At 45.4% G+C, this 64914-nt stretch overlaps 1 protein-coding gene across 3 annotated transcripts; it reads right to left on the reverse strand.

Annotated features, from left to right (window-relative positions):
• Positions 1-29296: 29296 nt before the first annotated feature.
• Positions 29297-57010, reverse strand: Plekhf2 (pleckstrin homology and FYVE domain containing 2). 3 transcript variants are annotated; one of them, XM_051160131.1, is made up of 2 exons: positions 56865-57010; positions 29297-30075 (listed from the first exon to the last, which is right to left on the reverse strand). In XM_051160131.1, exon 2 carries the CDS (start codon positions 30059-30061, stop codon positions 29312-29314), a length of 750 nt encoding a protein of 249 aa, XP_051016088.1. In that variant the 5' UTR covers positions 30062-30075; positions 56865-57010; the 3' UTR covers positions 29297-29311. The 3 variants fall into 3 exon arrangements, with proteins under 3 accessions (XP_051016088.1, XP_051016080.1, XP_051016072.1); XM_051160123.1 differs by lacking the exon at positions 56865-57010 and adding an exon at positions 47995-48091; XM_051160115.1 differs by lacking the exon at positions 56865-57010 and adding an exon at positions 47467-47758.
• Positions 57011-64914: the final 7904 nt, after the last annotated feature.

Raw genomic sequence — 64914 nt, forward strand, 5'->3', positions numbered from 1 at the left:
TCACACATATTTTACAACAACCTAAGTAAGGTTTGTGTTATCTCAGAGCCAAGCCAATCCTGAATCCCACAGGCCATTTTGTTCACCTTAGCCATCCTCTGGAGACCCTTCTGTCGAGGATTGTTTCTAAGTCAACAGAACTTATTTTTATGGAAGAATCTATATGTGCATTAACTTTTGTGATACACGTGGGACTGAATTAATTGTCAATTTTACTAAAATTGTGCTATACTGAAATATGGCTAAAATAAACCACCTAATGTTAGACTCCAGAAGTTTGAGTTGGCACTGGCAGACTAAGTGAAGCTAAACTGAGTTTCATTTCTGCTTTTCCACAGATCATTTCACTACAGACCATGACACTTGCAGGGATCCCCATATTTTTTATCAAAAATCAGGTATCTAGGTAGATTTAAATCTAGGTCTTCAATTCTGTTGATCAACAAGTCTGCTTTTATGCCAATACAATGCTGGTTTTTTTGTTTGTTTGGTTGGTTGGTTTCGGGTTTTTGAGACAAGGTCTCTCTGTGTAGCCTTGACTATCATGGACTCGCTTTGTACACCAGGCTGGCCTCGAACTCACAGCGATCTGCCTGCCTCTGCCTCCCAAGTGCTGGGATTAAAGGCGTGCACCACCATGCCCGGCTAGTCAATGCTGTTTTGGTTTTTTGTTTTTTGTTTTATAATTTTACTTTTATTTCTGTGCATTGGTGTTTTGCCTGCATGTATGTTTGTGTGAGGGTGTCAGATCTTGGAGCTACAGACAGTTGTGAGCTGCCCTATGGGTGCTGGGAATTGAACCCAGGGCCTTTGGAAGAGCAGTCAGTGCTCTTAACCACTGAGCCATCTCTCCAGCCCGACAATGCTGTTTTTATTACTATATCTCTGTAGTACAACTTGAAGTTGAGGCTCTCTCCTGTGTTTCTTTTGTTATTCAGGATTGTTTTAGCAATCTTGGATTTGTGTGTGTGTGTGTGTGTGTGTGTGTGTGTGTGTGTGTGTTTCCATATGAAGCTGAGAATTGTCCTTTCAAGATCTGTGAAGAATTGTGTTGGAATTTTGATGGAGATTTCATTGAAATTATAGATTGCTTTTGGTAAGGTGGCCATTTTTACTGAGATCTTTCCGTCCTTCTGATATCTCCTTCAGTTTCTTTCTTCAAAGATTTGACGTTCTTATCATACAAATCTTTCATTTCTTGGTTAGAGTTACCCCCAAGAATTTTTTATTATTTTACGCTAATGTGAAAGGTGTTGTTTTCACAATTTCTTTCTCAGTCCCTTTGCCATTTGTATATAGGAGGGCTATTGATTTTTTTTTTTTTTTTTTTTTTTTTCCCCGAGACAGGGTTTCTCTGTGTAGCCCTGGCTGTCCTGGACTCACTTTGTAGACCAGGCTGGCCTGGAACTCACAGAGATCCACGAACAAAAAAGATAAATAAATAAGTTTCTATTGGGGTTATGTGTCCCACTTTTACAGATAAGGAAAATGCAGCTCAGAGAATCCAAGCCACTTATCTAAACTACAAGACTAGGAGTTCACATCCACTGCGTGCTGGCTCAGGACTGACAAATCTGGCAGCTGGGGGAGCTGCAAACCAAAATGGCAAAGAAGGTATCCCAGAATGCCCTGGGTTGGGACCTCATCTGTGTTCACAGGCTGAAAGGTCTGGCCGCAGCCTGGAAAGAGAACCCAGCCCAGGGTCCTGAACTGCGTGGATTAACAAGTGCTGACTGCTGAGGCTGAGGTCAAGTTTCTGGAGCAATCAAGAGAGTTTAGAGTCCAGGACCCCTGAAGCTTGTGGAAGATTAACTTGCTGGAGGGAGAACTTCCTGGCTTCTCTGAAGACACCCTGGCTGTGCACACAAGAGAAACCTGCAGGGGCCTCACCAAGACTGACACTCCCGTCGATACTGCTTTCTCAAAACGAAAAGGTTTGCACATGCACCCACCCCCACCCAGTTCCCATCGCCAACCCCCTCTCACACAGTAATTTGCTAGTCTCATTATCTTCCCTGCAGCCTTTGCCCGGGAAGTGTCTTGATCCACAGGGCTGTGGCTGCCGACTGCCGGGATCTTGGAAGACATGCATATTTCTTTTCTTTCTTTCTTTCTTTTTTTTTTTTTTTTTTTTTTTTTTTTTTTTTTTTTTTTTGAGACAGGGTTTCTCTGTGTAGCTTTGGCTGTCCTGGACTCACTTTGTAGACCAGGCTGGCCTCGAAGTCACAGCGATCCACCAGCCTCTGCCTCCCGAGTGCTGGGATTAAAGGCGTGCGCCACCACGCCCGGCTGACATGCATATTTCTTACGGCTTCTGGAACAAGCCACCTCAAACTCAGAGGCTGACAACAATTCACGTGTCAGAAGTCTCAAATGGGTCAGCAGCCTTCTGAAGGCTGACGGGGAGTTTCCCCTTCCTTGTCTCTTAGTTTTCTCACCCTGGCTCTTTCTTCAAGACTAGTGTCGGCTGACCTCCCCTCCTGCCTGATTTCTGTCCCTTCCTCGCATCTGCATCTCTTGGCTTTCCACTGAGCTCAGCCGGACCACACAGAGCGACTTCTTCTTCATGTGAGGATCCTAATCGCACCTGCTGAGCCCCTTTGCTAGTTGAGAGTCCACAGGTTCCAGGGATCAGCTCGCAGCCTTCTTTGGGAGACTGCTAAATTAGCAATAGTCTGAGGCAGGCTCCTTCCGGGGTCTCCAAGTGAGCCTGCTGTGGGCTCTTTGCTGGGGATCCCCAGGAGCCCACGTTCTACACCAGCGACTCTTCAACCTGTGGGTCTTACTCTTTGGATGCTGAACCACCCCTGCACAGGAGTTGCATAAGACCATCAGAAAACACATTTACATGACAATTCCTGACAGTAACAAAATTACAGTTATGAAGTAGCAATGCAAATAATTGTATGGTTGAGGGGTGGGGCAGTCGCCACAACATGAGAAGCTGTGTTAAAGGGTTGCAGCATTAGGAAGGTTGAGGACCACTTTTCTAGACCAAAAGAGATCAGGAAAACGTGTAACACAGTGAAGAATGAAAGCAGCATTTCCCCTGGGCTAGGGACATGGCTCAATTGGCAAAGTGCTTGCCACACAAGCAGGAGGACCTGCGTTTGATCTTAGAATCTATGTAAATGCCGGCGGGGGGGGGGCAGCAGGGGGGGCAGGCACACGTGTACTCCCAGTGCTGGGTGGTCCCCTGCAACTTGCTTGTCCCCCACACCAGCCAAGCCTAACAAGTCCCAGGTCCCTGGTCCCAGAGAGACACTTCCCAAAAGCCAAGGTAAGCACTGGGGAGATAACTCAGAGCAGTAAAGTGCTATGAAAGCATGAGGATTGGAATTGGGGTCCCCGGCACCCCTGTCAAAGGATGACAGGCATGGTAAAGCTCACCCATAACCTCAATACTAGTGGCATGGAGAGAGGCAGATCCCCCAGAACTCGCTGGCCAGCCAGTCAAAATAAGTCAGTGATTTTCATGTTCCGTGAGAGACCCTACCTCCAAAATAAGGTGGAAAGTGATAAAAGGGGGCATGTGATGTTGATCACGTGTACATACATGCATACACATTTGTGCATGCACCCTCACACACAAAAACATATAAACAGCACACACACACCTTCACAACCTTGCTCCCTGGCACAACCAGGCACTCTCCTGGCTCTGGCCACCTGAGCTGGAATGGGCACTCTACAGGAATAGCCTCACCCTGAGACATACCTAAGGTAACGCAAGAAGCTGGCGATGCCAAATTGGCAGTCAGCTTGAACAATGCCAGGAGGAAATCCAAGAGAATGGCACTGCCAGGCTGTCTGGCTGTTGAGGACTGCTTTTTGGCTCACACCTCCTTGCTGGACCCTCACATGCTGGAGGCTTGAGCTTTTAAGGATGCTGATCTCAAATGACAGCCTTGCTGCCATGAGCTAATGACCTTCCAAAGGTCCCCTTCCTCACTCGTCTTCCCCGCCGAGGCTGAAAATTCCAACATCTGGGTGGAGAGGGCACAAACTTCCAGGCCTAGCACCTGCCGTGTAGCTAGGTCATGGCCAACTGTGCGTAGAGTACAGAAGGTGCCTCCAAACGCCATGACAGCGCACCACGATGGATACGCAGTCTGCACAAAGCCTGGTGGCGTGGAAATCTCACCTTATTTAATTCCACCGTTTCTACCCAGCATCAGAACAGGCTTTTCCTTCTCCTTACTTCTATCACTGGACATGTTTCTAATACATTGTTTTATTTTTTATTTTTCACTCTTTCTTTTGGTTGGTTGATTTGGTTTTGGGTTTTTGGTGGTTTTTTTTTTTTTTTTTTTTTTTTTTTTTTTTTTTTTTCTTTGTTTGTTTGGTTGGTTTGGTTTGGTTTGGTTTTGGTTTTCCAAGACAGGATTTCCTGTGTAGCTTTGACTGTCCTGGAATTTGCTCTGTAGATCAAGCTGGCCTAGAATTCACAGTGTTCTGCCTGCCTCTGCCTCCTGGAATTAAAGGCATGTGCCAACCACTGGCCTGCTCCCTCTTGGGTTTTTTGAGACAGAGTCTCATGTAGGCCCAGGCTGACCTCCAACCCTCTGTGTAGCCAAGGATGACCTTGACCATCTAACTTCACTTCCAGATGTGGCCACTCTGCCTGGCTTATTTGTGCATTGTTTTCCGCACATCTCACAGCCACCCCCCTTCCAGCTGGTGCTTTTATACTGAAGTTTCAGAGAGTAAACTGGAGAAGAAAGGGGTGCTGATCTGGGGCTACTGTAACAGTGTCAGCACTCCATCCAGACCTGGGCCATTGGGCCTCTGCTCTTCTCCCTCCAGAGTGCAGCTAGGCCAGCCAACTGCAAGTCACATGACCAGAGTGGCCACTTCTCTGCTCCTGAAGGGGACTCACAGATCCACTAGGTCCCCTGAGCCACCAAAAGAGACTCTAGTGTATCAATCTGTTTATCTGCTACTGACCCCAACTCTGGTAGGTAACTGGTTCCTTCACCCTGTGAGACAGGGATCACAGCCAGAGTGCCACCTTCTTTGGCTTCAGCAGCTGTCAAGACAACCAAGGTGTTAGGTAGATTCCTCGGGTTGGGAGGTCTCTTTCCTTGCCTAGAGCACACAGCAGATGCCATACCCTGAATCTACGACTCTGTAAGCCAACGGCTGCTACCCTGCCCTCCCCTTTTATAGTGCTGAGGGCCCCAGCAGCACTCGGGAGCCTGCAGGCCTGCAGGGCAACTAGAATAAAGGGTTGCCTTGTGGACAAGTGTGGGCTGAGCTGAGAGGGATAGGAGTCCAAGGAGGTGATCCCGCCTTCTTCTCTGCCCTGGCTGGGACCCAGCTCTTGCCCCATACCATCTGGATTGCCTGGAGACTCAGGGGAAGGTGACAGATGCCAAGGTAAGCTTCTGAGAAAGCTCAAATGCTGTCCTTCTGGCACTTTCATCCTCAAAGGGAGCCTGGAAACTGAATAACACCAGGAGGCTGTCCATGAGCAGCCTGGCCCTCATCCGGGCACTTCAGAATATAAGCCCGTGCTTCAGGGGAACTTCTGTGTCTCCCCAACAAGCATGTCAGTGGTATAGTTCATGGTTGTATGGGGATCCATCTATCGGTTACTTTTCTCACAGCTGTGACAGAACATTCAACCAAACCAACTCAAGGGAGGGGCTTAATTTGGCTTACAGTTTCAAGGCAGCCTAGTCCGTCATGGCCGGGAAGGTGCAGCAGTTGAGGTGACTTCAACATGACTATAAAACAGTGTTGGCTGAGATTTTTAGTTCATGGCATGGTTCCATACAACTTTTCAGTACCAAATTCATCATTGGATTTTCACATAAGGTTGAGTGTATGAACAGAACTTTGTTTGTTTGTTCTTTTTTGTTTTTCGAGACAGGGTTTCTCTATGTAGCCTTGGCTGTCCTGGACTTGCTATGTAGACCAGCAGGCTGGCCTAGAACTCACAAAGATCCACCTCCCTCTAACTCCCAAAAGCTGGGATTAAAGGCGTGCGTCACCACCGCCCGGCCTATGAGCAGACTTTTTGTGTCTGCATCCCTACAACGAATTTCACCTGATAACGGTGCATTCTTTAAAGTTCCTGGCTGGTTGTCAATATCTTGCCTTGTATTCCCCATCAACACATTTAAGGAAGATTAAGATAAAGAACGTGTCTGCTGTTGTGCTGTGTGGCTTGTCTTAGGAAACCTTGTTGTCACATATCTAGTCCCCTTTATCTCTAGTCTCATTTCCCAGGGGTTCAGTTGCTCACAGGCGACAGAGTGGGTCCAATACAGGAGAGTATTTTGCGACAGGCTCTGTTCATATAACCGTTGTTACATCCAGGCTACTATTATATTGTTGAATTTTACTACGCCGCTGTTGTCTATCTCTTATGCTTAATTTATAAACTCTGTCATAGGAAGTCATATTCACAACAGTCAGCACTCTGCAGCTTAGGCATCCATTGGAGAGTCCCGTGGGGAAGAGAGGACTAACGTATTCAGTATTTGCCTTTCTATGCAGAGGGTAGAAAACACAAAAACAAAAAACACAAAGTTCTTTATCATAGAGACACCAGTGAGCTAGGCTATAGAAACACCAGCTATTTTTCTTTTCTTTTTTAATAATGTTGCTTTTATAACAAAACATTTCAAGTGCTTGCCATTAGAGGAGACTGCAGGAGACTTTAGTAGTGACCACTGGGAAGAGGAAATGAGATACAAGCTTCCTGTTCTTGGTCTTCTTGTAAATCTCTTCAGCCATCAGTACTTCCCCTTCGCTGTCTATACTCCACCCTTGCTGCTAAAAATAAAAATATGCATGTTTACATAAAATATAATTACCTCCTTCACTGCCTTAAACTCGAGTCTTCTTGGATCCTAAGCCTGAGGCAAACAAATCCAAACTGTTCTCAGTCTGTAGTGAACAGGAAATTCCCTGTGTGTGAAGTGGAGACAAGCTGAAGACTGATGGCTGTGAGCATGAGACTGTGGAAACTCAAGTCAGTGGCAAGCATGGAATCCGGGCCTTTGCTGAAACGAAAGCAGACAGTGTGTCGAAATTTCTGTGAAACTACAAGTTTTTTGTTTTTGGTGGGTTTTTTTTGTTTTGTTTTGTTTTGTTTTGTTTTTTGAGACAAGGTCTTGTTTAGTGACTCAAGCTAGATTTGAACTCATGATCTCATGATCCTCCATCCTCAACTTCCTGTGTACCAGAAGTACAGACATGTCACCATAAGGGACTGAGGAAGTCTCACTTCTATAGAAAGATGCCATTTGGGATTGAGAGGGACCTGAGGGACTCAGCGGTCTGTAGCCACACGAGATGCAGCTGTGGCCTTTGGGTTGGAGAGACCCCAAGGCCAGCAGGCCAGGAAGACTCACTGAAGAGCCATGACTTGCCTTTGTCTGCTGCCTTTCCTTGACTCTGTCACTATGTAATTTAAAATCACAGCATTCCCCAAGACCCTGGTCTTGTTTAAATCACATATGTTGTGGGGGGGTCTCTGTGACCCCATGGCCAGCCGAGTAATGATCTGTGGGAGGCAAGAAGGTATTTCCATTTTGGTGAAAATATTCCTGGTGATGAATAATTCAATCCTGTGTATACAATAAAACTTAAGAGATGACTACATACAATATCTTCCATAAAGATGAGTTTTATAGATTTTTATATATGTGACACCTTCCATAAAAAGTTTCTATAAGAGCTGGATGTGGTGGCGCACGCCTTTAATCCCAGCACTCGGGAGGCAGAGGCAGGCAGACAGCTGTGAGTTGGAGGCCAGCCTGGTCTACAAAGTGAGCCCAGGATCGCCAAGATAACATAGAGAAACCCTGTCTCAAAAAAAAAAAAAAAAGAAAGAAAGAAAGAAAGAAAGGGGGGGGGGATTTCTATAGATTGACAAGCTCACAATAAGAGTCTAGGGGAGGATCCAGTGTGGTCTTGGCCACACAGCCCAAAAGGCCACTAAGCTATTAACAGCATCTGTTCCCAGTCTTCTGGGCAGTTAACCCGTCGTGCATTCCTTCCTTTGAAGGAACAACCCTGTGTGTTTAACATTCCTGGTTCCCCTACCCGTGAGCACAAGGACCTCTATGCCTCCCACAATATCCTTCCAGGAACAGAGACTCAGGCTTGCAATCCCAGCACTTGGGAGACTGAGGCAGGAGAATTACTGTGAGTTCAAGGCCAGTCTGGACTACATAGGAGTTCCAAGTAAATCTGACAGAAACTTATATTATATATTCCTTTTAAAAAATTACAAACAAAGCCAGGCATGATGGTGCATGCCTTTAATCCCAGCACTTGGGAGGCAGAGGCAGGCGGATCGCTGTGAGTTCAAGGCCAGCCTGGTCTACAAAGTGAGTCTGGGACAGTCAAGGATACATGGAGAAACACTGTCTCAGAAAAAAAAATTACAAACAATGAAAATCAAAATTAGTTTTTTATTTATTTATTACTATTATTTTATTTTTTCTGTGTATAGGTGTCTTGCGTTAGTATATGTCTGGACACTACATGCATGCCTGGTGCTCACTGGGGTCAGAAGGAGGCACCAGCTCATTTGGATCCGGAGTTACAGACAGTTGTGGGTTCTGGGAATCAAACCAGGTCTTCTGGAAGAGCAGCCAGTGCTTTTAACCGCTGAGCCGTCTCTCGGGCCCAAGACTACAATTTTAAAGCAAGCTTACATTGCTAGTAAATTTGAAAGGAAGGTGTTGAAATTTCCCATACATCCCTTGCCCCTAGCCACGAATAGCCTCCCACGTCAGCATCCTCATAAGACTGCAAGTTTGTTAGTACTATTTGTTGTTACTACCGTTCGGCACCACTGATTAACACACACTAACACATCACTGTTACTCTCTGTCCTTCATTTATGTCCATTATTCTACGCATCTGGACAGCTTTATAATAGCACCTCTGCCATCCACACCGTCTCACGAAGAGCCCTCTGCCGTCTCAGTTCCTCACCCACACACCAGTTGTTACCTAGAAACACTCTCACCGTCACACCCAGAAGAATGTTGTATCATCTTTCTATGGGCCTTTTAATCCAGTCGCACCCAGCCTGCATGGCTTGGGTCCAGTCACCCTGGCTACTAGGAGTGGCCCAGTAAGGAAGAAAGGACAGACACTCATCCAGTAAAGCTGGGATTAGGTGGGGCCATGTGTTTTTTAGGTACAGCACAGGGCCAAGGGTTAACTGGTCTCCCAAAGGAGATCTCTGTAGCTGGCCGTCTCAGGCTGTGAACACCCATGAGAAGAATGCCAAGTTCCCAGTCTTTGCATTCCTTGGTCAGTCATCCCTAAACACTCATACTCTGATTCCTATGAAAAGCTCTGCCATTTCTCTTGAGCCTGAGCCATATGAGTAATGGCTTTGCCAATTGTCCCATGGGTCCAAGGCCCTGGGCTTCCTTGACATGCCCACATCAAAATACACATTACTCGGCTGCTCACTCACTCAGGGCTTCCTCTGCTCCTTGCACCAGCCAAGGTGACAAGAAGACTATCACCTGTCGCAGCCCAGAAGGGTCCTACAGGGTGTTAGTCCCAGCTGGATCTCTGCTCACCCTCAGCACCACTTGCCTGGTATCCACATCCCCAGCAGTTACAGAGAGCTTTCCTGGAGACTTCAAGCCTTTTTCCAAGGAAATTTTCCTTTTAGGAAAGCTGGTGGTATTGAGTATTCTCCAACACTTGAACAGAGTGATTTTAAGGAAATGTGCTGAAATGGGCTTTGGGGGGCGGGGACAGTCCTTTTTTCTTGATAGTGCTTGGGATTAAATTCAGGGCCTCAAACATGCTAGGCAAGTACTATTTCACGGAGATTTGCCCCAGCCCTTGGGTTTTTTGTTAGTTTGGCTCTTGTGATACAGCCCAGGGTGGCCTCGAACTCTTGGATCCTCCTGCTTGTACCTCTCAAGCGCTGGGATTATAGGTGTGCACCATGGCACTTGGCTCTGAGATCTTAACAGGGCCTGTGTTGTCCCTTTCAGCAGACATCAATGAGACTTAGTTACTTCCTCGGGCTTCATTGATATATTTTTTAAAAAATTTTAATAAGATGTATTTATTATTTATACAGTATTCTGCCTGCATGTATACTTTCAAGCCACAAGAGGGCACCAGATCTCATTATAGATGGGTGTGAGCCACCCTGTGGTTGCTGGGAATTGAACTCAGGACCTTTGGAAGAACAGCCAGTGCCCTTAACCTCTGAGCCATCGCTCCAGCTTCTTCATTGATATATTTAGACCACTCCCCAGAGACCAATTGAACCAAAAGGAAAGAACAATGGTTCGGGGACAGGCCAAATTCACCGACTGCAGAGACACGAGCACTTGCTGTGGCTGGTAAACCCTGAAGTGTGACACCAAAATAAGGAATCAGCAGGGTAGTTTCACCCTCGCTTCTCCCCAGGGGGTGATGGTTTGCTTCCTGTCTTCTGCAACTGTCTGGTGGCAGATGGCAGCCTGTCACAAGGAGGGGGCTGAGCCGTCTCTGGTCACCACTTCCTCCTCCCACAACAGAGGCCCTCCGCCAAGTGGATGTATGTGCCCGGAAAAGTCCACCCACAATTTTCAAAGAAGTCTGAGTCGTGCGTCTGGACTAGCTGGCAGAGCTGGAGGTGATACAGTGGCATCGACCTGAAACATGCCAAGTCAGGGTGAAAGAGAAGGACGCAGCGGCGAGAGATCTTGTGATAACTTCAAGCTAAAACGAGGAACCCCTCACTGGCGGCTCCTCTGAGGGAAGTTGGCTCAAGCTGCTGAAGAGTAAGTGCATCACGCCCCTGCAAGGCTCTGCAAGCAAGAGTGGGGGATGTGACGGAACCACAAGTGGGCAGCACTGGCTACCTCCTCCCCCTCCCCCTACCCCCTCCCCACCCTCCCCGCCCCCCCACCTTGTGATTCAGGTATCCCTTTGTCCCTAAACAGGGACTAAGGATTAAGTGAGACTTTAGTGAGCTCCCCAGAGTGGTATAGTAAGAAGAAAAAACAGGGATTCCAGCTGTCTCCACCTTTTGTTGGTTTTGGGGTGGGTTGTTTTTAGGGGTGGGAGGACTGATGTAACCTCAGCAAGCCCCAGACTCTGAGTAGGTAGCTAAGTACGACCTTGTGTTCCTGGTGTACCAGCTTCTATCTCAAAAGCACGAGGGTCACAGGTGGGCACCACCATGCTCACCTGACCATAGACATTCTAACACAATGGGATGTCATTATGGTTTGTGTTCCTCAAGTGTTTGTGACGTTCAGCCTTTCTTTTCACATACCTGTGGCCATGTGTGTGCGCTCTTTTGGGAAATGTCTACAATCAGAGTCTTCGGGTAGTAATCAAAAGAAAAAATCCCAGATTACACTAAGGCAGTTCTCAGCAACTTCTGCACATTTAAAAAAAAAAAAAAAAGCCAGGCATGGTAGTGTACACCTTTGATTCCAGCACTTGGGAGGCAGAGGCAGGTGGATGGACATGAGTTTGAGGCCAGCTCAGTCTACAAAGACAGTCCAGGACAGCCAAAACTAACACAGAGAAACCCTGTCTCAAAAAAACAAAAACAAGCCGGGCGTGGTGGGGTATGCCTTTAATCCCAGCACTCAGGAGGCAAAGGTAGGCGGATCGACCTGAGTTCGAGGCCAGCCTGGTCTACAGAGTGAGTCCAGAACAGCCAAAACTACACAGAGAAACCCTGTCTTGGAAAAAAAAAAAAGAAAGAAAGAAAGAATATACATCCTTGTAAAAAAAATTTAATGAAAAAGAATATACATTTTAGGTTTAATAGGTAGATAAGGTAAATAGTTAGATAAGGTCTTCAAAAGCCTCAGAGACCTACAGACCAGGGCATGTAAAGATGTCTTTATTATTTTACGGATTCTTTGACAATAAAATAGGTTAACTCCTGGCACCATCCAGCCCACGGCAAAGAAGATGATGAACATCAAAGAACCTCCTTATGGAGATGGCTTCAAATGTGGCAAACCAGCCACTGGGGAAAATGTCTTCATTTCTACCACAGACAGAATTCTACCTAAAAATGGGCAAGCTTGGATGCAGGCAGAGTCAACAGCCAAACTCTGCCAAGACAGGGTAAGCAAATCCTCAATAGTTTCTGCCTCACAAATACGTCTGTCAGATATATTGGACCAGAAGGCTGAAGATGATGCTCCAACGTTATAGAGAGTTTTGGGTGACTGTTCAGGTAGAAAACTGTCTCTGTCATCTTCTCATTTGGGAAGCTGCTAACCTGCATTTCCTGTTTACTCAGGTTATTAATTTTATTCCTTCTCAAGTCTCTGATGGGGTTGAAGACCAGATAGTTGTTTTACAATTAAACTTAGTTGTTTAGGGGTTAAGATGTTTTTAGATCTAGATAGATGTCTTTAGGTTAATAGAGATATGATAGATATTGATTTACATTCAGAATTTTAGATTCACCAAGAAACATGTTTTCTTGAAGGTTGCCAAATACAAATAGCCAAAACACTATAAATGTAACATTACATAATTCCTGATTATTTCATGGTTCTTCTTGATTTTAGTTTATTGTATATATGTGTGATAATATAAATATAAACTTTTTTTAAAATTTTTTTTCTTTTAAAGATCCTAGCTAGGCATCATGGTGCACACCTGTGATCCCAGCACTGGGGAGGCAGAAGCTGGAGGATCTCTGTGTGTTCGAGGCCAGCCTGGTCTACAAAGTGAGTCCAGGGCAGCCAAGGCTACCCAGAGAAATCCTGTCTTGAAAAACCAAAAATTAAAATTCATTTAAAAGATCCTTAGGGCAAAAAAAAAAAAAAGAAAGAAAGAAAGAAAGAAAGAAAAGAAAAAAGAAGAGAAAAGGAAAAAAAAAAGAAAGCCTACTGGATAGAGCCCCCACCGGTTCCCCTCATAAGCAGGTACCAAACTAAGAAAGGAGAGGCACTTGGCCCAGCTGTGTATTGCTCTGCTGGGGTAGTTGCTCATGAATTCAGACACTCTGGCTCACCATGGCTCTGCCCAGCTGTTAGAGACAAGCCCATAGCTGGGCGTCTGACAATAGTGCACATGGTCTTTAGCTACACTGAGATAACCAAATACATCGAAGATTCATCTATATTAACATAAGTTTTGTTGGTCCATTTGGTTTTTTGAGACAGGGTTTCTCTGTGTATCCTTGGCTGTTTTGGACTCACTTTGTAGACCAGGTGGGCCTCAAATTCACAGTGATCCACCTGCCTCCCGAGTGCTGGAATTAAAGGCCTGTGCCATCGAATCATCGAATACATTTCTTGATATGTATCATAACTTACAATAGGTATCTTCATATATACATATATACAGGTAAGGTCTAGAAAAAAATAAGATTTCCTGCTTAATCCTTGCTTTTGTGTCTTCCTCCCTCTTCTATGTGAGTCAGTAGACAAAAAAATTACAAGGAGGGCTTCTGGAACCTTCTTCTTGGGTCATTTTTTTACACTCTCAGTTCAAATTCCACTTGTTAATTTTTAATACGTCTGGCTGTCAGAGAAGAAAGCACATTATCCCCAGTGAAACTAAAACTGTGGTGAACTCTGACCACATACGCTGCGCACCTAGCGCAGGCCATGCCTGTATGTTCCTGCTCCCTATTCAATTCCAACGGGTCCAAATTTGAAAGTCCACGCTCCACCTACTTTTCTTTCTGGTCCTCCGTATGGCAGGAAACTGGTGGTCTGGTTGAGGTTGCTGGTTCTGGGGCCTGAACGGCCTGATTAACTGCCGGTGGATTCCGTCCACGCTCCCTTCCATGGTGAGGCCGGCGTCACTGAGGCTGCCTTTGTCTAGAACCTCATTGTCCGGTCCTGGATGCTTTCCTGCAGTTCAGGCCTCTCAAAGACTTCATGAAGTAGACGAGACAAGAAGAGAGGCAGTCAGACAGGACACACTGGTTGTACTATTCGCACCAGTCCACCCGGTTCCAATGAGCTCCCGCATCTTGAATGAGAACTGAAGTTGGCTGCATCCTCCTGAGTGCTACATCCTCACACTCGGGGTTAGGGATGCAAATGCGGCTTCTTCGACTCGTTCCAAAGTAGCCATCTGGCACAAGTATTTCATGTACCAGGCTCTGCCATTCACTCAATTTTTCCGGGGACATTAAAAAACAAAAAACAAAAAACAAAAAACAAAAACAGGCTTGGTGGCGCTAAGCTGTAATGCCAGGACTTGGGAGGCGGTGGCTGGGATGTCCAAGTTCCAGGTCATCCTGAACTACAGCATGGCAAAATGGAACCAATTTTGAAAATGAAAGAAAGGGTGGCTCATGAGATGGGGCTGGGTGGTATAGCAATCCAGGCTGAGCAAGCCACGAGGAGCAAGTCAGGAAGCAGGGCTCTTCCATGGCCTCAGCTTCACTTCCTGCCTGCCAATTCCTGGCCCAACTTCCTTTGGTGATGGACTGTGACGTGGAAGTGAAATAAACCCTTTCTTTCCCCCAAGTGGCTTTTGGTTGTGTGTTTTGTCGTTTCATTAGGAACCCTAGCTGAGACGCTAACTATAGCACATCATCTTGGCACACTGTTGCTTCCTCAGTGTGGAAGTTTCTATGTCACCATAGATAGAGTAAGCACTTTAGTTTCTTCTGAAATTTCAGGGTCTCTGGGCTGGCAAGATGGTTCAGTGGGTAACAGCACTTGCCGCTGAGTTTGAGTTCGATCCATAAGAATCCACACGGTTTATTCTTCATCTTACTTGCAAAACATGCCAGGTATGGTGGCCCGTGCCTTTAATCCCAGCACTCGGGAGGCAGAGGCAGGCGGACCTCTGTGAGTTCGAAGCCAGCCTGGTCTACAAAGTGAGTCTAGGACAGCCAAGGCTACACAGAGAAACCCTGTCTCAAAACAAACAAACAAACAAACAAACAAAAAGCAAAACAAAAAACCTTTTAAAACGCTACTATAGTTAAAACAAAACAATAGCCAAGCAGTGAGCACATTATGATTACAGTCCTTCCCACGTTCACTACTGCATACAGAATGTCATGAAGAGTGTCTGGTCCATGAAGGGGTCTGACACTGAACGCCACCTCTGGGGTGACGTTCATCATCCTCGTATGCTTCTCCACTAAGCTCTGACTTTGCCCTGTATGTATGAAGACTTTAATGCACAAGCTGAAAGTTTAATACTTCTAAAAACTACTTTAAACGTTCACTAGCATCTGTTAGGCCATATCTCCTGTAACTGATAACAGCTATGCACACTAAACTGACATGCTGGGTATGTGTTGTATGACCACTCATTGTTAAGCTATGGAATAAAAAGTTTGTGTTTAACTGGTAATCAGAAAAAGAATTATTAGCAGCAACAAAAAAAGAATACACATGACCTCCATGCATGGGCCATGGCAGGTGTGCCTACCCTGACCCACCTCCATAGATAGGCAGATAGACAGATGTGAAGAAAAAAAATTTTTTTTTCCCCCTCGAGACAGGGTTTCTCTGTGTAACAGCTCTGGCTTTCCTTGAACTCGCTCTATAGTCCAGGATGGCCTCGAACTCATGGAGATCTGCCTGCCTCTGCCTCCCAAGTGCTGGGATTAAAGGCATAGGCCACCACCGCCTGGCATGAAGGAAAAAAAATTAATGTCAAAGTCTCGCTCTGGCTTCAAACTCCTGGTTCAAGTGCCCCACCCTCACCCCCATCCCTTAGTCTCTGAATGGCCAGGACCACGCACACTGTACTCACTGCTTTTTATTTATTTTTGTCTTTTTCTCGCTATATAGCTGGAGCTACCAAAAAATCAGTCTGGCCTTTGCTGGCCTAAATTTTCAGTAAATGCTTTTTTCAGCTTCTCGGTCCCCAGTAAACACAACAGTGTCCTTTAGATTTGTGATCATCCTTGAGCAAAGCTGAAGAAAAGCAGGCAGAAAGGCTCTCCTGCAAGAGATGGGGCAGCTCCCCCAGGCAAAGTGGCAGTAGGAAAGAGGTGTGGGGAGAAATCATCGCTGCTGTCGCTAGACCAAACTCAAAGACCGTGCTGAGGAGGGGGAAGCCCGCCAGACTCTTTTGTGATACTGTGAAAATCAAGAAAAAGACCTTTGCAAATGAGAGGCTCCAGGCAGGGGCTTGGGGGCTCTGCCAAGGCATAGCATAGCCCAGGAGAGTGGCACAGATGTCTTTTCAAAGGGAAACCCCCCCGCAGCTGCTGGCACCTGGAACACAAAACTAAGCAAGCCACCCCTTCTGTCACAGCACAGAGCAGGCTGTGAAGCAGGAGCTGGCGCCTGGCTTCCTTGGCACTCCATGGTGCGAAATGAGCTGTCAGCACAAAGCAGTGTCTGGTTTGGTTTGGTTTGGTTTGGTTTGGTCTGATTGAGACAGGATTCTCGTTGATCCCAGGCAGGCCTCGAACACAATCGTAGCCAAGGATGACCTTGAACTTCTGCTCCTCCTGTGTCCTCCTCACCTCCCGGGTGCTAGAATTACAAGCCTGTGCAGTTGCGTTACTTGGTGCTTGAGATCAAACATAAGGCAAACACTTGACCAACCCAGCCAAATCCCCACCCCCACAGAGATACACGCCTCTGGAGTAAAAGGACAGCAGATCTGCAACTAATGAGCCGTCTTTCCCTGAGAGTCAGTAAACTGAGATGGATGCTGCTAACCAATTCATTCAGCAAGTTACCACCATGTCAGGCTGTAAGTCAAGGGACAGACAAATAAACTCCGCCCTTCTATTAAGACAGACTCATTATGCGGTCCATATGCTGACTTAGAACTCACTACATAGCGGAGGGTGACATTGAACTCCTAATCCTCCTTGCCTCATCCTCCCGAGTGCTGGGATCACAAGCATAGATCACCACATCCAGGTAGAAAAGACCTTTCTTACCGGGTCCCAAACTAGCCTGAGACACAGACTCAGGTAAAGTAATGCAAGCAACACAATACAGGGGCGGCACTGGCCTAGCACATCTTAGGAAAGACTGAGGTGTGGGCTGGGAAGGCTCTCTCCATGACAGCCACATTTGAGGCAGGTTCTGTCCCACTCCATCGCCAGGAAGCAAACCCCACTTCTTCCTTTCAAAGTTCTTTGTCTTAGGGGCTGGCAAAGGCTTGGAAAGAGCTACAGTCTTCACATACATAATGTCCTAATTAGTGGTTGTTCTACGACCAAACAAAGCAGCCAAGTGGGAGGCTTCAAAGCCACTCTCCTGATGACAGGCTGGGGACACAGGGGGACTTTGAATAAGAATAAGCCCTGGCTGAGCTACATTTTGGCTGGCTTCCCAATTATCGCCATTGATGGCATGCCTAATTTACTCCGAAATGTCTTTTTCTCTTTGTCACCCCAGGGAAAGATCAATCTTTCTCCATCAGTCCCCAAGGGGAAATATTAACAAAATCACTAATTAAAAGATCTGTGTAAACTTAACCTTGAAAACTACCATCCCTGTTGAATGCAGTAAGGAAGTCAAAAAGGTGTAGGAGGTTCGAATTTGTATAGGACTGGAGACTGGCTTTCTTTTCAAGCTGTGAGTAATTTAGTGGTTTTCATTTAGGATAATAAACACAGTTTCTGTTGTTATTTTATTACACTTATTTAGGGGGTGAGGGTGGGTGCTACCATGTGTGGGGACTAGTTTTCTGTTACCTTGACACAAGCTTGAGTTACCTGAGAAAAGGGAACCACAGGTGTGAAAATGCCTTTGTAAAATTACCCCGGAGTGTGTCTCTGTCTCTGTCTCTCTCTTCCTGCTGCCTGTGGATCAAGATGTAGAACTCTCAGCTCCTTCTCCAGCGCCTGCACGCTGCCATGCTTCCTGCCATGATGATAATGGACTAAACCTCTGAACTGTAAGACAGTCCCAATCAAATGTTTTCCTTTATACGAGCTGTGGTCAACAGGTATGGTGGTGCACGCCTTTAATCCCAGCACTCGGGGAGGCAGAAGCAGGAGAATCGCTGTGAGTTCAAGGCCTAGCCTGGTCTACAAAGTGAGTCTAGGACAGCCAAGGCTACACAGAGAAACCCTGTCTCGGGAGCAGGGGCGGGGTGGGGGGGGGGAGGAGTTGCCGTGGTCATGGTGTCTTTTCACAGCAATAGAACAGCATCTGAGGCAGCTGATAATTTTTTTTCCTGATACTTAGACATGCTTTTGTTAATGAGAATAACATTAACAGTAATCCCCAACACCAGTGTCACTGAACTCTGTGTACTTATTAAGTCATTTGCACTTCTATGTCAGCCTTTGAGGATGAGTCTACTGTGTCTGCAACATATGGAGACAGAGCAGTAGACCACATGCCTAGTAAGTGGCAGACCCAGGGTGTGGCACTAGGGGCCACATCCCTGCACCTAAGCTAAGAGGCTATTTATTCAGTTGTGCAAATCTTTTTGTGTTTGGAGGAACTCACTAAGGGTTTGCATTCTGCACGGCATTGGTGGAGTCACTCTCTGCAAGTTCTATCTGGAAGACTTCAACTCGCCTGTGTTATCTATGCATTTTGTCCACCATGTTTAGTGTACCATTTCAGTTTATAATAAACCTGTCTTGACTGGTAAATGTGACCTTCCTTGGGAGAAAAGAATTCTAGACTGCAAATGTAACCTAACCACCTCCTTAACACCGACATAATCACCAATGCACCCCAATTACGATCTAAACAGACACAATATGCTTGCTACAGAGAACCAACTTTCAGGCAAGCTTCTTCCTTCCAGGACTAGACTGGGGCCAGCAAACTTCTTGGCTTTGTTTTTCGTTTTTTGTTTTGTTTTGTTTTGTTTTGTTTCCCCAGACACAGCTTCTCTGTGTGGCCCTGGCTGTCCGGGACACACTCTGTAGACTAGGCTAGCCTCGAATTGACAGAGATCCACCTGACTCTGCATCTCTAGTGCTGGGATTAAAGGTGTGCGCCACCACCTCCTAGCCTGGAATAAAAGTTTTTGTCAAGAAAATAAGTGTGGGCCAATGAGATGGCTCTGCAGGTTAAGGCACTTGTGGTCAAGATTGATCACTTGAATTTAAATCTTAGGCCCAATACACCGGAAAAAGAGAACAGACTGCCTAAAGTGTACTCTGACCTCCACACACGCACTATGGCACATGTGCACCCACACTAGTCAACCTTTATCCAATTAGATTGCGTGTGCACTTGTAAATTGGTTGATTGGTTGGTTTTACAAGGATTTCTCTTGCAGTCGTCATTGTTCTGGACTCACAGAGATCCACCTGCCTCAGCCTCTCTAGTGCTGGGATTAAAGGTGTGTGTGCTACCACACCCAGCTCAAGCTTGTAAATTTGTAAGCAAGCCATTTTAATATACTTGAATGCAGCAAGGAGACACAGCCACAGCTGCAGTGTAGTTATAAGGTAAGGCAGAAGGCGGTGTCATGGGCTCACTGCAGCTCTGGAGGACGTAGGAGGCTTTGAAGAGAAGGAAGCCAGCATCCCAGTGCTGCTGACTAAGCAGATGGGAGCAGGGACTGGAAATGGGGTGGCATCCAAGTACAGTCGGGGAGCAGCAGCTACTCCAGACTGCCTGAGACCTGGAGGTGCAACGAAGGAAAGTACCGTGGAAGCTTTACAGACATCGCAGAAACCCAGTGCGGGTTAGCACGCACTGCAAGCGTAACTTGAAAAGCATATGCCCTCATTGGCTTTTGCACGCATACTACCTCTCAATCTGGCAAAAAACGGTTTGTCTTTATAAACAGTATACTAAAATATAAAATGGCATCTCTACAGTGATGACTATAACGAAAATAAATGTCTACAAATGGAAAACAAGATCTGCATATTGATGGCAATTAAAACTAGCCTTTTGATGATAAAATGTAAACGTCTTTTCCTGCCCCACAATAGAAAAATCCACATTTACCCATTAAATGTATGCTTAGACCTTATATTAAATGTTAAAAGGAACCTGGAGGTGGTTCACTTTTATAATCCTCATAGGCAGGAGGCAGGATGGTGGGTTTGAGGCTGGCCTGGGCTAGGGAATGCATCCCAAGCCGACAGTGTGTGAGAGCCTGTGTCATAAGACAAACCAACCAACCAAGCCAGGGATAGTGGCGCACACGAGAGGCAGAGGCAGGTGGATTTCTGTGAGTTTGAGGCCAGCCTGGTCTACATAGAGAGTTCCAGGCCAGCCCACATAGTGAGACCCAGTCTCAAATTTTTTAATTAAAATACATTTTAAAAGGACATGTTTGTTGTTTTTTTTTTTTTTTTTTTTTTTTTTTTGGTTTTTCGAGACAGGGTTTCTCTGTGTAGCCTTGGCCATCCTGGACTCACTTTGTAGACCAGGCTGGCCTCGAACTCACAGTGATCCGCCTGCCTCTGCCTCCCAAGTGCTGGGATTAAAGGCGTGCGCCACCACGCCCGGCTTGACATGTTTGTTGTTGTTGTTTGATTTTTTGAGACAGGGTTTCTCTGTGTAGGCTTGGCTGTCCTGGACTCACTTTGTAGACCAGGTTGGCCTCAAACTTATCCGCCTGCCTCTGCCCTCCCAGTGCTGGGATTAAAGTCATGCCACACCTGGCTTAAAAGGACATGTTTTAAGCAAATGCTTCCATTTCTTTTCCTGATTTAGGAGTAAACTAGGTACGATATCCCTATAGTCTTCCTGCTGTCTGAACTGATCTGATTGAGCAAAACTCCAGTCATTCTGCATGAGATTAAATGAAAGATTCTAAAACAAGGCTGAGACAACTCAGCACGCAATGGTGTCTGTCACCAAGCCTGACGACCGAGTTCTGTCCACATGAAGGACAGAACGGACCCCTCCGAGTTGCCCTCTGACTTCACACATGTGCCATGGTACTTGAGTGCCTACACCCACGCACACACACTAAATAAGTGTAGTAGTTTTTAAAATTCTGGGGTGGAATTAGTTATAAACACACACACACCACTGTGTCACGAGCCCCAAGGAAAGCTGTCTGACAGTCCGTCACTGATTCTTTCTGCCCTTAGGCCTTAAAGTACTGTCGCCAGGCAAAGTAGGTCACACTTGAGATCTGAGCACTTGGGAGGCCAAGGCAGGAAGATTGCCATGAGTTTGAGATGAATTCCAGGCTAACCTGGACTACAGAATACTACTCTGTCCGAAATAAAAATTAAAAAAGAATGGCTGGGCATGACGGCATATGCCAATAATCCCAGCACTTGGGAGGTGGAGGCAGAAAGATGAGATAAAGTTCAAGGCCAGACTTTGCCCCAGCCCGCCAGGGTTCGACTAACGCTCGGGAGGAAAATTTTCCTGTATAGGGACAGAACACAAGACACGAAGAAGGGGGCAAGTCTGCATTCTGATCAAACCCCGTTTACTGAGAAATTTCACAGAGTTTTTATAAGGCAGGGGGCAGGGAAGCATATTGCTATGGCAACCCAGCTGTAGGCTATCTCAAGATGTGAGGAATTCCAAGCAGGTCACAACATCCTGCCACACCGAATATTTTGCTATCTTTATCTAATCTAACTGTTAAACTACAACAGGGTGGCTCCATCTAAATCTTATCTTTAGTCTAACTGCTGAACCACGACAGGGTCAGCTGGTGTCTGGTGAATGGCAGACTGCTGGAGAAATAAGAATCTAGGCTCTGACAAGATGGCTGAACATTGGCTATATAGCCCGTCCCCTACAAGACTTAGCTATGTAGTTGAACTCCTGGCTAGCCTGGGCTACATGAGACTCTATTATTAAATTAATAAAAAGTCTAAATCACAGAAACGTATGCCACTAGGTGGGAAAATGGCAGATTTTCCATATGGAAGGATCTCACCACTGCTACGTCTTCATGGTTGAATATAAATTTGAACAGTACCAATCTTACAAGTCATATGCGTTCTTTCATGAAACGAGTCTTGCACTTTCATTCATGCAAAGTAACAAGTCAAAACCTAACCTTACAGCTTTTACACTGAGATATTTAGATGATAAAATATCTTCCCAGGAGCTGGAGAGATGGCTCAGCACTAACTACCCTTCAGAGGACCTGGGTTCAGTTCCCAGCACCCACAGAGTGACTCACAACCATGTGTAACTCTAGTTCCCACATCTTCTCCTGGCCACCATGTCCACTGCATGCACATGGTACACAGACACTCATGTAGGCAAAGCATCCAAACACATAGAAATAAATATTAAAGAACTATCTCCCTCAAAGTCAGGCATGGTGGCATGGAGCTGTGACTGAGCCCTCTGGGCTGCTGCTGCATGGTCACAAGTTCAAGACTAAGCTAAACCAAATAGTGAGACTTGCTCTCAAAAATAATCAAATAAAATGTATTTTAAAGCATTAAAGAATGCCTTAAAAGCCTATGAAACGGTATGCCATCCCTCAAAATAATATGCTCTTATTATATCAAGTTAAAAGGAAACTGGTTTTCAGGCTAAGCAAAAATTTAAATACATATATGTCTGTACAGATATATTTAAATGTTTTTTTCCTTTTTCTAGTGGTTTATTCTGCCTTTTCTATTTCCAAATGGCACCCTAGTCTATAGTCATTTATAGCATTGTAATTTAATCAGCAGTGAATGTTCCCTTTGTGTTTTAATATGTGTATCAGTTCCTATTTACATATTTTTTTGTTCTGAATTATATTATTTGTTATTTGGCTCAAACACAAAAAAGCTGTATATAATCTTGGTTACTTAATTTTTCATATCAATACAAATTTTCACATGTTTTCTGGAGACTTTGGTACTTTGAAGCCATTACCACTGGTTCCTTTCACTAAAACTCTGTCAAAAGTCCAGCCAATTCCATTTAGGAATTTCTCCTTCAAATTGAGGTCCTAAGTCTCCTCCTTAGACTACTCCAGGTCACAGTGACACTGACTTGTGACTGGTGTGACACTAAACTAAAGCTCTGAGGATAACAAGACACCTTTGGACCGCTGGAAAGCACTTGGGTACTGTCAGGAGGCAAGCACTTGGGTGCTGTGGTAAACTGGGTCAAAGGACTTGGTGTAAAGCAATGGCTTCCAAATCCTCCTCTGCAGGGGCATTAGGATGGCTGAGAGGCAGGCTTCCACTTGTCTGTCTGCTGCGCTCTTTAGTCAGGGCAGTGCAAGAGCTATAGTCACATCTTGTTTGTGCATGCTGCTTCTCTTGAAAAATACATTTTGCTTTCCTTTCTTTCTCCACCCTTTCCCTTTTCCTTCCCTCCCTCTCTCCATCCTTCCCTCTCTCCTTTTTTTTTTTTTTTTTTTTTTTTTTTTTTTTTTTTTTTTTTTGGTTTTTTTGAGACAGGGTTTCCTCTGTGTAGCCTCGGCCATCATGGACTCGCTTTGTAGACCAGGCTGGCCTCGAACTCACAGCGATCCACCTGCCTCTGCCTCCCGAGTGCTGGGATTAAAGGCGTGCGCCACCACGCCCGGCTTCCCTCTCTCCTTTCTTTCTCAGACTGAATATTTTGAAAACAAAACCCCGGCATTACTCTTCCTTTTTCCTTCTCAACAATGGTGGTGAGAGTCTGCAGACAAGGGACATGCGCAGGAGCACAGAGCCAGGGTAGCTTGAGGAACGTTGGGGCAGGGCAGCCTGGGACGGGAATCAGAATTCAGAGAGGGCATGGGCTCCGCCTGCGAAGAGCAGCCTGTCATGAGTCGTGAGAGCTAAGAGCATGAGGAGATGGCCTCCCTGAAGTGTACCATTATAGAGCTAAGATGGGGTGAGGAGATCTTCAGCCCGGATCTGGTGTCAAAGCTCAAGAACAGGGGGTGAGGTGGGATAGGAGGACTCTGAGACCAAGCCCGCCCTCCAGATAGTGGCAGAGCTGCCAGCCCAAGGACGGAAGTCTAGTGTTGAATGCTCAAGCGCACGCAACATGTAGAGACCCGTGCAGAATGAAGCGTCGTGGACCAGAGCAAAGGATGCTCGGGAAGCAGAGGAAAGACGCTGCTTACCGGCCTGCTTCCACCACCATCCGAGGGGGTGGCCCCACCCACAAGGGCTCAGTGGACTGGGCCCTCGCACATCAATCACTAATTAAGCTAAACAATAAGTGGAGCTCTGGAAGTCTTGTGGAAGAGTGGGGCAGAAGGATTGAGGGAACCAGAGGGATCGAGGCCACCACAGCAAGACCTACAGAGGAAACTGACCTGGGTCCATGGGGGCTTACAGAGACTGAATCACGAACAGAAGGTTACACACATGTAGCCTATCTGCAGTTTGTTCTTCCTGTGGGTTCCCTAACATTGGGGGAGGGGGGTCTGTCTCTAACTCTGTGGTCTGCCTTTGGATTCCTTTTTACATAGCTGAGCCACCTTGCCTGGCTTCAGTGGGAGAGGGTACCTGTGTGGGAAGGATTGTGAGCTTTATCCAGGTGAAGACACTAGGAAACAACACGTACACCCCACTGAGATTGACATTGTGATAGACTTAATGGAGCCATCCTGGCTCTGGAATTCAGGAAATGGACGGGGACTCCAGCTGGGATATTGTTGGTGGGATTAGGGAGCCAGAGAGCATCGCTATTGCACCGGCAAGATAGAGGCAGGCAGAAAGGAGAGGCGACAGACACGTAAATTGGGGGAGACAACCAGCTTACAGGCTGGACCAGCGCGCAGGCCAGAGACACCTGGGGATCCATCCCGTGGAACAGATACCGAGAGGCTTATTCTTGTTCCCCATTAACCCTTTTCCCCTCTTGTATAGGATAGTTGGATTGTATAATAAAGTCTAATGGTTAAGAAGCAGCTAACATACCAGGGTGGGTTTGTGTCCATAAGGCGGCCTCCTCTCTTCTGAAGAAAAAGGGACAGAGGAGGGGTGGGACTGGGAGGAGAGGAGGGAGGGGGACTGAGGTCAGGCTATAAAACGAATTTTAGAATTTAAAAGTTTAAAAAAAGAAAATGAGACATGCCAGCAGCCTAATCTTTTTTTGGTTGTCTTCCAGGACAGGATTTCGCTGTGTCCATCCTAGAACTCACTCTGTAGACAACGCTGGCCTCGAATTCACAGAGATGCACCTGCCTCTACCTCCCAAGTGGTAGGCTTAAAGGTGTGTGCTACCACTGCCAGGCTCCTGCCCAGTATTACGGAGGCAATTTCTCAATAGAAACTTCCTCTGGTCTGGTAACTTTAACTTGTGTCATGCTGACATAAAACTAGCCAGCACAGTGATCCAATTGTTTAAGTATCTTCTAAAAAAGATGAATTTGTGCGCGTGTGTTTGTGTTTGTCAGAGGCACCATGGTGCCCAGGCTGCCCTTGGGGGCTAGAATAGGAATGAGTCCCCTCAGGCTGGTTACAGGCAGGTCTGAGGCACCTGCTGTGGGTGCTGGGAACCAACTCCTGCCCATTGGCTACATAACAAGTCTAGAGCTTAGTTTGGACTTTTTTTTTTCCAAGACGGGTTTCTCTGTGTAGCCTTGGCCATCCTGGACTCACTTTGTAGACCAGGCTGGCCTCGAACTCACAGCAATCCGCCTGCCTCTGCCTCCCGAGTGCTGGGATTAAAGGCGTGCGCCACCACGCCCGGCTAGTTTGGACTATTTTACCTATTTTGGTTTTTTGGTTGGTTGGTTGGTTGGTTTTTCCCTGCGACAGAGTTTCTCTGTGAAGTTTTGGCTGTCCTGGACTCACTTTGTAGACAAGGCTGGCTTCTAACTCACAGAGACCCACCTGTCTTTGCCTCCCTGAGTGCTGGGATTAAAGGCATGCCCTTTACCTATTTTAAAATTAAGTATTTTGGTGTTTTATTTTTGAGATAGAAGATAGGTTGTTTCCAACCCACTATCCTGACTACTGGGCCTGCATCCATGCTCCTGGGCCTGCATAAGGGCAGCATCACTGTTAGTGATAAATGTATGTATGGCTTCCTATATATCCTATAATCTGGTTATAAGACCTTACCAATGTCGGGCATGGTGGCGCACGCCTGTAATCCCAGCACTCGGGAGGCAGAGGCAGGCGGATCTCTGTAAATTCGAGGCCATCCTGGTCTACAAAAATGAGTCCAGGATAGCCAAGGCTACACAGAGAAACCTTGTCTCTAAAAACAACAAAAAAAAAGACCTTACCAAACACACAATTTGTACTTCCCCTCCCCTACACATTCCTCTTTATTTTTCTGAGATAAAAATCTTGCTAATTTAGCATGGCTGAGCTAGACTGGAATCTGTGATCCTCCTGCCTCAGACTCCCAAGGGATGGGATTACAGGCGTGTACCACCATAACCAGCTCTTTGCAGTTTTGGATAATTTGTTTGAAGCACAAGTTTATTCTGATGAAGCTTAATGCATCTGTCATAATTTTGGAAAAAATCATTTAATCCATGATCACCAAGATTTCCTCCTGTGTTTTCTAATGACTTTGGGTTACTGATTCCACAGAACACTCCTCCACCCCACCCCCACCCACCACTCCACCCAACCCTCACCCACCCCCAGTGCTTCCAGAAAGGAGCTAGGGACTGTCCTCTAGTGAAATATAAAATGCATTAGACTCCATTAGGAATTTTCAGGCAAACAAAGCACCAGCGCATCTCAGGAGCTTTTCCCCCTCCAGGCAGTGGGTAAATGACATTTCTGAATGTGTGGCGAGTGGTCTCAGAACACAGAAACAGTCCTCCAGAACATGCCAAAGACAAAGCTAGTGCTGCTACGAACTGCATCAATACAAATCTGGCTTTTCTGCCCAGTTACTACTAGAAAGGACTTAACTGCAAACAGGTGTATATATATATATATATATATATTTTTTTTTTTTTTTAAACAGGTATATTTTTAAAATGTCGAGTGCCACTAATCACCAGGAAACAAAACCACAGTGAGCTCATGTGTTAGAACAGCTGCTGTCAAGGCAAAAAGTACGGTGTTGGTAAAGGTGTGGGGAAAGGGACGCTGGATAGGAATGTACATTAGCACAGCCGTTGCAGAAAGCACTATGGGAAGAATAACGGTGAGGGGCTGAAGTGATGGCGGAGCACTTAAGAGTGCTTGCTTGGGTTCCAGATAACCCAAATTCAATTCCCAGCACCTTGTATCTGGTAACTTACAATTGTCTGTAACTCCAACTCTATGTACGGTTGGCAATGCTCTCTTCAGGCCTTACACTTACTTACACACAAATGGTATACACACACCCGTAAAAAATTTTTTTTTAAAAACCAGATCCCACAAAGGACAAATATAGAGATGGAAAGTGGTTGCCTAAGGCCAGGGATTGTGGAATGACTCATGAATATGATAAAGATATTCAAAAAACAGATAACAGCCAGGCGTGGCGGCACACGCCTTTAATCCCAGCACTGGGAGACAGAGGCAGGTGGATCACTGTGAGTTGGATGCCAGCCTGGTCTACAAAGTGTGTCTAGGACAGCTAAGGCTACACAGAGAGACCCAGTTTCCAAATGGGGGGAAAAAAGTTATAAATAAGAACTTAAGTCCACTGCCTCCATTAGCGCTCACACCATGCCTGACACTCACAGGCACTGAATAGCAAGGTAAATTATGTATACTACCTTAACCTTAGAAAAGGAAGAGAAAAAAACCTCAAATCACAGTATTAAAAAACACAGGAAGTAAGCTGCAAAATCTTTTATTGTAAAAACAATCAATAAGGTTGACAATGCAAATGTTATCTCAGGACATTTCCCCTTGGCTCCTGAACGTGCTAGACTCCTGGGCACAGCAAGCTTCCATCAGCATTGCTCTGATTTTATGGTCCTCTTCAAACATACCCTTGACTACATTTGTATGCTGCTTTGAAACCAACAAGAATCCACCTAATAGTAAAACAAACCAAAATGAAAAATAGGAATACTAGGTCTAGTGTGCTTTTCTTTCACATTTCCTACGGGGAGACCTATATAGCTCGGATACTTTCAAAACCCAACAGCAAAGTAAAATTAGTACTGTAACCACATAGCGAAACATCAATGTATCTTCCATCCCCAAGTTACTGAATCAAAACCCAGGACACCTGCAGAATATTGCAGGTTTTTACATTTGGAGAGAGAGGGACAGAGAGACAGGGCGCTGAATTGAACCTGCTGGTTCCCCACCTCCGAAAACCTAGCTATGGCAGCACACCTATCGCCAGAATGTGCTCAGCCTTCCACATACTGGCTGCCTCCAAACACAGAAAAACTACCACTTCTCAAAGCAATGTCAACTGATGGTCACAATTTAGAAATATCAACCGCTACTCCTTTCCATATATTGCAAAATGATTTCAGAAACAGATTAAATATACAATTGTTTTATTTGGAAAAATCAAGATAATTTCATAATAAAATTGATAATGCTTATAGACAGGAAGTCTAGTCAAACTTTGATCTCTTCCAGATCTGTAAGACTTCATTTTCTACTCTGAGAAATTTTTAAATTTTTTGCAGGGTGGTAGTGGTGCACATCTTTAATCCCAGCATTCAGGAGGCAGAGGCAGGTGGATTCTGTGAGTTCAAGGCCAATCTGTTCTACAAAGTGAGTTCCAGGACAGCCAAAGCTACACAGAGAAACCAAACCGCATGTCAAAAAGCAAGGATTTCATGGAATTTTTCCTTTTAGAAATAACGCAAAGCAAATACATTTATATGTAAAAATGTCTTAGGAAAGTAGATGCTAATGGAATATGCCACTTCTATACTAGTGATAAATTTCAGAATTTCCCAAGAGTAGCAACTGGTTAATTTTAAGCATGTAGTGACCATTATAATTTGGTGCCTAGAAGCTGTAAAAATATATCCACAACTATTTTATGAAAAATATGTATTCATATAAGAAGATACCTCTAAATTTAGTTCCTTGTAGCTGTCAAATAAATATTCTTAAGTACATGCAGCAAATACTCATTTGCCACTTCTAAGAGCACCAGTGTATGTAAATCAGCCAAAGCAGGAAGAAGGCAGGGGCTTGTATTTACTTCATGTGACAATACTGCCACAATAAGGCACCACTCGGTATGCAGAGGAGTAAAGACTTTCCAATCCATGTTGTGTCACTGGTGTCTTAACTGGTACATAGAATGCTTGGAGAAAAGCTACTATTAATCACTTATACTCTTGCTTCCATCATTCTGTGCTTTAGTTTTTCCATATCAGGGGGAAAATGTAGTTCAAGATCTGTTAAATAAACATCTTTTCAACTTACAGGAAAATAATCTAGAAATAAGAACAGAAAGCCAAGCCTCTTTCGGATACATCTGCGACAGTCTGTCCCTGTCAGAGCACAGCAAGGAGCAGAAGGCCAGGGGCTCCTTCCTACAGGCTAAGGAGGCACAGAGGTTAAGCCCTTCTCAGGGAAATCACAGCTAGAACGAAACTGAGAGGCAGAAATTTTACACTCCCCCCCCAAAGCTGATTCTCAGGTAGTCACACCCAATTAAATATTCAAAGCATGTCCTCAGTCACTGCTATCATCATCTTCATCATCATCAGACACATCATGTAAAGGAGACGTCAAGGACTGACTGTGAGAGTCTGATCTAGTAGGCTGGCATGTGGCCATGTCCCCAGTGGAAAGCAGGTCGTAGCAGAAGTCACAAATCCGCACAGGCTTAGAAGACTGGCTAGGAAGAAGAAATCTCTTTTCAGAGCAGGGACCACAAACAACAAAGCCACACTTGCGGCAATGGTGCCGCCGATTAACTGGAGTGAATTTTGCTTTCTGACAGCGCATACACACGGTGGCCTCAGAGTCAGGCACCCAGACAGCAGCATGCTCGTTACTGGGGGTCTTCCCGCTCTTGGAGAGTAAATCAGTGACACACTTATTTATGTGATTCATCCACTCCGACTTCTCAGTGGCGGTGGCAGCATAAACTGCGAACGATTTAGTTGGTGTCTTAATAAGCCATCCATTCCGTAAGTCACCTTCGTCTTTGATGGAATCAATGGTGACATTTTCCAAGGGAATAATATGTTGTTTGTTGTATTTTTTCTTCTGGATAACAATATTACCATATACAAGAATATCGTTAAATAGGAAAAACTGCCTTGCTTTAGGCTTTTTTCTGCACAGCTTAGTTAATACTCCTTCTCCAATAAGGACCCGTCCAGGGATGGTCAAGGGCTGACCGGCGGCTCCAAAGCAGTTCTCCACGATACTTATGCGTCGAGTGTTTGCTTCGCTGTTTGCTAGGCGATCCACCATCTTTTGCTAATAACCTTTAGGGGAAAAAGGAAAAGAAATCAGCACATAGAAAGTATAAGTTCCAATAAGTGATCCTAACAACCGCAATCTACCAAGGCATCACTTTTTCCAAAGGCAAATCATTCAATACTTTCCCTCTAAAATAACACTAAGCACACTGAAGTGAGAACCAAAACCGTGACCTCCTCCACAACACACAACCCTAGGCACGCAACCGTTTATAAAGGCTGTGCAGACTTCCATGTAGCCCAGGCTGGCCTGGAACGCAGTCCTCCTGCCTCTACTTCCCAATGAGGGATTACAATGTGTGCCATCGTCACCAGTAACAATGAGACAACTAACACAAGTTACTTCTGCAAAATAATAAGCCGAATCCCATGGAGTTGAACCTCAACGGGATTCTGGAAAATAGAATGCCTAATAACCACTTAAAAAAAAAGTGACTACTACTCAGGGAGCAGAGGCAGGTGGATCTCCATGAGTTCAAAGCCAACCTGGTCTACAAAAGAGCCTAGGACAGCCAGGGCTATTACACAGAGAAACCCTGTCTCAAAGAACCTAAAATCCAAACCAAACCAAACACAACCCATGACTACAGTTTTCCCAATAAGCTACATATAACCCCTGAACCTAGACCCTAATTTTCTCACTTGGATTATCCCCAAATGCTTCCCACATGCCCCTGTTTCTACTCTTTTCTTCTAATCATTCCTTAGGCAGTGACCTCTGAGATGCTCATCTGACCCCCTTACTTGTTAAGATACATATCGTTAACCCAGTGTGTAAAGACCTTAACTACCCAGTAGGCTTTTGTCTTTACCTGTTTTGTTTTGAGATAGGGTCTCACACTATGTATCCCAAGCTGGCCCTGAACTTGCCATCCCAGTGCCCCAGACTCCTGAGTACCGGAATAATAACAGGCATTTTTTACAGCCAGCTATTCCTGGGTTTTCCTTCTCTCCAACCTCACCCTAAGTCATTCCCTGTCTAAAATAGTGTTTGAAGAAAGCACCGCCGTGTGAATGTGCATTTCACTGGTGTCTCTTCCTTACTACTTACAACTCCTGCTACTTCTTAACCATCCTTCGAGTCTCAGTTAGCATCTCTCCAAGTACACCTTCCCATGCTAGACCAAAACAGACACAGTAATAGCAGCAAACCCATCCTCCATGCTTGTCAAATTCTATTTACTTACTTCTTAGCTTCTTTTCTACCAAAGCACGGAAATCCGTGCCCTCCGCTGGCTGCAATGAAACCTCCAAGGTGGAGGCCATCTGACAGCCATCTTTAAACTGACATGATCTGAAGCACCAAGCGAACAAGATAAACAAGACCATTTTACCAATGTTTAAAAAAAAAAAAATTTGGCCATAGATCTAATCGTAGATCCAAAATTGAACTCTCTCAAGTCCCCGAATGGCATCGTTGCGACCACTACCCTAGCGCTACTCCACTAACAAGCAAAGCCACCCCTTAAAGACTAACACGGTGTGACTGAGCTCGCCAGCTGACACACTGCAACCCTCCTTGGCTTCCACGAACAGCTTACTGTAGGTCTGGTTAGTCCTGAATCACAGCGGCCTTTCGCGCAAGGAGGGGCACTGACGGTGCTCCCGACAGTGAACAAGACACTGGACAGCTCCACACCTTCACAGTCTTAACTAAGTGACCAGCTTCTCTCATCTCTGTCCCTCCCCCACCTCTTTTTTTTTTTTTTTTTTTTTTGAGACTGGGTACCACAGCTCAGTGATAGAGTGCTTGCTTAGCAGACACAGGAATGGGCTCTACTTCTAGCTCCATAAGGAAAACAAAGTCTACCATCTTATGAAAAACATACCGCAGAAGAGGGCAGTGAGGTGGCTTAGGTGGTCTGAAGACCTGAGTTCAATTCCCAGGACCCAGGGTAGGAGGACTGACTCCCATAAGTCCTTTGACCTCCACAAGCACATCTTGATAAGCAAGGTGTCTACACACCTGTGCATGCCCACTCACATAAGTGTAAAAGACTAAATTACAGAATTAAAATAACATGAAAAGTCTAACACCATTTATAATTAAAGCCATTAAAACACCAAGATACTTTTATCAGATTAATAAAATAAGAAAATGTCCTAGGATGGCCGTGGTGGCGCCCACCTTTAATCCCAGCACTTGGTAGCCAGAGACAGACAGTTCAAAGCCAACCTGCTCTATACAGCAAGTCCAGAACAGCCAGAGCTGTGTTACACAGAGAAACCCTTCCAGGAGAGGACCCAAAAAACAAAAAACACCAAGATGCTTTTAGCTTTTGTTTGTTTGGTTTGGTTTTCTCAAGACAGGGTTTATCCATAAATCCCTGGCTGTCTTAGACTCACTTTGTAGATCAAGCTGGCCTCGAACTTACAGCTATCCATCTGTCTGCCTCTGAGGCATGAGCCACTATGCAGCCCAGGAGTGATCCACCTGCCTCCACCTTCAGAGTGCTGAGATTAAAGGTGTGCACCACCACGCGCACCAAGATGCTTTTATCAGACAGACAGAAAAAGAAAGAGGGAGGGAGGATGGGAAGAAGAAAGTTCCCTAAACTGGGCATGGTGGCACACACCTTTAATCCCAGCATTCGGGAGGCAGATGCAGGTGGATCACTGTGAGTTTGAGGCCAGCCTGGTCTATAAATTGAGTCCAGGACAGCCAAGGCTACACAGAGAAAGCCCATCTCAAAAAACAAAACAAAACACAAACAAACAAAGAAAAAAAAAAAAAAAAAACCAAAAGAAGAAGAAAAGAAAGAAAAGAAAACAGGTGTAACCACCAATATGATGTCCAATCAAAAGAAAGTTTGGACCAATGAGGTGGCAGAACAGGTAAAGGCTTTTGCCACCAAGCCGAACAACCGGAAGCCCATCCACCCACACAAATAAATAAATGTAATAATAATAAATTTGACTCAGTGTAACAAATAAGCTATGATGCACCCTTGGTCAAATCGCAAGTACAAGACAGACCTAACAAAGCAACAGAAACACACTCAGGAGAACCAAGTGGGGAGAAGTGGGTGTCCACCCATCATTGATGCAAATACACACTGCACACGGACCTAAGGCACGGCAGGTTTGAAGACACGCAGGTTTTCTGTGCCACTGATAAAAGTCTCCAATTAACCATAGCATAACCTCAATAAGACAGTCTAACTTAGAGACATAAAACACTATTTAAAGGTTTGCCTTGAGATTAAGTATACTACTAAAGCTAGTATAAAATTTGAGAGTAGAACAGGCACGGTGAGGCATGCCCTTAATCCAAGCACTCAGGGAGGCAGAGGCAGTCAGATCACAGTGACTTCAAGGCTAGCCCAAGTTTAGAAAGGGAGTCCAGGACAGCCCTGAGGCTGCACACAGAAACCCTATCTCGAAAGATCATTAATTAAATCGGAAGTACACAGAAACTAAAATTAAAAACCTAACAGTAGGGGCTGGAGAGCTGGCTCAGCGGTTAAGAGCACTGCCTGCTCTTCCAGAGGTCCTGAGTTCACAACCATCTGTAATGGAATCTGATGCCCTCTTCTGGTGTGCATGAAAACAGAACACTCATCTACATTAAATAAATAAATAAATAAATAATAGTTAAAAAAAAAAAAAAAAACCTAACAGTATCTACAGTAGAAACTTATCTATAAAAAGTACTAGATACATTTTCAGATTTTACACTCAATCGAAAAGTGTTTCTCAGACAACCCCATAGGTGCATGAAAAACATGATACAAGCGAGTTCCCTGTTTTTCAAGGGCAAACAGAAAACAGCACCCAGAGCCAGGCAGTAACTAATGCTATGAACCCTCTTCCACCCTCCCTTTCCCTTTCCCTCCCCGCCTCCCTGGTCTCAAACTTGCTCTGTAGCTAGAGACAGGATCTCGGCTCATGCGGCCTTTAGCCAGGTGTGTGCCTGTAATCCTAGCACTTAAGAGGATTAGAACAAGGCCAGCTACAACCAGAACCTGTATGCGAACATCAAAGGAAAAAGAAAAAGCTAAACAGATAAATCAGAAGTCACCCCAACTATATGGTCAAGAAAGTGGTAAGGGGGCACGGGACTACTCTGGGCAAAAAAGGACAGTTTCACAGAGGGCTGAAGGCAGGGCAGGACAGTGTCAAAGTGTCACTCTTTAAAAACCAACTCCTGTACAATGCAAACAGGCCTCTTGTTGTGGCCACTCCCCTACCCCTAACCCTGGCTTAAAACACAAATGTGGACAGTGCATTGCCTATCTGCTATATTCTGACTGCCACTGTTTCAAACCCTGGCGAGTGACCAGGGGGTCTCATGATCCCCCAAGTAGGCATCTGATATTAGGTAACACGAGCAGCTCTGGCACACGGAGGCAAACATGGCCTGGAATTAACTACTGCAGAGCTGAGTCAGGTGCTCAACCCTGCATTCATGGTTGTTTTTACTCACAGCAATCTTTCCATACACGCGTGGTATGAGCTCCAGTTTATGGATGAGTAAACAGACACAAAGGGGTTACGTAACTTGGCCAAGACTGTCATAGCACCCCAGGGATCAAGCCCGATGTCTGTACTGTTATCAATACAGTATGGTCCCACTTTGCCCACGTTGAAGAACACAAGGGTGTCACTAACCTCTGGAAACCCAGCACTCAACAAAGATACAGGAATGTAAGCAAATGACCCACAATGTCCTAATTTCCCTGGCCAGTCTCTCAATGTTTCACTGCTCAAATTTTGCAATTCATTTATTTATTATTAAGTTTTTCAAGACAGGGTTTCTCTGTGTTATCTTGGCTGTCCTGGAACTCACTTTGTAGACCAGGCTGGCTTCAAACTCACAGTGATCCGCCTGCCTCTGCCTCTGAGTGCTGGGGTTACAGGCGTGCACGACCACACCCTGCAAATTTAATAATTTACTAAGCCTGAATTTTTACTCAGAAATCTCCCCCTCACTTAGTAATAATAATTATTATTGTGTGTATGTGTGGACGTGTACGGATGTCAGAGGCCCACTCTGTAGAGTCAGTTCCAGGCTGGCACAGCAAGCACCTTTACCCACTGAGCCAGCTTGTGAGCTTGCCCCCATTTAAGAAGGATGCAACCGAGGCAAGTTTGGACATTACTAAGCAGAACTTGGCTAGAGCATATGACTTTCAAAGTTTGGCAGTTATACGTAAATACCCTACATACTACAAGGCTACAAAACACGCTCTCATAATTCTTCCAATGATAAATGACATATATTATCATCTTCATTTATATTAATAAGTATGGCAGCCACCTTCTGATCTTACTGCCAGGCCGGGACCTATGCTGAACAGCAATGGGCATGTAGAACGTAAGGCCTATGGCTTTAAACAGACCCCTCCATTATCCTTCTTGGTCCTGGAATGGTTTCCATGTGCCTGAGATGAAAAACAACGCACTAGCCAGGACAGCCAAGGCTAAATGGAGAAGCCTTGTCTCAAAACACAAAAAAACAAAAAAAAAAAAGAGAAAGGAATGGACTAGAAAAGACATAAAATGCACAAGCCCTGCTTTCCATGCACATGCACTGAATGGGGCGCACACACAGCTACAGTGGGGTGGAAGTAGAGTACATGGAAGACAAGAGTGAAGAAAAGTAATCAAAAGGGCATACACAGCACTATGGCGGGCGTTACTCCTGGATACCCCAAAGAAGCATTCTTTGGTAAGCAGATCCACTGGCTCAGCGCCTAAGAGACTTCCCTCCAAGGCCCAAATTTACCACCAGCTCACACAGGCACTAGGAACTCCAGGTCCTGTCGTGATGACCAGAAGGCAAGAGCACTGGGCTAACCCAAGGACAGAGTGCGCTACACGCCCCCTGAGGATCTGAGAGGAAGGGGGGCTACAGTGTGGTCCAATCGGAATGCTCTCTGCTTTTCTTGGCAAAGAATACCACAGAATATAAAAAGACTAGAAGAAAAAAATGTCTGTTCTTTGGCAGACAAGAACTGCATTTAAACTGTCATGCCTGTCTTTAACATACTCCACGGGACGCGCTGACCACCTGTTAAAAACAGCACTGGAGGAAACAAGACAAAAGACAAAGGTTCCTATTTACAAGTAAAAGGAGACCCGTCTGTCAGTTCCTCCAGCTAAATTTCTGTACTTCTCATCCTTAGCGGTAAATTTAAACTTAAAACACATCTAATTGATTTTTCCTTCCTTTTGAGATAGGGGCTCACTATGTAGGCCTGGCCGCTGTGGAGCTCAAAGATCTGCCTGGGATTAAAGTGTGGACTATGCCTGGCCACATTTATTTTCTTACTCAAACTCGTGATTTCTGATATTAATGAATTCCAGTATTCAAATTGAATGGGTTACAGTAGGAGCAAAACAAACAATAATTTGTGAGCCAAAAGGCCTGGTTTAAAAAAGAAAAAGCAACCACAGACACATTCAATAAGGTCCTTTCAAATACTGACTTTACATAGTAAGTGGGCTGGCTGGGTTTCCCATTTACAGCATGGCTGGCCTGAATCCACCAACACTCCTATCCCCAACCCCACCTTGCTTGCCCAGGGGTGGGGACTGGATCCTGGGCCCCTCTACCACCAAGTCATATCCTGCAAACCAATATTTTAACCACACATTTGACTCCTGATTCACACTGATCAATAAAGTGAGTGTTACTGCTCACTGGAACTTTGCAGAGAAAACCGAAGGAGGATGGAAACACTGGGAAGCAACCAGGGAAACAAAGCAGTGCAGCATGGGCACAGAGCTCAGTGGCAGAGAGCCCTGCTTCACTCTCCAGCAATTTCTGGATCAAAACAAAACAAAGCGCACTAGACCGCCTAGAATCATCCTGCCTGGGCATGGGCAGACGAGAGCAAGCTACTCCCTCAGTTCATGTAGGCCAAATAAATATTCTAAGTACCTACTTTTAATAATCAAATAACCGAATAACAAGCATAATAAATTACCCAGGGTAAAGTCTAAATAAAATATTAGGATAATAAGTCAAAAAATACTTGAAATTTTAGCAAACTAATTTTTCAACAAAGAGACTGATTCTCTGGCCTGTCCACTAAGATTTCTGCCACTGCTAACACGCACTACAGAAATGAGTGCTGGCAAAGGGAAAGGCTAACTGTAGATAAGAAAAAGGGAACAAACTTCTGGATTTTATACTCAAGCTTATCAATGCTCTATTTTACTGAAGCTGAGAGAAAATGAAACGCCATGATTTGAATCATATTATAGAGAAACTACACTGTTAAAAATCTCTCCTAGGCACCACACCTGCCTATTAACAAAAGGTGAGTTATTTCATAATCTCAATCATGAAAGAAAAAAAACCCATCTAATCAATGCCTACTAGACATACTTACTTTACTCTTTCATGTAATACTGTTAGATGAAGATGGGCAGTGGTGGTGCACACCTTTAATCCCAACACTCAGGCAGCAGAGGCAAGTAGATCTGAGTTTGAGGCCAGCCTGGTCTATAAAGCAAGTTGCAGGACAGCCAAGGCTACACAAAGAAGCCCTGTCTCAAAAAACAAAAACAAAAACAAAAACAAAAACCAATAATAGTAATGATGATATAGGTGAAAAGAACGTATTATACCAAATCAATAAATAGGTAAATGTAAAGCAAGTCATAAAACGGTTAAAAGAGCCACTTAGGGTAACATACAGCTAACTGTCCTACCACTCCGGAAGCTGAGTCAGGAGGACTGAATGCCCCAGGCCATCCTGGACTACATGGTGGGACCCTAAATCCAAGCAAATGAGTAACTTTAAAAACAAACAAACCAGTCAAATAGACTGGGAGTTGGTTCAGCAGCTAAACACACTGTTCTGTTGAGGACTGGGGTCTGATTCCCAGCACTGCACATAAATACATGCAAGCCAAGCATTCATACATTTAAAATAATATTTTAAGTTAAATTAACTTCCCTATGACTTTGCAGCTTGACACATTCTTAAGGAGTGATAGGGGACACACAGCCTTTTCTTTATTCTCTGCTGCTTTCAGAAACAGGTGGCCAATTGTAGACCTTTAATTATGTATCTAGGAAAGGCCAGCCCACCTCCCCAACCCAAATTTGCCATGTGCTTATTCTAAACAGATTGAGACATTCCTGGGGGAAAAAAAAAAAAATCCTGTGACTTGATATTACCAATAGCACCTACAAAAATGCTTCATAGTGTGACTTTGGCAGCTCCTATACTAGAGGTTTGCTCCAGCGTAAGAGCTATGCAAAAGGATTTCTGAAGTACTAAAAAACAAAGTTCTAACTATTTCAGGGTGTCAGTGAAAGCGGTCTCAAATAGGATAAGTCTGATCATGCTATCCAGGAGCATTAGAGTCACAGGTAAAGATTTTTAGAAAACCCCTTGAGGGCTGGAGAGATGGCTCAGCGGTTAAGAGCACTGACTGCTCTTCCAGAGGTCATGAGTTAAATTCCCAGCAACCACATGGTGGCTCACAACCATCTATAATGTGATCTGATGCCCTTTTCAGCACTGTATGCATAATAATAAATAAATATTTTTTTAAAAAAAACCCTTGAAAACACAGAACAGGCACACCTGGGAGCTGCTGGGTTCCTGGTGTTTGCTTTTAAAAGTCTTTTGAGGAGACTTGAATGTGGACCTCCAGTTTGTCAAGAGTCCTCTAAGTCTCAAACAGTCATCCTAAACAAACCAAATCAGCATTCTTCAACTGCAGCTATGACCAGGGCCCTCTCTAAAGAAATCAGAGCCCCACCCCGGCCAAGAGAGGCAAGTCAAAGGGTCCTCAGCAGTGCTGAAAGCTTTTCACAGCAAACCCTGGCCTCCTGCAGTCTTTCTTTCCCACCTTAACCTGTTCCATGCTCTCTCTGCTGGACATCAGAGCAGACTGTCAGCAGCAGCATGCTCTGGCCTTCCCTCCCCACCTCTACACTCACCAGTCTTCCTCTATTTGCTGAAACCTCACCAGTCCCTGAAGAGGTGCTCAGGCCAAAGCCTCAGCCAGCCAGACGCTGGTCCGCCTTTATTCTCCACAGGACTTAATAGCACATACTTTATTATAGGCTCCGGTAACAGTTGGATACATGTTTACTCCAAATAGACTTTCCGAGTTCCTGAAAACAAAAACAACATTTCCTACAATTCCAACAGCACCTGCAAACCTGCCACATTCTACATGCCAAAGTATACACTAAGCTGAATGGGATTCACAGTTACAAGTAACAGCAGCTTCTCAATCTGGAGTTTGCTGAAAACTGACTACATCTTTAAACCCTGCCACTCCTCAAAGAAAACAGGAACTGGGCCCCACAAATCAAGCACTTCACCTGATCCACACATTTCAGACTGGTAAGCAAATGTATTGTCAGACTATACCTAATTATGAATTCTAAGCATTGAATGTGGAAGTTATATATATATATATATATATATATATATATATATATATATATATATATATTTTTTTTTTTTTTTTTTTTTTAAAAGCTCAATATGTCAATATGTCTTCTTTCCAAAAAGCACAGCTGTTCTGTCAATACAAGATGATGACACAGCATATCTTTATCACCACAGAGCTCAGATGGAGTGCAGCAGCACAGGGCTGGCAGCTTAGAGCCTGAGCAATCCTGCTGGGGGAGCTCATCACACCCAATAGGTACTTAGCATCATTCAAACACTTGTGATTTGTTCACTGTATTTACATTTGGTAGGAAAAAAGAGTGAACAAGACACAGGGAATGAAGGATTTACATTCATTGTTAATAGAAAGCACAATCATTTAAGTATTATAATTTTTTTTAAAAAAATTAACAAACCAGGAAGAGAGAGAATATGACGATGATGTGTGGCACACATAATTTACCATTCTAATATTTGGAAGAACAAGTGAAATTTCAGATTTGAACAGAAAATATATACAAACACAATAGAAACAAAATTCACTAACAAAGGTATACAACTCTGAAGTAAAACATGCAGTCCGCTTTGCTTTGTTGAGCTACGAGGCATACCGTTGCAGGAGGAGATGGAGGGAATTAGTAAAGATAGAGGAACAAGGAAAGGCCAAACTGCGCACGCGCGGCTTCCTTCTTACACTCTGGAAGGGCTTGCTAGCCTGACTCCATCGAGCCCAACCTAGAACAACCATGCAAACAATGAAAATGGCACTGCTTTGGGGGAGAGATTGAAAGCTGGATCTAAGAGCAGAGTGTGGGGCTCATGCCTGCAGTCCAGCATTGACAAGGCAGAAGCAGCAAGACAGTTCTAAGTTCCAGGTCAGTCTGGGCCATGAGTGTTAAGAGGCTGAGCTAAAGTAAGGGGCGGGAGCTGTGGGGGAGGCACAGTGACTAACTGGATATGTAAGCGTAAAGCTAAAACTAACCTCGAGCTCAGCAGTAGCGTCCATACTGAGCGGGGAGCGTGGGGAGGGATGGAGGGCAGGTATAAAATGGCCCCTAAGATTTTACTTTAAGTAACGTAGAAGCAAATAAAATCACTGATACCTGTCAATGGGTTCCAAGTAGTAAAGCCATCAGTAGCCATTTGGCACAAAACTCTAATAAACAACAGGACACTCAAAACCGAAAAATCCACGTCTTTAATCCGAGCACTCAAGAGGCAGAAGCAAGTGGATCGCTGTGAGTTTGAGGCCAGCCTGGTCTACAAAGCGAGTCTAAGACAGCCAAGGCTACAGAGAAACCCTATCTCGAAAAACAAAAACAAAAATCAAAACTAAAAAAATCTTTGTGATAAAAAAAGGGAAAAAAAGACAGCTTTAATCTCAAGTTTATACAAGCAAGTATAACTCCGGTGTGGTCCTATAGTAAAGAGGATGATGGCAGTAACTCAGAAAGGGAAATAATGGTGAGTCTGCTGGTGCACACTTTTAATCCCAGCACTCAGGTCAGATACAGGTGGATCTCTGTACATTCAAAGCCAGCCTGGTCTACAAACCGACTTCCAGGACAGCCAGGGATACATAGTTAAGACCCTATCTCAAAAACAAACAAGGCTGGAGAGATTGCTCAGAGGTTAAGAGCACCGCCTGCTTTTCCAAAGGTCTTGAGTTCAATTCCCAGAAACCACATGGCGGCTCACAAACATCTTTGAGATCTGGTGCCCCCTTCTGGTGTGCAGATGTACATGCAAGCAGAACACTGTCTACATAACAATAAACTTAAAAAAACAAAAACCACCCACCCACCTCCACCCATGGGGGGCGGGGAAGCATGCTAAGAAAGGGGTCTGGCATTCCTGCAGTATACTAGAAACCAAGGAGTAAAATCTCTGTACTTAAGTCTAAACAGGAAAGAACACACAAAGATGGTCTCAGGGCTGAGAGTTAAGCTGTGTTAATTCTCGTGTGGACATCTAGACCCAAATCTTGAAATAACAGTAGGTTTCCCTCTCATGGACAGGCCTTAGATCCAATTAGAGAGCCGCTGGTTCCATCAAGGCACGAGTGCCACAACCACACCCTTACGGTCATTATGCCGTGGTGGATATAGCTGGCAGGGGTGTTGGCTGCTTCTCTCCCTTGGGAGCTTGCATGGTGTCTTCTGGCACCAACCTAGTCCTAAGGGAGGAAGCTTCGAGGTCAGGACCAGCTCAGATCCCTCTGGATCCTGTGCTGAAATGCACGGTGTCATGGCGATAGGGACTTCCACCTCAGGGAGGCAACCAAGGGCAATAGAGCCTCTAATGCTTTGAGAGTCTCTTCAACAACCTGACCAACAATTCCAAACATGGCTCATTTCTGGTGTCGGGATTTTTGTTACTGGCACTGTATTAAACCAGCTTAATTCCTAAATTCATCCTAAATATTTATTCTTATTCCTACTGATAGGTGTAGTCCTCCCCTTCATTAAAGAATCTGAGGAGATGTCTGCTCTTCCAGAGGTCCTGAGTTCAATTCCCAGCAACCACATGGTGGCTCACAGCCATCTATAATGAGATCTGGTGCCCTATTCTAATGGGCAGTTATATGTATACATAGTAAATAAATCTTAAAAAAAAAAAAAAAAAAGAATCTGAGACCATTACAGAAAACCACAACCAATCAAAATGCACAGAAACCGTAATAGTGTCCGCTCCTAACTAACATAGCTACAATATAGTTATTGCATGTAAGGCTCATGGATGATTGCAGAGCAAAGGGCAGAAAGACTGAAAGAGCCAGAGAAACAGGAAGCTTGCTGTGCGACTGGGTCTCCTGGAAATGTCAGAGAAGACACACCCATGAAGTCTCTCATCAAGGCTGCATAAATAAGACCTGAACAACAGTGACATCGGCGGACATGCTAAAATGGAAGAGGAATACCGAGTGGTCATCCTGAGATCCTATACACCCAGGTCACATTACACAAGCCAAGCAGTTTTTACTCACGTACTTAGAAATATACATATATATCGATGGATGGATGTAACAAAGGAAAAGAGGCCACAAATTTGAGAACAAGGATGGTGTGAAGGAGGAAAGAGAAGAGAGGAAATAATGTTATTATAATTTCAAAATAGAAAGATTATTATTTAAAGAAAGAAATAGGCTAAACTATTTGGAAGGATAGGTGACATAGCATCTATGTCTACCCCAGAAAAAGAGTCACAAATACAAATAATTGTAAGACTGGAGAATATAGATTTGAATATACAGGCAATGGGGGCCAAAGGTTTTTTAAATAGGAAAGTATTACTACACAGAAATAGTACACATGAGCTGAAGAGACTAGGAAGACGCAGGACTGAAAGCAAAGACACCAGAGTATTACAGCCCTCTCCAAATGAAAGGCAGTCAGAGCAAACTACACTATATACATGCAGGAAGACATCACCACAGCGAACCCCAGTGTATTGTGTAATTAAGACATGCTAATAAAAAATTTTAAAGGGCAACAAAAGCATAAAGAATAATGGAGAACAGAAATGAGAAGGGGAGGAAGCTTAAGGGCAGTAGATAGAATTTAGGACCTGACTGAAGACATGAGTTACACAGAGAAAAAACAGGAAGGCTAGCAAGATGAGACCTGACAGGCTGTGACCATACAGCGGGGGAGGAGGTCCCCTTCTGTCACAGACCTAGGGGAGGGGAATAGGGTGAGAGAGGGAGGGAGGGAGGAACAGGAGGATAAAAATCTAGATGTAATCTGAATACATTAATAAAAATAAAAATTTTTTTAAGTAAATAAAAAAGAAAAGTGAGTTACAAATCCTATGCAAGTTTAAGTAAAGCCCTGAGGCGGATATTAGGTGTTGCAGAAGAATCAAAGACCACCACTCAGGGATCCACACCACTCAGGGATCCACACCACTAGAACTTGTCAAACAGACATGTCAGCATGAGTGGGCTCCCAAAACAGAGGGCGATTCAATAGTCATCCATAAGAGGTGTTGGCTGGTAGGTAGAAAACTCAGTAAAATGGTGCTACTACTGTGCGCAAGCACTTTCACAAACCCCATAGCGCCTCTTCACAATTTCCTGAAGCAAACTTCTGTGTCCACTTCACAAACGACTCTGCGGGAGCTTAGAGAATGAAGTGACGTGCTCAAGAAGCTAGTTTAGTCAGCAGCAATCCGGAACTCAAGCCTCGGATTATTTGCTCCGGCTTCCGTGCACGCCTTTGATTTCCTCTAGTGATCACAGCGCCCTCTCTTTCTCTTCTCTTTTCAGGTCGTGCTCACACTGTGCACTCTACCTTAGGCTCTAGGATGGCGGCACACCGCTGTGCCTCCACCACTGAGGAAGCAGGAGCAGAAGGACAAGGAAAACACCACCAACCAAACTGCACCAGGTACAGTGGAAAGGACGGTCAGAGACGGGACACCTGGGAGCCGAAGGCTAACCTGAACTACATACGGTGCTGGGGGCCAGCCTAGGCTACATGAAACCTTGCCTCAGAAAACAGACTGCAGACAGACTTAAGTGAGGACATGAAATTAATCCAAAATGTACAGCCCTGACAACATTACAAACACCTAAACCTAAAAAAGGTTTGCAAGAGGACAGCCAGCTCACTTTGTAGACTGCCTGTCCCTGTCTCCTGAGTGCTGGGATGAAAGGTGCACGGCACCACACCCCGATGCAAATCAGGGTTTATTGCATTTTCATTGAGCACTGCACTCTAAAATGAAATTCTAAGACAATTTTGACAAACCCACAACAAAACTTGCTTAATTAAATGGTCCATAGACACAAAGATAACCTCATTTTCCAAGCATTAATATTTCCATTAAGGCCAAAAAACTCAATCACTTTTTTTGTTTGTTTTTTGGGAGACAGGGTTTCTTTTATTGTCCTGGACTCACTCTGTAGACCAAGCTGTCCTCGAACTCAGAAATCCACCTGCCTCAGCCTCCCAAGTGCTGGGATTAAAGGCGTGCACCACCACACCCGGCTGCGGCTCAATTCCATTTTAAAGCAGTTCTTTTCACTCTTTTGTCCGTCCCCAGCTCCTCTCCGTTCATCACAACTACTGCTTGGACATTTTATTCAATTCTGTATCCTCATGCCAAAATTCAGTTACCAAAGCTAATTATTTCTAAACAGAAACCACTAAAAAGGAAGAGTTCAACCACCCAATCTACAGAGGGGCTTGACCACTATGCCATGGAAACTGCGAGAAGGCCGTGAAGCCTACTAACAGGAATTCATCCAAACCTTTCCTGTGCATCTGCCATGCTCTCAGCTTGCTGGAGACAGATAAGCAAAGGGGACCCCACTTGATGCCTGCTGCCAAGGACATGCCATCACAGACCTATGCAACACCTCCAGAATGCCATGGGGGAAGGGAACTGGGTCCTGAGGGGAAAGAGGAAGCGTGACAGCAAGGTGGGCAGAGAAGCTTCGTCACAGAGTACAGGTTGGTTTGGTTTGCTTGAGAAGGGTTCTCACTATCCATCCCAGATCTCAGTGCCGGGATTACAGGCATGCTCCACTAGGACACTCCCGGATTCCACTCAAAGTTTCTAAGAAGAAGAAATTCAGTATCAAACTCTTGCATGATCAGCTCTGTAGGAGACAGGTATACTGAGGACCTGAATTCAAATCAGAAGGATACAGGGATGGAAGAAACAAAATGGGCAGGATGCCACCACAGGGGTGGGGCTGTGATGCGCCAGAAAGGAGATGGCTTCAGCTCCACCAGAGAGACTCATGCAATCAGCAAAGCAACACCTTTCTAAGAAATGATGTTTGAGCCAGGCATGGTGGCTTTAATCCCAGCCCTCAGGAGGCAGAGGCAGGCGGGTTGCTGTGAGTTCGAGGCCAGCTTGTCTACAAAGAGAGTTCCAGGATAGTAGCCAGGGCTGTTCCACAGAGAAACCCTGTCTCAAAAAAAAAAAAAAAAAGAAAGAAAGAAAGAAAGAAAGAAAGAAAAGAAAAAGAAAAAAAGAAAGAAAGAATTTTTGGTTCAAAAAATAAATATATATAAAATGGAATTGACCAGACAATGAAGCAAAATAAAAAGTCTTTTTTCCCAGCCTGGGGTGGTGGTGCACTGGGGATGCAGAGGCAGGCGGATCACTGTGAGTTCAAAGCTAGTCTAGACTACAGAGCCAAGTCCAGGACAGCCAGGGCTACACAGAGAAACCCTGTCTTGAAAAACCAAAAAGAAAAACAATTTTTTTTCCAAAGAACTAAGAAAACTAGGAAGGTACTTTTAGCCTGGTGTAGTAGTGAACGCCTTTAAACCCAGTCCTGAGAGACAGGTAGATCTGTGAGTTCTACAAAGACGGTACAGGACCCCCAGGGCTCTATGTAACAGAGAAACCTTGTTTTGAAAAACAAAACAAAACAAAAGGTACTTTTACCTATTAAAGAATAAAAAGAAGAGCAGATGGCTCAGTAGGTTTAGGCACCAACTCCCAAAAGTTATTTCTCTGACCTCCACACTTGTGCCGTGTGCCCACACAAATGTACATGCATGCACACAATAAATAATTAAAAAGAGATACAGGGCCAGAAGCTCAGAAAGTAAACAGAGGCACTGGGCCCAAGCTTGACATCCCCACAACTCGCGTGGTGGAAAGAAGAAACTGGAAATTTGTCTTCTGATCTCTCCACGCTGCTCTGAGGCTGTGGTTCCCCACTCCCACGCAAATGAGTGTTTTGATTAAAGAGTAAAAAAGAGAAAGTCCATGTTTTAGGACTTTCATATTGGTAAAAAAGTCTTTCAGCCCATAAATTTAAGGCCATCTTTTTTTTTTTTTAAAGATATTTACTAGGCTATTTCAGTTTCATTTGGGGGAGCGATTACACGGCTTTCCAAATTAACAACTTAATAACATCTACGTCTCAATTCTATCATGACCCATGATCATTAAAAATAGCCTTTGTTAATTCTGAATTAACCGACCCACACATATGCACACACCCTGTAAGCTACAAGTGTGCAAAGATACTGGCTCAAATCTCACGCACCTTTAAGGAACCAAAAGGAAAAAGAAGAATTAAAAAACTGAAACGTCAAGATCACTTCACTCTATTCTGTTTGTTGTGGTTGGCTGGTTTCGAGAAGGTTGTTCCTGACAGGCTCACGCGGTAGCCCAGGCTGGCCTCGAACTCTCGCCCCAGCCAGCAGGCGTGCTCGGAATACAGGTATGAGCCAACACACTGGGCTCACTTTATTTAGTCTTAAGGCAGCACATGCCTTAACGTCTCAGCTGAACGTTCATGTCTAAATATTCTTTTAATGAGTCTCTGAGGCAACCTAATAAAACATAACAAAGAAGGCATTTACTAATTTAATGTACTCGAAGTCTGAATTACTGCTTAGGTGTATGTAACCTGAATTCTATTCATTTCCACTGCACACTCACACAACTTACTGCTTTAATATTCTAGGCGTATACAAGCCTACTTCGAGCAACTTGGGAAACCACCTCTTGGCCTTTAATAACATTTTTTTTAATTTTTTAACTCAGCAAAAGATCATAAAACTTTTAAAACGCTCCAAATAGCGTGTAAGCCACTGCTCCCTATCAGAGCCTATTTCTGCGGTGCCATTTTCATATTATGTCATATAAAATACGCTGCTGGAGTCACAGCGTGCCCCTGACGCCTAGATCCTGCAAAGTTTTCAGAACGCACGATCTGGAGGACCCGAGTCCTGGGCGCCCCCCACAACTTCGGGTGCGACGCGGGGTCCAGTCTCCAGCCGCCGGCGCCGATCCTGGCTCCTCGGGGTGGCGTCCCGCGGTCGGGCGCTGCGGGACCCAGACGGTTCCAGCCGGAGCGCCGGCCCGGAGGGGAGCCTCCCCGAGCGCCCCGATTCCCACAGACCCCAACATGGCGTCGGCCGCCGCCGCCGCCCGCGCCAACAGCTCCCAGCGCCGCCGCCCGCCCGGAGCCCGCGGGAGCAGCCGCCCGCAAAGTTTCGCTTCCTCCTCCCGAGCCCGCCGCCGCCCGGCGCGCCCCGACCCCCGCGGCACCTACCCGGCCCGGCGCGGGCGGCGGCGCCGAGGCTGCGACTCCCCTCCTCGTCGTCGGCGACTGCGAGCGCGGACTCACTCTGCCTGTTCCCCGGCCCCCAGCCTCGCAGGGTGTGCGGGGCCCCGCGAGGCCGGCGCGATCCGGACACGGCGGGCGCTGCCGCTCGCAGGTGACTTCTCCGGCCCTCCGGTCGAACCCGACAACGGCCGCCGGGGATGCCCTCTCTCCCCCTCCCGTCCTCGCCCGCTGCGCGCGCACCGACGCGCCCTCGCCCAAGCGCCAAACGCGGGCACGAGCACACCGGCCCAGCCCTTTCTTCCCGGTTCCCTCGCCCCGCCCACCGCCTTACCCCGCCCCTTCATCCCCCGCGCGACGCGCTCGAGAGGCGGGGCCTTGGGCGGAGGCCACACCCACTGAGGGGCTACCCCGCTCTCCCGCCCCCCTCCCCCGGCGCGGTTGCGGGGCGCACTCCTTCTGCGCCGAGGTGACGCGGCTCCGAAAGCCGGCTGAGGCCATCCTGGGTCGCCTAACCTGACTTTTCCTGACTCGGACAAGCCTTCGGAAAGGGCTCTTAAGCTTCCGCGAAGTTCTCTGGAAGAATGGACGGAAGCCGCCTCCACGCCTCCCTAAGGAACAGGAAAGAAGGCTTTGCTTCTCGCCACCCTAAGGCGCCTGCCAGCCCCGCCCGGCTCGGCCATGCTGCCGAGCACCTGCTACCGCTTCCTCGCCGGCGCCTACCGCACGCTTCCCTGTAGCTTTATGCCTCCCAATCCCGCTCTTCTTAAAACTTCCCTGGCTCCACGGCCCCAGGCTTCGCCTACCTAGAACTCTGCCAAAATTACATTGGGTTAGATGAGCCTGGGGTTCCTCAGTCTCAGCACCGCGCGTTAGCTAGGGGATGTGGAGAGATAGATAGCAGAGGTATCCAGGAAGGTGGTGGTGGGTGCACGTGGGAGGCAGAGGCAGACCGACCACCTTGAGTTCGAGGCCAGTATGGTCTAGTAGAGCTAGTTCCAGGACAGCCAAAAATTAAAAAATAAAATAAAAAATAACTTTTTGGGAAAAACGCGGGGGGGCCGGATGTTAGAAGCTGGGTTTGAGTAAATTTTACTTCAGGGATTTTTATTTAAACCACTAGTTCAGCGGTTCTAAATCTGTAGATTGCTCCTCCTTTGGGGGGGGTCAAACGACCGTTTCACAGGGTCAATTAAGACCATCAGGAAACCAGACATTTGCGTTATTCATAACAGTAGCAAAATTACAGTTATAAAGTAGCAGCACAAATAATTTTATGGTTGAGGGTCACCACAACATGAGGCGTTGTAGTAAAGGGTCGCAGCGGTAGGAAGGTTGAGACCCACCGCTCTACCTGCTGGATTATCGGGTCCACCAACTATTCTATCCGCAAGTGAGCCTGGGTTACGGGATAAGCAGGTTTAGGTTCTGTCAGTTTTCCTCCTGCTCTTGTGTCTGGAGTTAAGGTCTTCCCATCCGCCCCTATTTCAATGTCTCTGCAACAAACCCAGTTGTTTTAAATTAGTATCCAGAACAAAATCGGCAAAGGAGACCGACTGTGGTAATCCGGATAGTTACAGGGTTCCAGTCATGCACGCGCCATCTCCCTGTGTTAGACTAAACTCGAAGATCCCTTTGAATTTTGAGACTGTTCTGTCTCTAGGCTCACTCTAGAGCTTTAGACACCAAACATTTTTGGTCACTCACATCATCAGTAAAAATGTTGCCCTCCCTACCAATACACTTACTTAACTTCGTAAGCCAGAATGTCTTTGGCTTTGCCACCAACCAAAATACAAGGACATACTTAGGTACCCTTAGTTTCTTCATGTGTAAAATAGGGATAATAAACGAAAGTATCTCAAAGAGTCATTAAATGAATCAATTTTCGTTTTTTGTTTGTTTTGGGTTTGTTTGTTTGGTTTGGTTTTTGTGTTTTGTTTTTTGTTTGGTTGGTTTTTGTTGTTTTGGGTTTTTTGTTTTGTTTTGTTTTTTTGTTTTTTTGTTTTGTTTTTCGAGACAAGGTTTCTCTGTATAGCCTTGGCTGTCCTGGACTCCTTTTGTAGACCAGGCTGGTCTCAACTCACAGAGATCCACCTGTCTCTGCCTCCTGAGTGCTGGGATTAAAGGCATGCGCCACCACCCCCGGCCCATGAATCAATATTTGTAACATATGCCAAACACAGACAGCTAAGTGTTGTGTGAGAGTGATGAGAATTATTAAATGTATGTATACAGGCTGGAGGGATGGCTCAGAGGTTAAGTGGACTGTGCGTTCTTACTAAAGGTTCTGAGTTCGTTTCCCAGCACCCACATGGTGGCTCACAACCATCTACAATGAGATCTGGTGCCCTCTTCTGGCATGCAGACACACATGCAGGCAGAATGCTGTATAATAAATAAATCTTTCTTAAAAATGTACATATAAGGCAGGCGGATCGCTGTGAGTTCAAAGCCAGCCTGGTCTACAAAGTGAGTCCAGGATGGCCAAGGCTACACAGAGAAACCCTGTCTTGAAAAACCAAAAAAAAAAAAAAAAAAAAAAAAAAAAAAAAAAAAATGTACATATACTATTTTTGTTTGCACACATATCTATTATAATTTACCTGGTTATTAAATATTAAAGTACACCAAATAATGATGTAAATACATGAGTGATAAGTTTCTTCCTGCAGCCTGTGTATTCTCTTCCTTTCCTGGGATGTGTGCTCTCCAGTTTGAAAGCCATTTCTTTAGAGTCGTGCTGGCTAATATGGTAACCACTGAGCACACATGTATTAATTAAAATTTAAATTTAAGGTCTGGTTCTTTGCAGGGTATGGTGGCATACACCTTTAATCCCAGCACTCAGGAGGCAGAGGCAGGCAGATCTCTTGAGTCTGAGGCCAGCCTGGTCTACAGAACAAGTCCAGGACAGCCAAGGCTACACAGTGGGGGTTTGGGGGAGGAGATCTGGTTCCTTGATGGCACTGATCATGTGATTATGAGAGCGGACGCTACAGCTATAAAGCACTCCCACCACCACAGAAAGTTCTGTTATGTGGCACATAGCCAAGCTGAACAAAACAAGAGACCAAAGTCACCTAAAGACAGTTGAGCAGGGGGCTGGAGAGATGGCTCAGAGGTTAAGGGCACTGACTGCTTTTCCAGAGGTCCTGAGTTCAATTCCCAGCAGCCACATGGTGACTCACAACCATCTATAATGTGATCTGATGCCCTCTTCTGCCCTGCAGGTGTACTATATCCACAATAAATAAATTAAAAAAAAAAAAAAAGACAGTTGGGCAGTCTGATTAGTACCTCCTCAGATGGTATGATCTGCCCCTCCCTCTCAGATCTCACCTGTAACATGAAGATAAAATAGAAACTGCTTGATCGACTAATAGCTGGAGGAAATCCTAGAGTGTATCAAGTTTGGCAAGGGTCCCACACATAGAAAAGCTTGCGTTTCAATCAGCTGCATTCTATGAGCCTGTAAGACAAAGTTGACTTGGTAATTGCCCTTCAATCAAAAGGGTTTTTTCTACCATGTGGAAAACAGCATTGGAGGGGAGGCAGCAACTTCCTAAATCATTATTGCTCCTTTGTTTTGTTGTTCCTTCCTTTTGTTGTTCCCAAGAGCCATGTTTTTTGTTTTTGGTTTTGTTTGGTTTTGGTTTGGTTTGTTTTTTTCCCTCACAGTAAAATGGCACTGCCACATCCACAGACCCGATAAATCAGTATCCTTTTATCTTCCACTGGAATCTAGACTCTACTTCCAAAACATAGAAGGATCTATCTTCAGAAAACTTCCACTGTGCTCACCCATAGTCACAGCGCCTGGGAGGGGAAAGAGGAGAGTTGGAACCCCAAGGTCATCCTCAGCAGGACACGTCAGCTTGGGATACATGACACCCTATTTCAGAAAACAACCCCGGTAGGGGCCGAGAGGATGGCCCAACCCACGCAAATATCATCCAGCTGTGCGTTGGGAAGCTGGAGACTGGAGGATTCCTAGGGCTCCCTAGCCAACCTGGCCTACATCTGTGTCCCAGTGAGGTGGGTGGTTCCTGAGATTGACAGAGTGCCCCAGCACTGCATTAGACTGAGTGTGGTGGTACATGTCTGTAATCCCAGCATCTGGGAAACAGAGGCAAGAGGATCAGAAGTTCAAGGTCATCACCCACCCTCAGCTGCATAAAGCATTTGAGACCAGCACTACAGGTTGGAGGTTGGTCTGGTGTATTTTGATGCTAATTACTGTTTACTGTCTCTGTGCCCCACCTAAGAGCCTAACCTATTTGAGCAATAAAAAGCCATCACACCTGGGCAGAGCAAATGGGATAGGTGTGGCTAAGATCCCTGGGCTTGGGGGGGGGGGGCGACAGAGAGGATCTTGGGAAGAAGAGGGACCAGAGGCGAAGAGGAAGAAGGAGATCATCATGGATTAAGTGGAGGAGAAGAACATGGCCAACGTGGATGGAGGACTTGGCCCAGATGATGATAATTAGCAAGTATTTGGGATTATGGATGGGAGGTAACATGATAGAAATTATTAGAAGCAGATGGCATGGGATTGGAAGGTAGTTTAGGAGATTAATATCTGCCCTGCCCCAGGTTAACTAAGGCTATGTTAAAATATAACAGGTGTCTGTGTCTTCATTGATTGCTAGTGGGTTATACTGCCGTAATAATTATTATAGGCCTGATAATAAACATTATTAGGCCATAGTGGTAAAATTAACAACACATGAGAGTCTGTCTCATATAATAATGTCACAAGAAAATAAAAAGCGTCAGTGGTTGTCAAATATTAGTGAAGAGGGAGAGATGAGTGATTTCTAGGAGTTTTAGGTGTCCAAAAATACTCTGTGTGGTACTATAGTACTGTATGGTACAATGGACTTTGTTAAGCCCCCAAGAATGTCTAATATAAAAAGTGAACTCTCGAGGGCTGGTGGAGTGTTTGCCCAGCATGCACAAGGTCCAATGGATCCTCGGGTAGATATAGGCTAATCTATTCTAACAGACATACAACCATATTCAGGCCAGTTATGGTTGGGGAGATGGAGAGGCTGTATATGGGAACTGGGTACATTTCCCTCAGAGTTGCAATGAACCAAAAACTGTCCTTTAAAAAAAAAAAAAAAAAAAATCAAATATACACAAAAGAAAAGCAGCAAGACAAAATTTGCATACGTCTCTTGGAGAAGTTGGGATTTAAGCTCAGAAATGGTTTGCGATCCTTTTTGGCAGGCATTGAAGTGCATTTTGTGGAAGAGCTGCTGCAAACTGCATCTCTCGGACAACTGTTCTTTTTGCCATCTGTCAAAATCTCACCTTAGAGATTTTTAACTGGTGTTTACATTTGAAGAGATCCTTATTCATATTTTTTTAATTACATTTTCTTTTCCTTTTGAAACAAGCTGGCCTCACCATGAAACTAAGAGTGGCCTTGAACCGAAAAAAAAAAAAAAAAATAACATGAAAGCACTTAAGGAAAACAGTTAGCATCCATTTCCAGCCTCCACAAACGTGAACACATACACACACACACACAGCAGGCAGAGGCACAACTGTGGTTAAGTTTTATTATGGAGTATAAGTTTTACTCAAATACTCTCAACACACACAAAAAATGTAACATCTGCTTTCTTCTGTAGCAAATCCCTACATTCTATACATATTATATATGTGTTTGTGTTCGGCACGGAAGTGCACACCTTTAATCTCTGCTCTGGGGAGAGAAAGGCAAGCGGATCTCTGTGAGTTTGAGGCCAGCCCAGTCTAACATAGTGAGCTCCAGGCTCACATAGTGAGCACTGGCTATCCAGTGAGATGCTAGCTTCAAAACAAACAAAAACAAAACAATTTCACTCATTACTAGTGTGTGTGGCAGGCAGTTGTTGAATAACCTTACTTTCCATGACTACTTCAAAATAAGTATCATCCATCAAAGGACAGCTCCAGGCAGGAGGTGGTGGCATACGCCTTTAATCCCAGCACTAGGAAGCCAGTCAGGTGGATCTCGAGTTCAAGACCAGCCCGGTCTACAGAGTGAGTTCCAGGACCACCAAGACTACACAGAGAAACCCTGTCTTGGGGTGGGGAGTGCGGAGGGTGGGGGGAGGTGGGCCGGCAGACAGTTGGACTATCAGGGGAACAACTTGGCTCCAGATTAAATAAAATTCAACAGAATATTTAGATCCAAATATTGCCAAGAGAACATTTTTTTAAAAACAGCATTTGGTAGAACACTGGCATCATTTGTGCATTCCTTTATAAAGAGAAATTTAAGTATGCTTTCATGTTAAAATGTCTTCTCGCTAGGCATGGTGGCACATGCCTTTAATCCCCAGCACTCGGGAGGCAGAGGCAGGTGGACCACTGTGAGTATGAGGCCTGCCTGGTCTACAAAGCGAGTCCAGGACAGCCAAGGCTACACAGAGAGACCTTGTCTCGGAAAAAAAAAAATTTTTTTTTTTCTTCTCAAGTGGAAACAACATTTTCTGGAAGACAAAACGAAACAGGGAAGTTCTAAACTTCGGAGTCAAATAGAGCTGGGTTCCAGTGATGTTGTGAAACTGGTCCATTACATAGTCTTGTGGAAGAGGAGGGAGGAACTGCACTGCGCTGAAGTTTGCAAATGTTTAAAACTTATAAAGCTCCACCTCCCAGGGCTACAAAGATCAGGGGACACGCAGGCCAGCCACCTCACGTGGCTCAGTAAAATAGCAGTGGTAGTAGCCATTGTAAATGGTCCTGGTATTGAAGCTACAAGCAGAATATAAATGTTTACCAAATCTGTGAAAGCACAGTAAAGTTGTCTTTGAAGCCTTGACAATTTATGGCTCCGTAGCTCTTGCTTTTTTTTTTTTTTTTTTTTTTTTTTTTTCCTTTCGGACAGCTCCCTGGGTGTCCTTAGAAGGAAGCCTTTGAGCCAGTCCTCCCTGTACCTCCCAAATTCTGGGGTTACGGGAATGTTCCACCATGCCCAGTTTCTGTAGTTCTGGAGATTGAATCTGGGGCTTCCTTCAGGCTAAGCAAGTGCTGTAACAGCTGAGCTCCACTCTTAGCGTCCCTCAACCAATTCTTACAAATTGTTTTCCTCCACAGTGTGCGGTCCATCACCTCTTCACTTTAAATTGAGAGCACACAGCATGTTCACCAGCAGGACAAACACCGGATAGACGTGCCATCCTTGGACCACCCAGTCCTCCTCTTTACCCAGTCTCCTGCTGGGTAAAGCTTCCTTAACACCCTTCTCCAATCTGACTTCAACTAAACCCATCCACAAATTTCTTTACTTTTTATCGGAAGTTCAGGCATGGGATCTGGGTACTAGGACAGGTAGGCGTGGCTAGAAGGAACAAGGCACTGGTTTTAGGAGAGGGAGTGCCCCCAGAAAAAAGGCCATCCCGACTACAGAGCAGCCTCCTTATCCCCACTTTGGTTAGGCCTCAGCCCATGAATATATATAATCATTAACTATTGCGGTAGAGCTAGCTGCCTTCAGCTTTTGGGCTGAGGATGGAAACCAGGTCCTCACCAACACAAGGCAAGTGCTCTACCATGTTTTTCATAGGAGTCTGGGGCTGGGAGCGTAGCTGAGCTGAGTGCACACCTAGTGTGTACAAAGCTCTGGGTTCCATCCTCAATGTCACATAAAGAGCAGGTATACGGAGTGCATGCTTGTAATGCCAGCACTCAGAAAGTGGAGGCATCAGTGGAGGATTAGAAGTTTAAGGTCATCCTCAACTACACGGGGGATATGTGAGACTGGGTCTCCAAAACAAAACAACAACATAAAAGAGTTCTTCTCCCTTTGACTCTGGCCCTAGTGACTCACCTTGATCATATGGCATCCAGAACCACTGTAGAACATCCAAGAATAGGAGTCTGTAAGACACTTTCTAAATGGCCCTTGTTTGGCGACGGTGCTTCAGGTAGGAACCTAGTACACAGGCAACGAAAAGGCCAGCTTACACACATGCTCCAGATGTCGCCTCCAGGAAGCATCATCAATCTGAGCCTGCTGGGGGCGGGGGCAGGCGTTCTGGACCACAGTTCCAGGTGAGTCATAAGGAAATGGAGCGCAGCTCCAGCTATCAACTGACCTCAGCTGTGGAGAGCCCCTGGGGAGACCCGCTCCCAGAACACAGTCAGCCCTCACAGCACCACACGAGACAAAAGCAAGCCGTGGTTTTATTGTATTCATTTTGTTGGGAAGACAGTGTCCACACGCCATGGCCTGCGTAGAGAGGTCAGAGGACATCTTTCAGGAGGTGGGTCTTGCCTTGCACCTTCTAGAACAATGTCTTGCTTCTGCTGCTAAATGGTTTTCCTCGGGAGAGCTGGCTGGTGAGTTTTGGGGCAAGTCTTCTCTCTCTGCCCCGCATCTCACTGTGGTAGTGCTGGGACTATAGCTGTGAGCCACTCACTACCTCTGGCTTCTAATTTGGATCGCACAGTGAGCACTTTACCTGCTGAGCCATCTCCTCTGCTCTAAGCTAAACACTGGGACCATATGCTATAGAGAAAGAAGTCTCACTGTTCTCCGGGGCCGCTGACAGCCACTTGATGACTCAGGCATCCAGGCTTCTTTTTTTTTTTTTTTTTTTTTAATTGTATTATTCTTTTTTTTTTAATTTTTTTTATTAATTTATTCTTCTTACATCTCAATGTTTATCCCATCCCTTGTATCCTCCTATTCCTCCCCCCCCATTTTCCCATTATTCCCCTCCCCTATGACTGTTCCTGAGGGGGATTACCTCCCCCTGTATATTCTCATAGGGTATCAAGTCTCTTCTTGGCTACCAGCTGTCCTTCCTCTGAGTGCCACCAGGTCTCCCCCTCCAGGGGACATGGTCAAATGTGAGGCACCAGAGTACGTGAGAAAGTCATATCACACTCTCCACTGCATCCAGGCTTCTTACAACTACTCCTCATCCATCTCTGTCCCCTTTTCCTGTTCATTTCCACCCGAAGGTCCTAATTATTAGTCCCAACGCTGTGAGCAGCCACATGAAGTCATTTTCAGTTTTTCAAAATCTCGGTGCTTAGCCCAACGTGGTGGCACACGCCTTTAATCGCACGGCATTCGGGACGGGAGAGGCAACTCTGTGAGTTTGAGGCCAGCCTGGTCTACAAAAGGAGTCAGCGACAGCCAAGGCTATCACAGAGAAACCTTGTCTCAGAAAAAAAAAAAACAAAACAAAGCAAAAAAAAAAAAAAAAAAAGCAAAATCCGGGTGCTTGTACTTCAAGATTCATTTATGTACCCCAAATATATTGAACATAGCCACAGTGATCCAAGGATCATATCCCAAGGCTTATGTAGCCATAGCTAGATCCCTCCAGAAACCATGTCCAGGCTACATTCTCGTGACCAAAGCACAGAACCATTACCTCCAGCATGCAGGAAGAACTGTAAAACGTGAAACTCCTCCAGGTTGCCAGCTGTCAAAGTGCAAGCTCCTTTGGTGTTGACGTGTAGTCATCTGCCATTTTGAGCATGTACCCGGACAAATGGGTGCCCTTCTCCTCTGAGGGCCAAGCTTCTGTCAAAACTAGTCACTGGGCAGTCTAGAAGCAGCCTTGGGGCACAGGAAGAGCCTGGTAGAAAGATGCTCTACGGACAGCAAGTGCCTAGAAAAGTTCAACTTCCTGTTGAGTAACAGGAAGTTAAGCTCTTTACTTCCTGATGGGTTGTGTGGATGAGGAAGTGTGCTCCCGAGCGTGTGCTCTGACCCGTGAGGCTCAGTCAACTGGAGAGCATCTACTAGATCGATCAGTTTAAGAGGAGAAATGGAAGAATAAAACTCCTCCCCTTCTGTTTCAATCTTTTCATCTTCTTACCACAGTTAAGTAGGTAAGTGCCAGGGGACGATAAATCCGGACACATTTAAAACGCCACACCCTGATACTGTGTGGTAAGTAAAGCCCGTCCTTCGGTATTCTCAGCCATACAAATTCATCTTCCTTGGGTTACTATAATTTCTTTCCTAAATAAGATCTCTTGGCCCTCTTGGTATTAAAAGCATTGAGGTGCTCAGGACAAACTCCTTAAAGCCAGTGAGCTGGTTTTGGTGACACGCACTTGTGTTCCCATGAGTCGGAGGCTCTGAGTTAAGACAGTCACAAATTTGCATTTGAGACCAGCCTGGGCTACTTAAGACCCTCTCTGTCTCCAGAAGGAGGAAGAGGAGGGGGAGGAAGAGGAGAGAGAGGAGGAGAAGAGAAAGAGAGGCAAACTGACCAATAAACGTCAATGCCAAGTGATGGCAAACAGGTCCCTTCGCTATAAAACAGAAGTCTGGCTGGGCGTAGTACACAGTGTCATACAGTCCCAGTACGCCAGAGGGTACGGCGGGAAGACCATGAGTTCGAGTCTAAGTTGAGCTACAAATACATGCATAGCAAGTTTAAGCACCGCCTGAGTACATAGCTAGATTCTGTCTCAAAAAATATAAATGAAAGGGGGCTGGAGAGATGGCTCAGTGGTTAAGAGCACCGTCTGCTCTTCCAGAGGTCCTGAGTTCAATTCCCAACAACCACATGGTGGCTCATAACCATCTATCATGAGATCGGGTTCCCTCTTCTGGTGTGCAGGTGTACATGCAGGCAGAACACTGTATATGTAATAAATAAATAAATCTTTAAAATATATATATATATATATAAATTAAAGTGGGGGGCTAGAGAGAGGACTCGGCAGCTAAGAGCACTTCTTGCTCTTGCGGAGCACCCAGGTTTGGTTCCCAACACCCACTTGGCTAAAAGTTTTTGAAGATTTGACAATTTGTCATTATAAATACATGATTTGATAGGCTCTTCAAAGGCAAGACTGTGTGTGTGTGTGTGTGTGTGTGTTGGAGTGTATATGTGTATGTGTGTCTGTATGGATGTGCATGGGTGTATGTCTGTGTCTATATGTATATGTGTGTATGTCTGTGTTTCTGTACATTTGTATGTAATTAAGTGTCTCTGTGTGTCTAAATGTGTATGTTTATGTGTGTGTATCTGTGAGTCTGTGTGAATGTGTGCATGTTACTTTTATCAAATACAGGAACAAGGCTCACTCCTTTTATTAGAATTCCCTTAGATTATCTACTTACAACATTTGAGCAAGTGGGGAAGGGACAAGAAATGATACATGTGCCAAACGTGGTGGCGCACGCCTTTAATCCCAGCACTCAGGAGGCAGCGGCAGGCGGATCACTGTGAGTTCGAGGCCAGCCTGGTCTACAAAATGAGTCCAGGACAGCCAAGGCTACACAGAGAAACCCTGTTTCAAAAAACAAAAAACAAAAGAAAAGAAAAGAAAAAGAAATGATGCATGTGACCACATTCCAAGAGGTACCTTTCAGAGATGAGCGAAGGACCTTGCAGATACTTGACATGCTTTCCATCAGCCCTAAACTTGAGGCCGTCTTTTGTTTATTGTGAAGTTCAGGAGAGCATTTCTGTCAGCTCATTTGTCATTTCCAATGAAGCACAGAACAAGTTTAGCTTTATAAACATCTGTGGAATAGTCAAGGAAACCATTATTGTTGCTACCCTGAAAAATGTAGGCAAAAAAAAAAAAAAAAAAAAAAAAAGGCATACTTGTTGCCATAGCCTCTGAACAAAAGAATGAGATTATAGAGCAGAGGTTAAAAACTATATGCAGAGAATCCACATGATGACTCATAGGTACAGACCCTGAAATAGCTCGGCTTTTGTACATGGCATGACAGACAGATCTGCCCCAAATCAAGGTAATCGGATCACTAATAACTTGTCGCTCAGGTTATTTGAAAGAGTCCCTGAAATTACGCCTACATCTGCGGTCTCAGAACATGCCGACTTTGGTCAAACGTGGCTATCAGTAATGAGGGTCAAAATGAACAGATTCCCCACTGCCCAGCTGCGTGGCACCAGTTGCTCTTGCTTTCATGGGCTCCCTCCGTGTCTCTGCCACCTGTCTGCCCACGGCCTCTGGGGGCCACACCTCAGCTGAGGCTGAGCAGGCCTGCCTGGTTCTCCTTCCCGCTCTTCTGCTCTCTGGCAGCTCAGGGGCCTTTCCTCCTCCAGTTACCACATCTCTGTCTCAGTTTATTTTTGGCTTCACATCTCTGCTCCAAACTGGAGATACAGGTTTGCTGTTCAGCCCAGCCTTTACTCCACCCTCAAAGAAGCCTTTGTGTCCTCATGGCTCCTAAATTCTGCAACAGATGGCCTGGGGGGTCACAGACAAAGAGAGAACAGCCCCGTCAGGGAGCCTTAGGGGCTCAAGGAAGCTTATCAAGTTCCCTCCTCTGGGACCTTGTCACGGTCCCCACCTCCCTGGACTTTCTACTCACTTACATCGCAGCTCAGCTTTCTCTGGAGTGAGGAGTGGACAACTGACCTCACAAGCCATGGTACTTCTCTGAGGAGACGTGCCTCCCTGCTCACAGACCTGCATTTCAGTGGGGACTGAGTGATGGTCGCTAGGTTCTCTACCCTGCACCATTTCTGTGGAGTTTCCTTTCTTGAGGACATCTGTGTATGCCTTAGTTGGAGCTGGAGAGATGGCTCAGTGGTTAAGAGCCCTGGCTGCTCTTCCAGAGGTCCTGAGTTCAATTCCCAGCAACCTCATGGTGGCTCCCAACCATCTGTACTGGGTGAGATCTGATACCTTCTTCTGGCCTGCAGGCATCACATGCAGTTAGAGTACTCATATTAAACAAACAAACAAACAAACAAACAAATAAGTGTAAGCCTTACTCTATAGAAAAATTATTCCTTTCCGGATCCTGAGTGAAGCCATCAGACTTCCTGAACCTCCGCTGACATCCCTGCTCCCTGTGTGACCTCCAGCATACAAATGAACCTCAGCCTCAGTTTGCTCATCTAGAGGGTTACTGCTGACCTCTACCTGTGTTCTGTGGCATGCGCACCACCCAGACACATTCTCTCTCTCTCTCTCTCTCTCTCTCTCTCTCTCTCTCTCTCTCTCTCTCTCTCTCTCCCCTTTGTCCTTCCTTCTTTCTTTCCCTCTCTCCCTTTCTCTCTTACACACACACACTCCAGCAGCCCCTAAACTGGCTCAGCTGGGGATCTCTTGGACTTTGTTCCATCACTGTAGCCACTGTCCATTTGGGTTGTTGACAACTGTGCCAACCTGGCTGCCATGCAGTTTTCATCTTAATGCTATGTATACTAGCTGTGCTGAATGCAGAGCACACAGCAAAATGTGCACTACTAGATTATCAAAGCACTGTAGAGAAGAGACGGGAACCACAGGCAACATGTCAGAGGCACAGGGGAACCTGGCCAGGGGACAGGATCTTGGTGGCCATGGTATACTAATGAGGAAAACTGGTTCTGCTAGTGACCGTAGATACCAGAACAGGTGACCGGCAGCCACAAGACTTGACAACAACAGTTTTCTCTCTCGCTTCTGGAGCCTGGAAATCCCCATGCTCCTCTGAAGTCTCCAGTATCCTTCCTGCCTCTTCTGCTACCAGAGGCTCCAGTGGAGGGTTTTCAAGGAAGGGGGGGAGACCGGCAGCATCTAGATGATCAAAGCAGAAACCACACCAGACCGCAGAGAGAAAGGCTACACCATGGCTGTAGGATTAGACACCCACACAGGAGCGTCCTGCGCGGTGTTTTTATACTTATGGACACAGAGGATAACTGATAATCAATGTGTTTCTCCTTCTGTATTCTGGCTTCGCCTTTCTCACTTTAATCCCGTGAGGGTTATGTGAGGTTTATGCACTCCTATCTGGTGATTATTTTGGTCAAGATGGCAGCGGGAGCAGGCTGGGTGTAACACATGCCTTGTGCGAGGCTATAGAGGGCATGCTCCCACAGCATATCCTAGCGGAGAGAGAACCAAGAGCCAATCAGAATAAGAAGCTGAGAAAACAGCGCTCAGGATCAAGCCAGTCCACATTCCAGGTGCAGCAGTGGGAGGAACTCAGCAGCCCCCACGCACAGCTGAAGCGTAGTTGCCGGAGAGAATCACTTTTCTCTAAGGGTGCGGCTGCCGCTAGGTCAACCCAGCTCCAGTGGATGGTCCCACACCCACGCATATATGGGCAGCACAAACCAAAGTGGATTAAGATCCAGTAATCAGAAGGCTGAGACAGATTTACGTAGGAAGTGTCAGACCAGCCAGGATTACATAGCAGGACCTGTCTCAAAAAAAAAAAAAAAAGTGGGGAGGGCAGGGGGTGGAACCTAGAAGAGTGAGAGGCATATATGCATATATGAAATTCTAAGAAAAATGAAATATAATATAAAAAGCATTATAAATCCACCAGTGGACTGTGTGGGTTCCAGGGGAAGTTTTATTAGCACGAGTGCATAGAATTGCTCACACACAGGACACACATGTGAGGGATGTGTAAAGTAACAAAGCTTTGGAGAGTTGTCACCAATGTTGGTGAAGGACATTCATTCTGTGCTTCTGGTGTCAGCTGCCTGTCTCTGCTCTTGCTTGGAACTGCTCAGAACTACCCAGCATGCCACTTCTCCCTGCTCTGCTCTCTTACCTCAAGGATAATTGCTCAGGTGACCTATGATAAGAACAGTCCTGACTTCACTGCCTGTTCTGGCAGGCTGTAGCGAGGAGCCTCAGCCTTCCTGTCCTTGTCTCTCTGGTTAGTCAAGCCACGCTAGCCTCCAGGTTTTACTTCCAAGTACAGCACCAGAGAGAAAGTGTTACTAACTATTCCTTTCCAGAAATGGATAATACACGGTGGAACCTTAGATTGCCCTTCCCGAGGGAATTATGTTAAATAACTTTAAAATGTTTGTGCGTTAGACATGGGATCTTGTATGTGTAATCCCAGCGCTAAGGGGGTTGAAGCAGGAGACGGCTGAGTGAGTTCTAGGCCAGCCTGTGCTACACAATGAAAAACATAAATACATAGATAGATAGATAGATTTAAGCAGAGGAAGAAAGGAGAGAAGAAGAAGAGGAGGAGGAGGAGGAGGAAAAGGAAGCGGAGGAAGAAATGATACCCAGGAGTATGGCTCATCCTATAACACCAATAGTGTGGAGGCTGAGGCAGGAGAGTTGTTGAGGCCAGACTAGACTGTCAATTCCAGACAGTCTAGGCTACAAGCATGAAAAACTCTCCCAAGAAAAAAAGGGAACCAACATAGTGACATACGCCTTTAATCTCAACACCCCAGAGACAGAGGCAGGTGGACCTCTGAGTTTGAGGCCAGCCTGGTCCAGGACAGCCAGGGCTACACAGAGAAGTCCTGTCTTTAAAACAAAACAAAACAAAAAAATAAAACAAAACAACAACAACAAAAAACAAGAGATGTAATATGAATAAATTAATAAAATATATTTAAAAAAAAAAACAAAACAAAAAGAAAGAAAGAAAAGAAAGGCCAGGCATGGTGGTGGCACATGCCTTTAATCCCAGAACTCTGGAGGCAGAGGCAGGCGGACCGCTGTGAGTTCGAGGGGCCTTGAACTCAGAGCGGTCCGGCTGCCTCTGCCTCCCGAGTTCTTGGATTAAAGGCGTGTGCCACCACGCCCAGCTGTGTAATTTTTTTTTTTAATGTTTAATATATCAGGGTCAAGTTTATGTAGTCTGGAAGCCGGGAGCAGTGGCGCACACCTGTAATCCCACCACTCCAGGAGGCAGGTGGCCCTTTCTGAGTTGGAGGCCAGCCTGATATACAAAGTAAGCCCAGGACAGCCAAGGCTACAAAGAGAAACCCCAAAACAAGAACAAAACAAAACAACAACAACAAAAAGTAATCTGGAACAATCTGATGCCATATTAGGAGGGCACAGTGCTTTCTCCCTACGGTTGCTGACAGAAAAGTTCCAGGCCTGGAGTGTGGAACATTCTGGTGCGCATGGACCCTCAAGTTCTTTAAAGGGCGCGTTCTGGGCGTGCGGAGGGAAAAGGACTGCAAAGGTGTGTCTGCTGCTGTTGATGTTCTGTCTCCACTACAAAACTGACCCTTGATCGCTAGCTAAGCAAAAATGTAGAGGCTTTACCCATTTCTCTTCTGCAGCTCTTACGACGTGGAACTCGGTCAGCAGAGGGCACTGGGGAGACACCGCTGAGGATTGGATTCTGCCTTCTAGTTCTGGTATGTTCCATGCCAGCAAAGCTGTTTCTTCAGTGCCCAGCTCTTGCAACACCCACGGCTCTTCTGGCTCCTGGCTCTTTTTGTTTCCTTACGATAGCGGACATCTATCTCCCCCTGGAGCCCCCAGAGCGTCACTTCCCCAGGAACAACTTTCCCCAGGCAGTGTACCCACACCATGGGACAGCAACTTCCATCAGTCACAAAGCATAGCAGCGCTCTGCACAGCACTATTGAGATTTCTACCCAGCTCGGGGGACCGAGACTGCTCCTCGGGTCCTCTGTCTCAGCCCTAGGTGTTTTCCATATCTGAATTCTTTCTTTTCTTTCTTTCTTTTTCTTTTCTTTTCTTTTTTTCCCCCTTTTGGTTTTTCGAGACAGGGTTTCTCTGTGTAGCCCTGGCTGTCCTGGGCTCTCTTTGCATACTAGGCTGGCCTCGAACTCACAGAGACCTACCTGGCATATCTGAATTATTTAGAATTATCCTTACTCAGGTTTGGGTAAAAATAAAATAAAATAAAATAAAAATTGTGATCCTAAATGTCATAATCCCAAGTGTTGAAATCATAAAAGTCCAATATGCCTAAGTCTATGATAACAAAAATATTAAAATTCTAAAATTACACTTCTGGGGGAAAATTTCAAATTTTTATCTTTAAAGACTTTTGTTTACATTTTAAGAATACAATAGAATATTTCATAGGCCACTTCACAATGAAACAATATAACACCACACACACACACACACACACACACACAGAACGAGCAATAGCATACAGGAATACTAATGAGAATTGCATGGGTAAATTATAAAATTATAAAATATACAGAGCTTAGAAGAACTAAATTTCAGGTCCATACAATGTTTGGGGCCAGCCTGGATTACCAAAAGTGGGGTGAGAGGCTGGAAAGATGGATTAATGGTTAGGAGCACTGTCTGCTCCTCAGAGGACCCAGCACCCACAGGCCAGCTCACAACTGTGTGTAATTCCAGTCCCAGTGATCTGAAGCCCACTTCTGGCTCCACAGACACTAGGCACACACGTGACTCACAGATATATATACAGGCAAAACACTCAGATGCATAAACTAAATCTAAAAACAAAACAAAACAAAAAGAAAACAAATGCAAGGAAGCTGGGCGTGGTTGTGCAGGCCTTTAATCTCAGCACTAGGGAAGCAGAGGCAGGAGGATTTCTGTGAGTTCGAGGCCAGCCTGGTCTACAAAGCAAGCCCAGGGCAGCCAAGGCTACACAGAGAAACCCTGTCTCAACAAACAGACAAACAAAAAACAAAAACAAAAAAAATTTGCAAGGATAGGAGTTGTGGCACATGCCTTTAATTCCAGCACTTGGCAGGTTAA

This window comes from Acomys russatus, chromosome 2, assembly GCF_903995435.1.
Source record: "Acomys russatus chromosome 2, mAcoRus1.1, whole genome shotgun sequence".
Lineage (NCBI taxonomy): Eukaryota > Metazoa > Chordata > Mammalia > Rodentia > Muridae > Acomys > Acomys russatus.

Excerpts from the sequence above, each read along its gene's own strand:
- Plekhf2 (XM_051160131.1), bottom strand. The coding sequence starts at position 30,061 with ATGGTGGATCGCCTAGCAAACAGCGAAGCAAACACTCGACGCATAAGT.